At 41.9% G+C, this 72,089-nt stretch overlaps 1 protein-coding gene across 2 annotated transcripts; it reads left to right on the top strand.

Moving 5' to 3' along the window:
- The first annotated feature begins 40,018 nt into the window (after nucleotides 1-40,018).
- Nucleotides 40,019-70,809, top strand: cpeb4b (cytoplasmic polyadenylation element binding protein 4b). Of its 2 annotated transcripts, XM_084372713.1 has the most exons (11): nucleotides 40,019-40,491; nucleotides 41,319-42,556; nucleotides 53,537-53,627; nucleotides 59,553-59,603; nucleotides 63,370-63,393; nucleotides 64,870-65,040; nucleotides 65,193-65,282; nucleotides 65,640-65,758; nucleotides 65,925-66,039; nucleotides 67,470-67,651; nucleotides 69,660-70,809. In XM_084372713.1, the coding sequence occupies exons 2-11, from the start codon at nucleotides 41,366-41,368 to the stop codon at nucleotides 69,885-69,887; spliced, it is 2,262 nt and encodes a 753-aa protein (XP_084228839.1). In that variant the 5' UTR covers nucleotides 40,019-40,491; nucleotides 41,319-41,365; the 3' UTR covers nucleotides 69,888-70,809. The 2 variants fall into 2 exon arrangements, with proteins under 2 accessions (XP_084228839.1, XP_084228840.1); XM_084372714.1 differs by lacking the exon at nucleotides 63,370-63,393 and having other exon boundaries at nucleotides 40,020-40,491.
- Nucleotides 70,810-72,089: the final 1,280 nt, after the last annotated feature.

Genomic DNA, 72,089 nt, shown 5'->3' with positions numbered 1-72,089 from the left:
TTGCTGTCGTGACTTTCAAGACTGTTTGCCCTGCGCATTCATCACTTTTCTATCATATTTGCCCTTGACTGACACACAATTTGTTGCTATTTTAAAAGCGGTGATTCACCGACCTCTGTGTTTGTATCAGAGTATCCAGAGTTAAAATACTCTTCATGGTGCATGTTTTTTTCCCCTTTGTACAGCTTCTGGACCCTTTGAACCTGTTTCCATCCCTCTACAAGGTTAATAATAATTTCATTTTAAAGGCTCACCAGCTCAAAAATAAAAACGTGGTTTCTGTGTCAAGACACTGAACTTGTATGAGATGCAGTCATAATAGATTTCATAGATTTGAAATCCACAATAGACCGTATTCACACAGCGGCCATTTTCCTCTGATGTAGCGCTGGGGTGGGAAGCTTGAATGCTGGGATCATGTAATGCTGCTGCGTTCCATGTTGCAAGTCATATAAACAAAGGTAATCTGACAAATCATCAATTAACAGAGTCCTGATTGACCAGCAACTGAAAGGACAACACATCCAGAGGTACATAGGTCCAAATTTCAAGATAAAACAACGTATTTAATAGCTACTAGCAGACGACAGCTAACATTAGCATTCACCTACATCCTAGCTAACATTACCGTTTGATAGTTTTACACAATAGGATAAGAAAGGCGTAAATCAATTCTGAAATATAAACACACATCTTGGACACATTGATAAGAACCTGGAAGTGAAACGAACAGGATGTAATCAAGCAGTAATGTTCGCCAGGAAGTGCGTGAATGCTAACGTTAGCTAATGGGTTATCAAATGTTGTTTTATCTTGAAATATGGCCTCACGTCCCTCCAGATTTTCACTGTCTATGATCTCCTCATTTGTCGATCAATCAGGAAGCAGTGAAATAATAACAATCTGTCAAATTCCCTACATTCGTACTACTTACAACCTGTAAACAACACAGCAGCGTAACGTTAAGCTAACATAAGCCTCCCCACCCCTGTCAGAGGAAAATGGCTGCCATCCCACACAATGAAAATGAAGAAGAAGAAATATAAATAAATTCCTCTTTTCAATCAGTCATTAATGAGCTTATTACCTCATTATATTACAATATTTAAAACATTACACTCAGTCCAGGTTTACGTTCTGAAGAGGGTACGTCCTGAACTTTTTAATAATAAAGCCAATACTCGTGGATGAAAATGTATCTCCCACTCTATTTCCAAACTGCTCCCTCTCACCCTCCGTCTAATTGAACTATTCTTCATTATAATTACCGTGACACAACGGCCTTGTGGTGATCTCTTCCAGTCTTTCATTACTTGAGATCAATGGAGCTTGAGTGACAGATTTTGGCCCAGAGACTTCAGTGTCAGTTGTGTTTATAATCATTATATTAATTAATGACACATTTTAATATAGGACGTCTCTGGTGTTGAATCCAACCTCTTAACATGTCAAGTGTATAAATGCTTTGACTTACAACTTATTAAGCGTTCACTGTTATTACTGTTCGACTGTCACACCGCTTCGCTCCATTAAAAATCTCTGGAGGCAGTGAGTCAGAAAAGTCTTGACGGAGGAGATTCATTTATTAAGAAAAGGGTGACGGCAGACAATATAGATATAGAAACATAAACTTATTGGGATGATATACTGGATAATTCGACACATTATTGCGCAACATTTACAAAAAATAACAGTTTGGCTCATTCAGTCTATGAACCACCATTTATGGGCGGTCTTTTTTGGTTTCATCTGCAGCCTCAACCTCTATTGAGAAGTTTGGTGTCTTTGTGACGGCAGTCTTTTTCCCCCTGTTGCACCAGTAGGTGTGAACATTTCAGCTGAGTGACAGACCTGAAAAATGGCACTTTTGTTAATAGAACTGAGGGTTGGTCCGCCATTTTGTTCCAGACGGACATATGTACACTGTTTGATTGGTTGATCTTAGTGATCCTTGACTTTTTTTGTGAAATTTATGACAGACATTCATTTCTGTCTTCATTATAAATCGTAATACCTTTAGTGATGCCTTTATTTTTCATTTATCAGGTCAAAATGTTCATTTGGTCCAGAACTGGTCTCTGACCAACACCTACAAAAGTAATTAAATCTCCATTAGAGATGCAGGATATTGGATTTTGGCTGATATCCGATATGACAATATTTCCCTACTAATTGCTGCTGCTGATACAGATGTATACAAATACTGTAATCAAACCTAATCGGAGACAACACAAGTCTCTCCTGTAGTGAAATTAGCATATTATTATACCTGTTCTTATTGTGATGGCATCAAGCAGGTGCAGGCATACAATGTTTTACAAAATGAAAATATTTACTGAGTAAAAAAGAGAAAACTACTTAAAATTAAAGGGTCACCTTATCATACTAGCAGAAATGTTTATTTCAGTGAGATGTCATTCCAGTATCGTCATGCATCCCTCATTCCCATCAGGGATCCAAATAGCAAAATGTTACCAGATACATTCATCCGGAAAGATGTCACTTGGGTGGTCCACCCCTGTTTGCCAGATCTGAGCCAGATCTGAGCCACACACCATGGCCACATGTCAGTCAAAAGTGAATCGAATAAACCAGAACTGGCCCCAGTCTGTGTCAGATCCAGCCCACCAGAACAGAAATGAACTGTGGCCCAGATTTGGGCCAATTCTGGTTTATTTGGTTTGCTCATGAGTGGTTGCCCATGTGCCATTCTTCCATGAAGTATGCTGGCTGGATTATGTTATCTGGGAGCTCTTCTTGTGTTTTTTTTTTTACTAAGTAGCAAATGTTAGCATGCTAATGTGCAATGTTAAGATAATTGAGTTAAACATGTGGTGCGACACAAACACATATGTATGTTTTGAAATGAGGACAACAGAAACTGGACCAATTTATTTAAAATAAAGAATAAAGGGGGCCGGTAATACTACACAGTAGCATGTGTGAAGAAAGTAGGTCTGTATACAGTACGTTGAAAACACCATCGGCCAGCATCATATAAACCAGATGTAACAGTCCTCCAACCATCTCTGTATCAGCCCTGTGCCTTTCTTCTCTCTGCTTCTCACTTTTGTTTCACTTGTTTCATGAATCTGTCGGCTGTGGCTTTCACACGGAGGCAGATTATTGCTTTCCAACTAATACCAGTGACATTTCATGCTCAAGTATGAAAAGGGATTTAAGGACAGAAATCTAATCTACTGCAGTGTGCAATGATGAAATATCAGTGTAATATCTACCGAGAAGCTCAGGAAACCTCAATAGAAAGCCAATCCCAGGAATGATGGAGCATTTCTAATCCTGTTTTGTCCTCTCTACCACCCTCCTCTTCTTTTAAACCCTCTTTTGTCTTTCCTTTTCCTTTCCTTTCCTTTCCTTTCCTTTCCTTTCCTTTCCTTTCCTTCCCTTTCCACACAGCATAATCCAGGGCATCAGAGCAGATTGTGGCTGCAGTAGTAGGTGTAATCTTAGGGTCGTGTGTCTCAGCTGCAGATCTCCCTCTGCAGCCCCGCTGATGCTATTTATGGCCACAGGCACATGCAGCAGTATGGCTGAGGGTGAGGCAGGGATTGGGAGAGCCTCGAGGGGAGGAGGGGAGGAGTGGAGGGCTGCCTTCAGTGGAAAGCACTGGCGTATAATCTGCGGTCGAAGCTCGAAATTTGGTCAGGTTGAGGCTGCGCCGGACTGAGCTGATTGTCGGACATGTTAGGCTGGATTTGTGCCGGCTACACACTAGATTAGATAATTTGAATCAGGTTGAGAGGGCTCAGGCTGCGGCTAGTCTTAAAAAAAGTCCAAACAGGGTCAGACAACATTCCTCTGCACCACCAGTAGGACTGTCTACTGCCTAGCATGGCACATTATCTTCACAGCTCCAGCCAGCCATGCATGTGCCTTCACCAACCCTGAAATGGGAACAGCACTATCAGCACTTTGTCTCCGCTCAGTTGTCGTGGCGGTGCGCGCGTGTGTGTGCGCGCAGGGGGGTTGATTGTGGGTCGACATGTTAACAAAACACCCTGCATCCCCCTCTCTCCGCTCCTCTATCTTCGTCTCCACTGCCCCGCTGCCCTGCGAGTGAGTTTGTTTGTGTCCAGCCAGCAGTCCTGAGAGTGAAAAGCTTCATCAGCTGAATTACTGGAAGTTAGCTGTCTCAATCAATTAGGCCCTGCCGGCCACGACACATGGCTCGAGCTGTAGCTGCCTCACATCTCCTCTTCTACCCTGCCATTTTGTTGTCCTTCATTTGGTCTCCTCTCCTTCCTTCGAGCGCTTCTTCCTTCCTACACCCTATACATCCACTCCCCTCCGGTAAGCTGCTAATCCACATACATATGCAGCAAATTACATTATCCATAAAGAGCACACGTCAGCCTTTACTGGCTCCTGTAAGACAGTTGTTTCCGAGGACAAGCCCAAGGTATATTTCCTTTGACTCACCCAAACAAGCTATATAACACATAGTGGGAGAAGGGTGGAAGGAGCAGAGGGAGAGGAGGAGACCCTGAGGTCCTGAGATAAGCAGTGATCCCTTTCTTTCATTCTTCACATCCTCTATAAGTGCTCAGAGGATCCTCACAAGGATGCAGGATCACGCAAACACACACACAATCCTGCAGCCTTCACCCTGTCATGTGGTCAGCGTGGTCCTATAGACTAACTGAGAGCTGCCTACTGATGGAAGGGTTTTACACTGTGACTCAACCAAATTGACAAAATAATAGTAGAAGCTATAGAGTAGGTATTTGAGGTACTGTATGACATATTTGTAGCATACACGTAGCATGTTACATGTATTAATTGCTTTTTTATTGGCCATATGTGAGCAGATTGTAACGTGACTTGAAAAATGAGACATTCCCAGTCACTCTTGGTGGATGATTTAAGTTGTTTAATGTTACTAGACTGTGAATGTACTTTGTGACTTCATGCACGTTCTCGAGGCCTCTCTCTGCTCCGCTGACAGAGAGCAACAGGAGCTGAGGCAAGTTTAGAAATGGAGTCTGCGAACACAAACTAACGACGGCTTCAAGGACAAAACACAGAAGTTCCTCAGAGCCCCTTTAAACTGTTGAGACTCAAAGAATTGGCAATATAAAAACACGAGATAAATGTACGGCGATACAGACAGTTCATTCAGCCAACTCGCATAAAATAGATCATTATGTGAATGTAGAACAGCACAGCAATGATATCTGGAGTTTAGATTCTCGTCACATACCTGTCAGCCCTCCTGAATATCCCAGGAGACTCCCGTCTTTTTTAATTTCCCTCTTCCTGTTTCCTCCCGGGTCACAATCCCCCTGTATTTCTCCCAAATTATGAACCATTTTCACACCGTTTTCCCCCTTTTAGTTAGCACAACATGTTTCTTGCACTGTACAGTGTTTAGTCTACTGCACTTTTGATGTTACTCTAGCAAATTTAAGATATCCTGAAAAGAAGAATTCCTGTTTTTTTTGTTTTGTTTTAAAGGAAAAGGGGCTTGCTTTTTGTGAAATCTGCCGTATTGATTTTTCTGCTGGTCACGGGGGTCGGACCAGTGTCAATCACCATCGAGAGGCTGACAAACACAGGGCAGTGGCTAGTACCGAAGTGGAAGGGCCAAAAAAAATGCTAAATGAATGAAAACTGATGAATATTTGGCCCTGTCCGCACATACACAGATATTTCTTTAAATGAAGTCTTTTCTTTGCGTTTTGGCCTTTCGTCTATACATAAAAGCGTTTTAGGTTGCTTAAAACTGACCTTTGGAAGACTTCTTCCAGGTTGGAGATGCTGTATTTCAACCCTGGAAGATTATTTCCACCCAAAGATTTTCTCTGACACGGTGCTGTAACACTTGTCTAAATGTCGAAATATTTTTCCAAAAACTGTTTCCAAAAATACCCGTGCACATGTGGACTAGGCCTTAGTTTATGATTCTCGAATTATTCTGCACTCTCCTGAGAATTAAAAGTAAGAATAGAAGCATTAAATTAAAAATGTTGCTCGTAGTGTTTCTTATTATTTTGTTTGAAGGTCTTTAATAGTCACCTGACTGCAGGAAACAGAGTCTCTGAAACTCAAATCTTTCTGGGAACCCTGCTTTGGTTTTGAAAATCCTCCCTATTTTTAAGGTTTCATGTTTGGCAAGTATGCCTGTTCAACCCCCACAAGGAGGCATCAAGTTCAGCACAGCAGGGAGTCGGGAGTGACGAAAATAACTTCCTCCCAAGGGGGACACAGAATCAGAGCCTACAGGTGGATGCTGAGGTGCGATTTATGAAGTACTATAAGAAAAGTATCAACAAGTGACGGCATAGTTTCCAGGTGTGCGGTGTGTGGAGCAGGCAAGCGCCAAAAAACGACAAAGAATAGTGTGTGTTGGACGTATGAGTGACAGTATATGAGTTAAGTGCCTGAACTATCTTGCGACATAGCATACAGCAGTTGTTTTCAAACTTTTTCTGACATGTCCCCCCTGAAGAAGACAGAAAAAGCTCACTGAATTGATAGGAGAAAGCATCGAAACAGGATCCAAAAGCTGAATTTAGTGAAATGGCAGTAAGCATAAAAGCCGCAGCAAACCAGGAACGCATTTAACTTCTTCAGTAAGACCAATGAAAGAAATGCTGAGAGATAAATAATGCAAGAAACAGATCAGAAACGCATCACAAACAGTGTGTTCATCACATTATCCCTGACACAGAAGATCTCGCTGGGTCTGAGACACCTCGGATATTTGGTGACCTACATTTTTTGTAAGATAAAAATAAACTGGGACTTTTTGTTTCTTTTCATTTGTGGCATTTAGTCACGTTGATTCAAATCGCTACACTGAGGCAATCCTTCATCCCTCTTCATTCTACCTTCGGCACCTTTTGCAAACGAGTTGGCACGACTAAATGTCGGGTGATGACTGTGTGTTACCTAATGTGTGCATTTGACTGTTTTGGTGATTTATTTCTGCGATGTGCTGCAGCGCCTTCGCCCCCTTTTGTGTTTTTAACACAGCCGTGACGTTCCTCATCACACCTGGCTGTTAGAGCGGAGATAAAACATTATGACAATCAGCTTGTTTCGGAGGATAATAATTACCTTGTCAAATAGTGTTTACACATGGTCATTTGGCTTGTTTCCAAGACGACGCTGTGCTTATTATCGCCTGTCATTGCCGAGGTTAACTCAGTTTGCTACGCATCGAGATGACTTGGGCTCGAGAGCCTCGCAGTGAAGTGAAAGTCGGTCTTGTGATTAGTGTCATATGAATCTCTGACCAACAAAGAACAGATGTGTTTGTGTTTGTGTGTGTGTGTGTGTGTGTGTGCAGATCACTTTAAAGTTTAATCTGAGTCATTTTATGAGCGTAATTTTATGCAAGTTTGTGAAACACGTGTCTTTTTACAGTAACATATACGTGCTACGTTCACAGCTCGGCACAGTATGTCATATGTGTGTATCAGATGTTCTTTATCCTAAAGCCTGTAGCTGTGCAGATGTGCCCCAGAGAGACAGAGAGACAGAGAGAGGCGAGGGTCACATGGATAAGGTCACATGGGCTCACCATGTGCTGCTGCTTGAGGCCTGGTGAACTGGTTTCACACAACAATCCTCTCACTGTGTGTGTCAGTGTGTGATTGTGCTGATAAAAACAGAACTGTAAGTGTGCTTGTGTGTGTGTGTGTGTGTGACTGGTCTCTTTGCTGTTTGTCTGACAGTGAGGATTAACTGTGAGGCATTATGTGTCATTTTGTCTGATTTCAAACCCAATATCAGCCCCGAAATGGCCCAATCTGACAGAAGTGGAGCGTCTGGAAGGATGAATAGCGTTTGGCACAACAATTCAAGATGCAGGAGTGATTTAGGGTCATTGTCAATGACAATAAAAGGAGAGACACTTGTATGTGTGGAGCAAAGGAGGACGTAGTGTGATAGGGCTTGGGAGGAGCTTCGACGGGTCAGCACCGACTGTTCATCCTTTTGTCTGCACACAGACAAAGTAGTTATCGCAATCCACATCTTCGTCTTTTCCGCGTCGTTTTGTGCCAGAGCCTAGCCAAACCTTTGTCGAATCAGAAAATGTTGATATGTGCCATCGAGTTAACAAACTACATGAACTTAGCTATTGTTAATACTCACAGCTACTACAGTCAAGTATGTTAGTTCTGGCGAATTTTGGCTGCACTTTCTCTGCCATTCTTGTGCCACTAGCTTGCTAATAGCTTTAGCAGTAACAGCCACAGATACCAGAGTTTATCTATTGATGGCCATGAAGAGTCCAAGAAATATAACAAAAGTGCTTCTAAACTGACCCTTCCTAAGCGCCGACCCCTTTGGTGACTCTCGCTAAGCCGGACAAGCTTTTCAATAAGAAACATGGCAATGGCGGTCCTGAGAACAGTACGTGATGGAAGGATATATTCACCTTGTTAAGTTTAATGAACACGGGAAAATGACGCAGATAAGGCAAAGTCATTCCTGTCTGAATCAAACGAGAGAAGCCAGACTTAGCGTAGAGGTTAAGGATGACAAGATGATCAGTCAACATGGCTCCTGCACTGCCGATTACGTCACCTTTTGCCCTTCTTGGTATTATTAAAGTATTTATTCCAGACTACAGACCAATGTGCTGATCATTATATGTTAGCTAGCCAGTTAGCTAGCATTTTACTAATATTAGCTAACATAAGATGTGACTCCATAGATATTGTGGCATCTATGTGACTTTACCCCTTAATGGTGCCTTATTATAGCAAACGCAGGTTGTTCTTGGACACCTTCAACATCTTTTAGTCCATAGCACATATAAGTTTAACAGTAAAAGTTGAGCGAGGTACATCCAGGTATTGAGCTTGCCCAACTGGTATTGGACCACAGGTCAAAAATGGGCGGGACTTAGGAAGGGTCACTTGCCTGCAAGTTAATGGAGGTCAATGTGTAGCATGTCTGAGATGGTGACCAACTCAGCGGGCATTTATGTTGAGTAGTGTGATGTTGGCATATTTGTGAAAAGAGTCAAAGTGCATTTGTTAATAAATGCTGGTGGGAAAACAAGAAAATGTCAGTGTAGAGTGTAACGCTTCTTTGTGTACATCATTTTGTTCTTCTGTATAATTAGTAAAACGGCAGGTTTGTCCCTCTAACACTCAACACTTGTACGTCTCTGTGTCTGTCTGTCGCTACGTGAAGTTTAAATGAGTTTGATGAGGCTTCAGATATAGATTTTCTTTGGACAAAATGTATCTTGAACTCTTCAGACCTCTTTATACGTCTCAGGAGCAGCCTGCCCTCCTGGGTATTCTTTCTCTGTCCCTCTATCTGCCACTCCATCTCCCCACTCTTATCCGACTCCAACTGCAATGTCCAGAGAGAAGAGACAGAGAATGAAATGACTGCAGAGAGACTAGGGAGGTGGGCAGAGGCCAAGAAGAAGAAGTAGGGGAAGGGGGGAGGGAGGTGAAAGGAGAGGAGGGAAGGTCACAGGTGTCTCCAAAGGATGCTGCTGTGAACAACAACATCTCTGAGTCACACTATACAGGAGCAGAGACAGAAAGAGGTCGATCGATGGGATAACACACGAGGATTGCACTTGTAAAGGGTGTATTGTAATCCACAAGATTGTTGTTGTTTCAGCAAATGTTGCTCTTTTCTCATCAAGAAGGATGAAAATAATACATTATGTATGAATATTTGTATGTAAATTAGCGTGGATACTCACTGAGTTTAACTTCTCAAACCTGTGCTCATTGATTTTTTGTCACTTGGGGGCAGCACAACAAGCTGCAAACACAACACGGGCATATCATCGCCTTTTAAGTTGAACGACACACATTCAGCTGAGCAACATTAACATTCATTTGGCGTTTTTGTGTCTGCCTGAAGAATGTGAATCGAATATTCACTCAATATTAAGCTCTCGTTTGAGGTCCTCACCAACTCCTGAGGGAAATATTTTCCTCTTTAGCTGATAAATGCTCCGCTGTGTTCACCAGATAATCGCTAATTTTGTTCGTCTGCTGTTAGGCGTTGAGCAGTTAATATACTGTTGGTTTGTAGAGGGCTTTTTTTGCTAAAAAGTGATGGCTCCTGCATCTGGTAACAACAATTATGACTGCAATGAAAGTGGAACAAAACATTTAAGTTGCAGGATGTAAAACCAAAACAATGGGCTAATAGCGCTGTAGATCTGAGGGTTAGTCATGACAGCGCTGTCCACATAAAAGTAGTCATTTATTGACACTAATCACTAGTCCATCTTTACAGGCCGACTTCAGTTGCAAACTATTCTAACTATAGTATAGTAAGACGTATAGTGGTGGTCATGTTAAAGTCATGCGACTGCTATTTAGTTTTACCTCTGCCGATTTCATTTGCACTTCTAATATCATAAAAGTGGTGTTCATCTGTGATCAATATCTTTCTGAACAGAATGTGCAGGTATCATAAACTTAGAGAGCTCATTTTCTGCAATAATCCAAAGTCCTATGGAAAAATCTGATCAGATCAACTAGAAGAGCCATCAGGGAGAAGAGCACAAACATCACAGAGGAAAACCGTCGGTGCCATTCTTTGCTCTTCTTACAATGGAGACATACTCTCCAGTTCTGATATAACTCGATGCTAAGCTAACCTCTTTAGCCGCGACTGTTGTTTTCGAATGAACAGTCGCTTCTCTCACTGTTTGAACCACCTCGGTAGCTTCCGGTAGTTCCTTATAAGATGCTGTGTGGTCTGAACTACTGATGCAAGATGGATCCTCATGTGATCTCGTGACCTTGCTTGATCTCAACAATCAAACTGCCTCTCATGGTAAGTATTGCTAACTAGCTACTTGGTTAGACAGGGAGTACAACCAAATTTAGCCTATGTAAACTGAACAGTATAACTTTCCATGATGGTAGGATTTATTGTAGGATTGCTGTATTGGACTACATTAGTATTAGCTAGGTGTACCTGATCACTTCTGCTCCCCCAGACAGTTCAATGTGTGCTGTGTAGTTGCCAGGTTTAGAGCCAATCAGTGCCCTGGATATGTGCATGCATACTTATGCCTGTGTCTGTGAGTGTGCCTTTGTTGAGTCCCTCAGCTGCTCTGTGGTGTCCTAATGGGGCTGGAATAACAACAGGAGATCATAAACAGCAGCTGTGCCCGGTCAGACCACACAGTGCAGTCTACCAGTGCACTGATCTTATAAAAACCCACTCTCAGGTGACAGAGTGCAGCAGGGAAAGACATGGAAAGTGATGAAAGCAACTGGAGTGTGTTTTATATACATGCATTTCACGGGTTTTAGTTTTAGCCACACGAGCAGCAGTGATCCACAGAGGAGGCAACGTCTTTCAGACTGAAATTTCTCTACAAACATGGAGTTGGACTGAAAATGAAATTTCAGTGGTCCTCAGAGGATGAATCCTAATGATTTTGGTGATCCCTGCACTTGTCCCGATCTACCACCAGCAGGTTAGTTTCCACCTACCCTGTGGAATATCTTAATATCTACTAGGCTTCAGATTTGTTTGAGATATTCACGACGACCAGGTGATGAATCCTGTTTTTTCATCAACTGCCACCAGAAGATTGACATTTTGTTAGAGGATCAACAACTATTGGATGAATTTTTATGAAATGTCCATCTCCCTTCAGGATGAATTGTAATAACTGATGTGAAACACCGACTGGACAGTTGCATCAACATGATAACATTATCATTCAGCTCAAATCACTGCCGTGCCAAAGTACAGCTGGACAGAGCTGCGAGTTGCTTTGTTACGATACAATAGATTTACTGTATTTTCATCAAACGGTTGACTGTTAACAAACACAATGTTCTCACAGTAAATTCTCACAATAAAACCACGTGATTATGCTTTTGCAAAGTCTGATATGTAATTATGTTGGATATTACAGTAAGATCAATATTCTGATGGGCAATTGAAGCGTCTCAATGTTTTTTCTTATTTATTATGACTGTTTTAACTGATCTCTGTTTTTGCTATCCACTTTGCTGCTGTAATAATGCAAATTTCCCCCGTTGTGTGACTAATAAAAGGTAATCTTCAATCTTCATTTGAATTTCAGCTGCATTCTGTAGCAACTGTAAAAAAGTCAAAGGGGTCGTTGCTGTAATTAGGGTACAGCAACATACAACAACACAACACATGCTAACATGCTAACAGACCTACAAGTACTCCAACAAGGTACACATGCAAAATGGCCCGATGTTGTTCCAGATTTTTACCGTCCATTGTCTTCCCAGTTGCTGATCAATCAGGATGCAGTAAAATGATATTACATTTTCAGATGTTCCTTATTTATAGGACTTCTGGCTATCTTGAACACAACAGTACAATGTTTAAGCTTCCCACCCTGAGCGTGATGTCAGAGGAAAATGGCCGCCATGTGATTATGGTCTATGGCCTAGTAGGTCGAATTGTTAGCATTTTGCAACCTCAAAAGCAACGGCTATGATCTGGCATAAAATGTGAATTTGAATTTCATCAGTTGGAATTGACATGTAGTTGTTTATCTTTATACAAATAGACATCTCCATCATAGATTGATGCAGAAAAGTCACAAATCAGTGGATAAAAAAATCACCAGAATGCAGGTAATCAAGTGTTTTAGGGCCCCCAGAACTGCTATTTAACATTTGTCCCAGTGTTGAAATAAAACCTACCTCCTTAGGCATGTGTGACTTACTGTATGGCAGTTTTGCTCAATGCAAGATTGTGTTTTCTTAATTTTTTCCTAATCAGCCCATGGGAGAAATCAGAAGAGATGATAAAAACTAGCCTCATCACCCCGCTGGTACTGGCAGTAAAAATGCTGGCACACAAAAATGTGTTCAGTATTTGTTTTGTTTAATCTTTGAGCATATTTTAATAAGCCTGGCTGGAAAAGGCAATATTACTGTGGAGTATTTGCTCTTTTAAGAAGCGAGTGACGGAAAAAAAACAGTACTAAAGGGTTAGAAATGGATAAAGAGAGGAGGGTGAGGGGGTTGGGAGAGTTAATGGAAAGCAAAAAAAAAAAAAGAAAAAAGAAACGGAAAGATTCTGCTGATAGGATGGGATTAACTGTCCAAACCAGGCTGTCATGATCAACACACGGTGAGGTCACTCAGTGTCCCGGGGAATCAGATCACCCATTACAGCCAGCACTCCTCTAACTGGTACATTTATACATCGAACTGGTTTACAGTTTCTCAGTGGTATTATAATGTAGAACCAGACCTTGAAATGTGTTCTTCAGTAAATTTGAGGAAAGTGAAAGTTGAAAAAACACGCATGTTATTTTAGTTGGATCAGTTTTTAAAGTCGCCAAATTATTAAATTAGTTCCCCCCACCTTTTCTTGTTTGTTTCATCTCTCCTGAAGTGATAGTTTGGGTCTTTTGATGTGAGGTTGTATGAGGAACATATCCTGAGTCAGTGTGTTACCTGCAGTAGATGACCGTCAGCTCTCCCCCTGTGTGGACAAGCGGCGAGTAGCGCCGACAGGAAGCAGAGCATTGTGCTGCTGTAAGTCAAACCAGCAGCAAGATAGTTCCTCATACAACCCCACATCAAAAGACCCGAACTTTCCCTTTAACTTCCAACTTCTAGTGGCTCCAGTTGATACTGAGTGCAAAGTCGCAGTTCTGAATGAGGCTAAAAGGACGAGGCACAGTAAAAGATGCATGCTGCACTTTTAATGCTTCCACCTTATTCAGTTTTTTCAGTCACACATAAGATGTCACACTGACGTTGCCGTTCTGTTTTAATTACAAAAATACATTGAAAACTGGAATAATTAGCTTGTTGCACAATAAGCCCATTTCATGGCAACCCAACTGCCAGGATAAATGTTGGCATTGTACGCTACTGCAAACAACAGAAATGCTGAAACATTACATGTCTTTACGTTTCAGTTTTATGTTGTGACAACAGGTTTAGCTTTAGGAAACAAAGCCACAAAGACAGCTGCAAAATGTTCTGATGGTTGCTAAAATTACCGGGTTTTGTCGACTGAAAGGGGAAGTAAACGTCGGTTTTGAAATGGTCTCAATCAGTGGTCTCTCGCTTCTATCCCCGCCCCATCCTGATTAGAAAATTAGCTCACATACATGTAATTTGAACGTATTGTAGAAATGCTGATTATTATATTGTTATAGGCGCATACTAAAACGCAAACCCCGACACATTCTGCCCTGTCACCATGACGATGCCCACAGAAAAATGATCAGATGGTGACCGGCTCTGTGCAGGACTGTCACGATGTAAATCAGTCTCTCATTTCCCTCCAGCTGTGATGTGACCGCAAGCAGCAGAAGTCAATTTACACAACGTGACACATTTGAAGGTTTTGGCGGAGGAGGTTAAAAGACAAATAACAGCACTGAGCACTTTCTTGTGACTGAAATGCATTCGGTCATGGTGAAGGACAATTGCATGTACAAGCACAATCACCTTTAATATTGAGGACGATGGCAGTATCGTTCCATAATGTGCCTTACAAGACCACAGCCGACACCATGATACTCCAGGAGACAACCTATATACTCAGTTATATCACCTCCATTTACATGGTGATCTATAAGTCCCTTGAGATTTCAGTGCTGTGAATGGGGTTAACAAAATGACAGAGCAACTGTGAGGTGAGATTAGGAAACTAAAGCCTGATGCCAGTAGGGAAGGTGTTGGCTGGGTCCACCGCAGCCTTTGTTCACTTCGTCTCTTTCAGCTCAAAGGGAAATGAAAGGTTGCTTTGTAATACCCTATTAGGGCAAAGGAAAAATAGATCCAATCAGAAGAGGCTGATGGTGACAAAGAAGTGTGTCAGGCAGCACCGCGGTGTCCCAGATATCAGCGCCGGGGTTAAGTACAGGTGTTAAGATGTATGTTATGGAACCAGGTTATTAAAGGGAGCTGTGTGTTGACACCCGGGTCAGGACAAGTGTCTGGGAAAGAAAAATATAATTTTCAGGGTAATTTATTTCCCTAGGCACTTATCCTGACCCGTACATTTCACCCTGACCACATTTATTTTGTTTCGCAGTCACATGTGAATAAGAAACGTGTCCCGTTGGACCCACTGTAGGTGGTTTGTGCACAACAGGATCAGTAGAAAGGTTTTTTGATTAGAAACTGACAAAAAAAAAAGCCTGATAACACTGAGGAAATTGTTGGCATCATGCAGGGACGGTAGATGGACTAAGGCAGAGAATAGCGGGGATTGCACCATCCTCTTCTCCGAGGTCTGTTTTGGCTGGTTTCCCAACTGCAAAAGACAGGAGACTGTATATTATTAATTAAATGAATAGTTCAACATTATGCACAATTAACTATCTCTGAGAGTGAGATATAACTGACTCTACAGGGATGTTTTAATATGTTAAAACAACAAAATTACAGACAAACTAACCAATCGAGGCAGTGGTAGACCAGCAAATCCCATATCCTGCAAGGTAAAATGATCAAGGAGGTCTGGTGGATTGAAGAGAGCAGAGATGGATACAACAACTTCAGCTTCCCATCCACAAATCCCACATAGTATATGTCTGTCTGTGCAGGAAGCAATCGAGGTTAGTCATCCCAACTGACTCTTGTCACATTGTCTTTATAATTCTGTCATAAATTACAGGATGACGACTAACATAAACAATCAACAGGTCCGACATCGACATGAGTCGTGGAGGACCTCCGTTTTGTCCAACATGATTGATTGATGCCTTCCATCCCAGAAAAAATCTAATCATGATGTGTTTTGGCCGCGTTATATCTCTGTGTGAATGTACTCAAGACAAAAATAATTGTTTTGATATTATAATATAATATCGATGTGCAAATAAATCTCATAAAAAAGGAAGCAAAATCCTCAACTATGTGATGCCGATAACAGATAAAACAAGTTACAACTGAACGTTTCTTAACGTTGCAAGTTTATTAAGGTCGAATTTTCTATTTCTCTCTCGTCACAAGTTTGTAATAACGCCACCACCATCCACTCCACCTCCTGATGTCAAAGGATGTAATGTGAATGTGATATGCCACGTTAGCTGTAAATGTCAAACCTGGGTTGTATCTGCGGTTTGCAGAAATGTTAACTGCTACCATTTTATCCTGGCGACTGCACTGAATATCATTTTATTTTTCAATGTAGTTTCCATGAAAGGTAAAGAAATATTCATAAAACTGAGAGATGCAAAAAATCTAACTGTCCTTTGTCTCCTCTCCTCTCCTCTCCTCTCCTCTCCTCTCCTCTCCCACCCATTACCAGATGTGACCTATCACATGCCCCATCTGTCTAATGCACCTCATATCTCCAAGAGTGCCATCTCCCTAACAAAATCCAGGCTTTCTTTCCCTCTCTCACACACACCACAACACACACAGCGACAACATTTGCTCCTGATTACCTCCTCACTATCTACTGTATCTTGGCTGTCGTACATTCAGCCTCTTCGGGCCATACATCACCGTGATGCTTCGCGGCGATAGTGAACCAGTGTCATACACGGAGATTAGAGGACCTTACCTGTGTATATGTCATAGCGCAGTATTGTGGGCTTCCATCTTTAGAGGCTTTTCCACCTAGATGGTGTTTTTACTGTGAGGCAGACTTCATTATTTATTTATGTGCTAAACTCAACCCCAGATTAGGACTGACCTACTTATCTTTTCGGATACCAAAGCTTGGCGTTTCCCCTCACTATCTTTCCTCAAGCAGACGACTGTTTCTGCCAGCCCTCCCTCCATCCCTCAGCTCTCTGTTTTCCCTCTTCCCTGCCTTCACATCCCTCTCTTTTGCCTCTCCTCTCCTCTTTCCCCTCCTCGATGTGCAGGCTGTCGCGCAGTCACTTCTGTTGCTAAGGCGAGGCTGTGGGTGCGAAAAAATGGAGGACACGACTGCAGAAGACAGACAGGCGAGGGGCTACGATAACAGTGATGATGATGGTGATGAACAGGAAGGGGAAGGCAAAAGCAAAGTGGGACAAGTCTGAGACGGCAGGAGGTGAGAAAAACAACGAGGAAGAGAAAGAAAAACACGTCAGGTATGAGGCGCAAAAGATGAGGAAGGTGTGCGAAACAAGTCTGCGATTGTGAAGGTTAGAGATGACAATTCAGCCTGTGAGAGGAAACTCAATGAGCAGCGCGCTCTCCTCCCCTGACCACTGCTGACAAGGTGCCCTTGAGCAAAGCCCACTGAGTGCGATGGTGTGTCAGCGTTAATGTGAATGACGGCAACGCTGAAAAACACCACGAATACTCGACAAACCATCCTCTGACGATTTACGTTAAAAAAGTCATGATACTGCGCTAGCTAAACTCCCACAGTCGACACTACAGTACACACGTATACATACTGTAAATGCACGCTGAATAAGCATGTTAGGCAGGAGGAGGAGGGGGGAAGAGCGCACTGGCCCTATTTTCTCTAGATGATTCATCATCAGTGTCGCTGAGTTTGCTCCGCTGACTGTGCGGCCTCAGAAATAACCCCCACGTCACTCCCTCATGTTGTCATGGTAATCTCATCATCTTATTTTTGCTACCCGAGGCAATGGCAGGCATCGAGACATCACAAAAAAAAGGAGAGAAGAAGAAGAAGAAGAAGAGAGCGTGGGGAAGATAAAAGCGGGTGTGACTGAAAAATTCATGTTTGACTCAAAGATATAAAGAGAATACATCTACTGACACACTTCAGGACAAACTGTCTGAGTGAAATTCGGTGGGATCATGAATGAGATGCAGACTCGTGACCTCATGGGTAACTCAGTCCTAACCTTGATCATCTAGCGGTGCACCTGTCTCGCATAGCCACAACTGTGTCAGCGCTGGGGAAAACATTTCTTGAGCTTCACGGCAAAACAGCGTTGCAGCATTCTCCTAAACACCTGACTTGTTTTCAAACTGTACATCCAAAATACATACCCATACAGCTCATCCAGTGTAATCCAAGTCTCCAGAGGCTCTGAGATCCCAAATTATTTTTTTATTCACACCCTTGATGCACGTTCAAGCTTGTGCACCCACTTTAGATGGGAAATGTGCTAACGCTTTTAGCTTAGCAGCTACAGTGAAGATTTCGGCTGTCAAATCGTGTTAATTATGTCTCTTCAAATCAATTTGTGATCGTGGGGCTTCAGGAGAATAGGATTACCCGTGACGACCTGTATGAAGCCTTTTTATGTTTCTTTTGGTTGTTTTCCTTCCCATTTTAAAAATCGCATCTGCTTCAGTTGTTTCGCTGTGAGGCTCCAAAAATGTTTTGTGGACTACAAAACTTCACCTGACTCTCCATCGGCATGGAGATGAGTAGATAAAGATTGAATTTTCATATTTGGGTGAACTGTTCTTTTAAAATGGCTAAATCCTCGCTAGCTTGTTTAGGTTGGTACCGTTAACGACCAGGTCAGGGGCAGGGTAACTTTCCGTTTTTTTTGCCTGTAGGTTAATAGCTCAGAGGTTGTTGTTTCCCATGGCGAGTAATACACAGATAGCAGAAGGGAGGAAGGCACCACTTGAAATACGGCCCCATGGCTGCATTATACCAACAGCATACACATGGTAAGTCAGTCTACTTGTTCACTGCCTCTGAAACAAAATGGAGTCCCTGCTAGGAGTGACGATGCAGTTCCTCTTTTCATTCCTGAGGAGCTCCCTTGAAGATGATGCAGGATGCAAACTGACAGCATGGTCCTCTCTCCTTTGTTCTGTCCTGCTCCTCCTTCCTTTGTTTCTGCCTCCAGGTGCGTATATTCATTTTCAAGTGTGAGTGTATGTGAGTGTGTGCACACTAGAGTCTGCGGTCTGGTTGTTATGGGCCTTAGAGACATTTCTGTCAGGTAGCTTATGTGGGACAAAAACCACCAATGGGCCCTTTTTAGATGACCACACACACACACACACACACACACACACACACACACAGATGGATATGAATTGGAGTGGAACAGCAAGGTCACAGTTTTTTTTTCCGGGTGCCATGACACCCTCCCCAGAAGATGATAAAATGGAGAGGAAGAGGGAGAGGGAGAGAAAAGGGGATGAGAAGGGGGATATTTCTTCATAAGTGATGAGTTCTCCTTGACCCCAATTATAACAGCAGGATCAGGTGATTATCATTTTTCTCATAAAAAAGAAAAATAGAAAAGAAAGAGTCAGAAGTCTACTCTGCTGCGAGGGCAGCAGGCAAAGAGGAATATTAGCTGACTGAATAGTAATGAAAACAAAATGGCAAATTCTTTCACACTGATGCAGCAGTGTCTGAAACGTCCTTGTGTTTGACACTTGACACCAAATGTTTTTTTTCTTTTACTGGCAGCTCATTTCAAGGGAATTAAACTTTAAAAATAAGCTTTACACAAAAAAGTAATTGGACGGAGACAGAAGGGGTTTTTTTTCGACTGAATGACCCCTTTTTAGGCGGTTAAGTGTTTTTAGAGTGCTTGTGTGTAATATAGTATAAGTATATATACTATATATATATTATTGCAAATATATTCATATAATATACAGTTTCATTCACTGTCGGGCTCTGCTAGAGGCTGTAATGACAGTCACACTCACACACTATGTTGGGTAAATGGATGAAACAAGTCATGGTAGGTCCAAAGACGGATGCTAAGTGAAAGGCATAGGGTCATTCTTCTTTAATCTTCACATTTTGTAGATTATATCCTCATGTGCTACTTCTTCATCCTCTCATGTTGGGCTGAGGGCAAACTCGAGACTACAGTAATTCACTAATGCTTCTCTCTGCAACACAGCACATAGACGTCTTTGACAACACTTCAGACTCACAACTAATTGTTTTAAACTAAAACTCTTATATAAAGCTCCTTTAAAGCTTGCTTTTTGTTTCTTACCTGCCTGCCTCATGTCTGTATTTGGGTCCTCACCCTATTGTTTGCTAAAACAGAACCAAAAGGAAAGATCAGGGGGGACGGGTCACCAAAAACAATCATCATCAAGGACCATGAATATCTGCAGCAGATTTAATGCTAATCTGGCCTTTAATTTTTGTGCTTTAAGTGTCGGTAAAATGTGACCTGATGTTGGCGCATTAGAAAAGGCCAGAAATTCACCAAAATAATGAAGAACCATCCTCTGGGGACCATGCATATCCACACCACATTTCATGGTAGTCAGACCGGTAGCTTTTGCATGCATTGAAGCAAATGGTGAATCATCTGACTGAATGACACATCAATTATGGTACTACAACACACATTCACACTGACATCATTACCTCTAAACCTGCAACTTATAATCACAGAGAGAGGAAGCTCGAACACGATGAAAGCATTCACTGCTGATGGAGTCGAGATGGACATGAAAATATGCTAAATTATCAGCTTTGAGCGCTGCGCTGGCAGACTGAGCTTCCCTTCATCGTGATAACCCTTCCCCCTACATATACACAGATAAACCTGCTGCCTCATGACCTCTGTTCCACAGGACGCTCCTCACAGATTATAGATCATGTTGTTGCTTTGTGCTTTTCTTTGGAATTCAAGCTAAACATGTGTTTGAGTCCACTGCATGTGCCACACTGAGAGTTCAACAGCAGCTTTCCTGAGGTGTGATATCAAACTAATTGGCTCCACACCTGGCGATCATAAGAAGGGGTATTATTAATGAATACATGAATAATATATTTCATTGAGGTATTCATTTTGAGTTGTTTCAGCAGGACTTTTACTGTTCCACAGCAAAGACATGACCATACGACTAATCTACAGCCACGCTAGCAGCTCTGTGAGGATGTGAGGATTTGAGCTAAATAGGAACGTCAGTATGCTAAGTCTGAGTCTCATTCCTTGTCAAATACTGATGCTTAGGGATTGTGGGTCGGGTTGAACAAAGCGTCAGTATTTGCAGAGTTGTGAATGAGACTCAAAAATCAACTTCCTTACAAACTGGACCTTTAATATCTGTGCCTATAATATCAACCTGCTGATTGCGCTCAGGGAAAAGTCAGGGTATCACCAAACTCATAAGGATACATCGTTGAGAACCATGAATGTTTCAACAAAATTTCCTGGCAATCCATCCAATAGTTGAAATATTTCAGTCTGGTGGATGGACTGTTGAACATTACCACCCTTAGATGCACACCACAGTGTCATTTTAGACGTAAAGACGGGGTAAGTTGGGTACCATTTACAGCTAAAGAGCGAAACAAAAAAAACCCATCATGCTTATTTACCAAAATGAACAAATATGAGGCTGTTTGAGGCACCAACCTGGATGCCAGATGACATACATCACCTCTTGCCCCTATGTAACCTGTACTTCTAAGAGGGGTGTTGAAGTGTTTCTGCATTGTTTCGTCATCCCTAGCAGGAATATCGAGTGATGCTCTTCTTGCATGAGCAGCTGCGCCATTTATCTTTTCAAAGGAGCAGCAGAGGAAAACAGTTCCAAATGTTGCTTTATAGTGCTAATATTTGTTTATTTATTTATTTATTTTTGTTTACTGTGGCAGAGAGGTAGGAGAAACAAACACAAGCCAAAAGGTAATGCTTGACTGTATTCTTTGCGCCAACAAAGGATGATGCCACTAAAGGGTAACTCCACCAGTATTACACACTCAAGTGTGTTTGCAGGTCTCGGAGAGTACGACAGACAATGTGAAAAAAAGTCATATAAAGCCTTTTGTGGCTCCAGAGGAAGCTCTTTGTAAAGCAGTCCACTGGTCTAGCATTGCACTCCTATTACACAGTTGGATTCATAATGAACAGTTTAAAAACAAATGATCAAAATCGATACAGCAGAACCGGAGATATCACATTTTTTACACAGATTCCTCCTCTTCAAAACCTACATTACCCACAATCCAGTACAACATCCTGACAGCTAAACAGCTAAAGATGATTTTGCACAGACATTCATGGTCCCAAAAGGGTGAGTCTGAGGACTAGCAACCGCTTTGTGGAAGCCAATGGGGGCGTTGTGGCCCGCAAAGAGTGTGCGCACTAAAGACGTCCGCCGACCGAGCTGGCTAACTTCTGGTTTAGTGCCCGGCTAACTTGAATGGGAATACAATGATGAATGAATGTTATTAGACTGACTGGCTCAAATTATGATGCGAAGGTTGTGACACTCAGAAAAATGTAAATGTAAGTAATTTTGGGCCCCAGTGCATCGCCTAGCGTTGCTATTACAGTTTGACCACTACTAACGTTGGTTTCAAAGCCTGGTGCTCTTCCAGGGGGCTTGCATTAAACTACCTGCTACACATCTGCATGTTAGCATTCTGACATTAGCATTTAGCTCTCCTGCTCCTATAATTACAGCCTCACAGAGCCTTGTAAGAATACAGGTAAAATGCACCACTTCTGCAACACTCAACTCTTTGTATGCGGTACTAATTTTCTCTCGAAAGGTATCAACACTACAAATACACGAACAATACTATTTTCTGAACTGACACCTCAGCAGCAAATGGTTCAAGTAATTTGCCTTATCACATTATCCTTGTCTCTGTGTCTCTGCCTTTCTTTGCATCACCGTCTGCATGCATATATATGTGTGTGTGCGTGTGTGTATGTGTATGTGTGTTGGTGGGTTTTAAATGGCTGCCTACAACTTGGCAGAACTCTGTTTAGACCTTGCTATGCATCTTAATGACAGCAGGCACACTGCAGAATGAGTCAAGCACTGTCAACACTGGGAGAGCATTCAGACTCATCACTGGCTCTGAGATCGAGTGCCTGCATGCTAAGGTGCGTGTGTGCCGGTGTGTGTGTTTGGATCTGTGTGTGTGAGTGGTAGAGAAAGAGAGAGAGAGAGAGAGTATCGTTCTATATAAAATAAAAGATGGACTTTTAATGTACATTGTGTCTAACCCTCTGTGTTTTGCTAACAGACTCACTGACGGCCGTAAAAGAGAAGATACTGTGTTGCTGTGACCTCTGTTTTCTTCTCCACCTGTGCCGTCCTGGTGACCTGCATACCCAGTGTCATTTTGGGTAATTGCCTGTCTGAAAAAAAAAAAAGGCTCGATGACTCACAAGGCTTATTATAGGCCAAACCGTGACAATAAGCAGCATGGAGAGCGAAAGTGTCAGTGGGAGGGCGAGTGAGTAAATCCATGCATGTGAGCAGGCATACGTTTTGGGTACGTACGTGGCTTTCATCGTGCTCTCCTAAAGCTCTTCAAACACTTACAGCCTGCTCACACAGGATGATGTATAACAACAGTCACGTCACGTCTCTGTTTGGGTTGCAGATCATGACAGCCGGTTTAGTACCAGTGTTTGTTACTCCCAGTGAAAACCTTTTATGACTCATAATGGTAAACTTCTGGAGACTCCAGGGCACATTATTTACCACAATGAGAACTGATGTCTTGGTTACATGCACTCCTTCAACAAGATTATGTAACAAAGCAAAAGTTAGAAGTGAAATATAAGCTAGGAGTTGAAACATGAGTAGGCTGCGAGCCATTTTCTGACATCACATCAATGAATCCCGGATACTGAAAGGCTACTTTCTCAAACGGTAAACTTGCTATCTCCACTCATATTCCTGCACCAACCCAATTGCCAGAATAAATGTCGGCAATGTACATTTCTGCAAACAGCAGATATGACCCATTTTGTAGAAATGTCAGTATGGTACTTGACAAGTTGGGAGTGAGAACGTGTTGAATCTTCTAGTTCTTGATGGCTTTTACATTAAACTAATTGCTTAAATTGTCTGATTGCGTGTGATGCTCATTCTTTATTGTTTTTACCTGACAACAACAGATTGTATCGGCCACATCGGGGCAGTGGAAAAAAGCTCTGAACACTAACATATGATCACTTTTTCCCTATTCATACATCCAAGAAATATGAAACAACATCAGCATTCGTTTGGAGTTTTGGTTACATCCCTCTGATGAATGTAAGTCAGGTATTTACTGCTATAAAAAGAGCAAATGCATATTGGCTCAGGAGTGCCGCTTCACAAATGCAGCTATCAAAAAACAAGTGCTCTTTGGATCCAAGGGCAAACCATGAAACTAATAAAGAGAGAGGTTAGACTTGTCAGTCATGACTGAATAATACCAGGCACACCACCCTGCAAAAAATAAAAAGCCTATGAGTTTCAACTCACAGTTTTCATCATTATTTACTTTTATTTTAGCTCGGTTTTTGGTCTCCACCATTGCATGAGGGGAAAATCTGTTATTTTGGCTGCTAAATGTTTCACTATGTTCACCAGCCGGTTGCTTACTTGGCTTTTCTGTCGTTCAGTGCTGAACAGGTAGCACACAGTTGGTTTAAGACAGACATCTGAAGGCAACGCTATGAGAGCGGGGAGATGTTAAATGCATAGCTCTATATTTATTACTTGCAACCTATTTCACATACAAGTACTTGTGTGATCCATTGTTTATAGGAGAATATATATTATAGCTGTCTCTCATTTAACTCCCTGTCATAGAGGTACAATATAGACTTAACAATTTAATGATCAATACCAGCACCTTAAACATGTCAACCTAGTCAAGAAGAGAATCAAAATACAAATAAATGATGAGAAATGCAGCGAGCATGATTCATTTGAATATAGAATAGAGGTGAAGACAAGCTGACTACTGCATGGTTGTCATCGAGGTGGCCGTGGTTGACTTGGCAACCAAATCTCTGTGGGGTTGTTGGGATAGAAACAGACTGATCATTATTAAGATTTTTTTTAACTCATGTCTCAATGCACTGTGTTGTGTGTCTCTGTAAGGACTATACGCACTACGATTTACATACAGGACTTGTGGGTTTCTTACCGTAGTTTTGTTCTGTGTGAAAAGAGTTTGCTGCACATTATCGTCATCTTTCAGTGGGTGCTTGTTCTTTCAGTGAAAGCCTGAAGGACATTGTAGCATGACAGCAATGCAGCTATCCATTTTAGTTCCTGCGCCTCCTCCTCCTCCTCCTCCTCCTCAACCTCCTCCTCTCTCTCCCCCGCCTGCTAATCATCTGTGTTTCTGTCTTCCCATCCTCCTCAACACCGTCATCCTCCTCCTCCTCCTCCTCCTCCGCCACTCACTCTTTTTCTCTCTCTCCCTTGACTCATCATCCTTGTCCTCCCTTCCTCTGTATCGTCCTTCTCCTTTTGTTTGAGATACAGGACCCTGGGGACTCAAGGCTGCAGTAAAACAAGTCTGATTAATTCAATATGTCCTGATTAAAAAGTCCTTGACCAAAATTTCAACAATATAACAGAAATACCATTAAGTGTGATCACGTACAGCCGAGCATATAGAATCTGTTTTGCTTAAAAACTGAGTTCATTAGGGAAGAAGAGCTACTGTATTCAGCCGTCAAACTCTTAATTTGAAAAATTTCTGAGCTTGCAGTAAGTGCAGGTGCGTGCACGAGTGTGTATGTACGTGTGGGGGTGGTATGGACGGACCTCTCTGATGTCAGGGAGTGAATGTGATGAGGCTGTGTCAGTGAGGTTGTAAATGTTTGATGGGGTTTGATCCTACCATCTGTCCACTACTGCTGGCTAAGAGGAAGAGAGCAGCAGAGAGAGAGACTGGGTTAAAATAGACAGCGCCAACACTCGCAGTGATAAAACAGGACGATGGAAATGTTTGGATGGTATCGTGTGAGCAGCATTACCAAGGACTCATCCTTGAATGTGTGATTAAATGAAGATTTAGGATGGCAGGCCTTTATGTGGAATGTTTGCATGACATATGGGAAATGTATAATCTAGTTTTGCATATATCACGGACATAAAGACATTTGGTAAAGTGCTACATAAATAGTGGTAGTTTAGTGGCAGAATAGATATAGAAAATGTGCCTATCACACTTACTATACACCACAGAATATCAATATCATGTACTAATCTAATTAGTCACACTTACTCAGCTCTGTTTACCATATAACTCTTAATTACCGCTGGTTAACGTTTCTGCAAAACCACAAATAAGTTCAAACTGAACGTTTCTTTATGTTGCAACTTTACGTCTTTTTAGGTTTAGGCACAAAAAAGACTTGGTTAGTATTCGGAAAACATAGTGGTTTGGCTTAAAGTACCTGTTTTGTTTGCCACAATCACGGATGGAGATGGTCTGACTTCCTGTGGTCACCACAAAAACCACCGGAAATGTCCATAGTTTCCTTAAAAAAATAAATAAATAAGAAACTGCTTTTGCTGCAACAAAAACAGATGGAAATGTCCCCAGGTGTCCTTGAAAATATCGACTGGTGTGACTTGAACTGCGTCCGCCGTTTGGCAGCCATGTCGGCTGTAATAACGCCACCCTGTCCACTCCACCTCCTGATGTGAAAGTCAGCCAATAAGCAGATAATGTGAATGTGATATGCCACGTTTGGTAACAACCTTGGACGTGTCTGTGGTTTACAGAAACGTTAACTGATAACATTAAATCCTGGCAATTTGGCTTTGCCTCGTCAAACTTCTAAATGTTGAAATGAAGTTGCAGTCACTGGCTTGGTGCCTCTAACTCTACTCGCTTTCCTGTCTGGTCATAAACGTGTAATGTGAACATGATATGACTGACTTACAAATAATGGTGAATATCAGTCAATATAATCTGTATAAGTGTAACTGCATGTCTTCCTTGCAAACATAAATTAGTTCTCCTTTATATCACTTCCTTTAGTGCTGCTTTTATGTAGTTTGTTCTATTTAATTGAAATATATGACATTTTCTTTTTGTAAATGTTCTCTGTGTGTTGTGTGGAGGAGGCTACAGCTACATCTCATTGTGCAATCCAGTATTGAAGATTGACAATAAAGTTGAATTTTGAACCTTGAATGATGAGACCCAGCAAGAAGTAAGTAGGCCACACAAGTAATCAGAAGAAGTCAAAGAAAAATCCTCGCTCAGATGACCTTCTATACTGTCTGATGTATATATCCGAAAGGCTTCTCTCTGCTTATGTTTGACAAAGATGTGTTTTTCATGTGTAGCTGCTGATTTATGCTTTACGTTCGCTGAATGATCCAGCTATAGCTTCTTCCTCAATACAAACTGCTAGCCTTTGTTCTGCCACATGTCATTTAACAGCTCATTTTGTTTGGCCTACACAAGCCATGCTGCATCTGAACAGATACTGTAAAAAATAATTGCAAATAATTACTTTTGCAGGAACAAATACAGTTTTTGATCCGATGGTAGTGCTGTATGGAAAGTCAAGGGATCACCCCTGTGGAGACACAAAGGGCCTCATTCGACAGGGACAATATGAGGCTTTGTTACATCAAATTAAAATGCAGCTGATGCAATGTATATAGCACTTATAGCCATGGCTAATTTTCAGTCCCTGGTTTGGTTGAAAAACATGATACAACGCTCTATAATAGATGTAAAAACTAGCAATAAAACAACACGGACAAGCAGCCACTACTGTCAGTGATTGTTGCAAAGACTAAAACCAACAATTAAGAACAACGACCCAAAATAACAACTAAGAACCAACAAAATATGTGTGTTATCTAAAAGATGTAACTCCCAAGTCAGATTCTCCGAACTCTTTTAGATGCATAAGCCCGTCGTAATTCTGTCTGACGAACGCCTCCTGTCCATGAAGAGTTCATGGCGATCCATCCAGCCGCTGTTAAGATATGTCTGATCGTACAACGACAGACAGACAGACATGGCTATTTCCAGAGCCTTGCCGCTAGGATGGCTTAAAATCTAAATATTGAAAGAGAAGAAAGCATACTCATGACATTTGCTGCTCATTTATCCGCTCTGAAAGGTTTTTCTGGGGGCAACACAGCAGATGATCAAAGAATATGCTAAACAGTTCATTATGGATTTTGTGAGGTATTGATTGTTGGGTGCCGTGACATTTGTGTGTGTAGAGAGTGTGAGAGTGTATGTGGCTTGTTCATGATTAAGCTATGTTTACAGAGTGCATTCGCTGTTCTGTGCGTGATGAATGTATGATGTACAGATCTGCATGAATGCGCACAAAATGGTCTTTTGTTTGCATGCATGCGTCCAGGATCATCGCCCCCCCCACGCCCCAGCCCTCAACAGTCACGTTGCTGTGTGCAGCTTCTGTGACCCCAGAGGCTGGTGACTGGCTGAGCTCCCAGCCAGTGCGATTTTAACAGATTGATCATCTATGTGTTATACTCCAATCAATGGCTCTAACTACCAATGGGCCAGATTGTGAACTCTGCAAACTGAGGTCAATAAACACAACAGATCCTGGGGGGCCCTGAGGGGCGGGGGCGGAGGGGGGGATCAATCTCTTTACTAAAGGCCTCTGCCTCGCACTGTCGCTCACTGGAAAGGTCACAAAGTCTTTCTGCTTGATAATAATGCTAACGCAGCTCGTACAGCAATCATCACCCTCCCAGACATCAAATAGGATTAATGAAATCCTGTAAACTCCTGTGACCTCCTGCGCATTTGTGGCCTTCCCTTTACAGTAGCCCTCCCTCTGATCTATTTGAAAATGCTAAGTCTTGAGCTATTGTCTGAGATCAGCATTTTGATTGCAGATTGAGAAGTCACGTGGCGTATTGTGTTATGCAACCAACAAAGTCTGAGCGAGTGCTGCCCTTTTTGGTGCAAGCGCAGGCTTCAGTAGTACCGTCTTCCCAGCCAATGAAAAAACGGGCCACAGGACTGAGGGGTTGGACAAACAGGCTTGAATTGTGCTTTAAATAGTTTGATTTTGAGGGGAAATTGAGGTAGAGAGAAGATTACGACACAGAGAGTTAGCCCCAGTTAGCGTTTGGCTGGCGGACCTTTGAGGTCTAACGGGACCACGGCGAAGACAGAAACATCTGGAGGAGTAATTATGATACAACAATCTGGCTCTCAGCATATAAATTGTTGACAGGGAGGAATCACTTATTCCTTCCAAGGCTCCCAACTCCCACTGATTCCTGATATAGAAGACCTGCCAAATGAACCTGATAAAACCCATCGCATTAAAATTTCTCAGCAGGCTCGCAACGACGACAATATGTGTTTGTGAATTTTTCAGCTTTGGTGTGATGGATGGTGCATTGTTTAAATGTATGGTTCATTAAAACTTGAATTGATATACAGTCTGAGGGATTTCCTTGTGCCGCAGGAGGGAGGAGGGCGGTTTGCTTTATTGAATGATGCAAGTTAACCCCTTTCACCAGGGATTGAGTTACGGACGTTGATCACAAATAACGCCACAATAAGCACGTTTTCAGACCTGATGCTGCAGAATGTGGGGCCACCACACACTTGGACAGTTCAGAAGAGGAGCAGGATGTGCTCTCTCATACAAAGCGTGCGTTAGGCTATTATTTATTGATTCATCTCCGTCCCTAATGTAAGTTATTTTAGAGACCCCCCGTGAAGCTCAGATTATAACTCGCACCATGCCTTTCACACTGGACAAAAACCTGCTAACACCCACTTGCATCTAGCTGGGAAATAGTCCAATTGACATTCCCTCCAGGTTCATCTGACTCTGCAGTAGTCACAATATTTATCAGCTGCAGCTCAGAGTGGCAGTGATGGAAAGACGATACCTGGATGCTAATTTCAGCCCTTGGCGATAAGTTGGCGCCAGGGACCACAAGTTACATCCGTTCAGAAAGCGCTAAAGCGTAACTCTGTCGGCATTGAGGTTGAAAGAGAGACTGAGGTAAAAGATGTAAAAGCGTAACCACTGTAACATTGTCACTGTTCCTTGTTTCCTGGCTCGTTCATGGCGCTGACCATGACACACCAGAAAAAAAAACAAAACAGAAAGACAAACTCGTCCCCCAGCAATCGGAAAGGAGTTGATTGCCTTCTGTTTATTTTTTATCCACATATATTCCCTAATTTTGGTGTTAATATGAAAATGGACAACCCAAAATAAAAGCGAAGGTGAAATACTACTACTTAGTTTCATCCAAGGCTGACAAGGTGAACGCAAGCCATCATCTTAAAGATAAGTAAGAGGATTGATATTACTCTATGTCTCCATGGCAAATATGACGCGACCCGCTGAGGTCTCTGCTCGTGCTCATCGTCTCGTCCATGAAATAGCATGAGTTTTGTTTTTGGTTCATATTTATTTGTCTTTTCCCAAGCATAACCAGAAATACATCAAAACCGCCAAACGCCAGACCAGTGACAACACTCTCGACCACCTTCTTTGTTAATTTGGCCTCCTTCAATCTTAAGAGAAAATGCTTCTTTTCACATTACGTAAAGTACCTCCAGATCTCTGCCGCTGCAATGAACACGAAAATAGCACTCAGTGTTCCATGTCTATTGTTGGTCACCTTGAAGAAAAGAAAAAAAAAGCTTTATCTACCACAAAACCACTGTTCTCTCCTTTTACTTCAGAAAAGAACAGTCCCTGCTCTATAAGAGTTTTTAAATGGTAGCTTTGCAGGCATGAGTCACACTACAGCCTTGAGAAAAAATAAATAATTTACTTCTAATAAATGTAACAAAAAAAGTCTCTTTACACCTAACCTACAGATCAGAAGACACCCCTTAATGCTCAAAGCTTCCTTTCATCCAAACCCTCTTAAAAGAAGGTCACCGGTAAGTCAAATCACCAGGCTGAAAAGAAAATATGGTGATCCAGAGGAGTACGAAACGTTAAGAAGAGATGCCAAATGTAATTTACAAAGAAGACTGGCGTGTATGTAGATTCAAGGAGATGTAAGGCCCTAAATATGAGCTGCTCTTATTTACTACATTCACCCCTAAGACTAAGAACATCAAGGACATGATATTCTCCAAAACAGCCAATCACTGAACAAAGCCTTTAAAGATCTGCCTACATTATGGTCACTTTTCCAAGAGGAAGAAACACACACGCTACAATAACCACGTAAAATATGCACAGGTGAGACGAGCTGTTCCCTTAAAGTAAGCGAACAGAGGAGCTCCGGCAAGAGAAATGATCTCTCCAGTCCTGTTGCAATCATAGAGGTGATAAAACCCAGCCAGAGAGGTGGAAATGCCAATTTTCTTAGATAAAAGAAAGAAGAAGAAGAAGTAATGAGTTTTTATAGTGGTGTTTTTTGTGTTCTTTCCCAATCTCTTATCTGTAAATCTCTGAAGGGTTAGTGGGTTACTGGGCACGCCCTCGTGTCTCTGCCAGTTTGTGATTAGCCGTAGCAATGTGATCATATACCCAGCCCATCCGTGAATGTGGATGCCCCATTGGATGATATAGTGTATATGTAAATATATATATAGGATTAATTTTATTAATGTTTTTTAATCTTATTTAAATGTTTTTGTAATGTTTGTCATGATGACCCAGCAAGGCTATGAGCTGAAACACGTTGGTCTGACAATATACTGATAATAGTAGACAAGAGTTGTGACATGACATGCATCACATCTATTTACAGTTTGGTTTTCATAGTGGAGTAAACAAGCAAGATATATAGTATATATATTTTATTACCCTTGGATGAGAGCCAGGCTAGCTGTTTCCTCCTGTTTTCAGTCTTTTTGCGAAGCTAAGCTAACAAGATATGAGAATGGTATCAATCTCTTCATCAAACTCTCAGTGAGAAGGCATTCAGTGTATGCCAGTGTCCAAAATGATTGTTTTGTTTTTGTTTATGGCTGAGTTCTTACACAGTCATAAACAAAACAATCATTTTGGACCAGACAAACATTATAAAATTATGAAAATTATAAAAACTCGAACTCAAGGCACTGAGACATGCTATGGGTACAGTAGGAGGGAGAATATATATATATATATGTATATATATATAATTTTATACAGAATATAATTTGAATTTCCTTATTTTTTAAAAATAATTTAGATCATGTTTTGACAAATTAAAATTATGAGAATATTACAATAAAAATATGTTTCCCTGAAACACACAATGCTCAATAAGCTCAAGAACTGGCCCAGATATTTGGTGTGCACTCATTACGGCCACAAGTGATGACTGATGGATCAAAGCAATGCAAAGTCAAATGGTTGCACTTTACATGCATGTGGTGTGAGGTTCAGCCTGTAGGAGCTAATTCTCAGCTCACACTTGACGAAACTAAGATTTGGGGGATTACAGAGTTGCTGGAGGGGGTAATGTGTAGTCATGTCTGGCAACCTCCGGCTGGTAGTCACAGTTTGCACATCATTCAGACTGGCTTTCACCACGTCTGCCGGCTGACACGCACATCACAGTACATCGCAGTGTCCTCGGAGGTACATCTGTGTCGACTGATAAGAAACATTTGGAGCTCCACCTCGCAGTTCAAGTGATCTGGATATCCCATAAGCTTAACCATCTCTTTTTTGTGACACACACACACGCCCTGTGCTTAGTCTGACGTCTTAATAAACAGACTGACTTAACGCACACATTATTTTCCTTCACACAAACACACAGACTCACATATATCAGTGACTTTGGCTGCTTTAAGGAGGACTTTCCATTATTGATGAGGCCACATGCTCTGTACCTTTATTGGGGCAGGGGGTAGCTCAGTTCTGCTTGACTCAGCATTCCTCTGTCCATGGCTCTTTCTTTTAGCCTCAGTCAGCACTGTGTGTGTGTGTGTGTGTGTGTGTGTGTGTGTGTGTGTGTACAGACACACTGGAAAGAGAAAACAAGAGAAAGACAAACACAGACAATGAACCCCACGCAGACAGATCTTACAGGAGACACAGCCCGAGTAGATGTACAAGCAGCAGATCAGCGGGCAACAAACAGACTTGTACAAGTTTGCTAGCGCCATAGTGGCATTGTCAGCCTCCTTGTCGTTATTTTTGGGTTGAAGATTTTGGGAATTTCCGAGAGCTACATCATCTCCTGCTTGGCGTCAAAAAACAAAATGGCTGCAATAAACAACCACAGGCAGTTAGACTCAACCAATGTTAAAGGTACAATAAGTAAGAATTTAAGTTCAAAACATTCAATAATGAATGAAGAAATAACAGTTTTGATGTTATGTCAAAGATGTCAATGTCTAATGAAGTTAGCATGCCAACAGCTAGCCCTGGACCTGAAGGCACCTTTCTGCCAGTGGTCCTGGCAAGGCTGTGCATCGAACTACACGCTAACGTCAGAATGCTTACAAAGAAAATGCTAACATGCTAATGTTTAGCATGCATATTTAACATGTTCACCATCTTAGTTTAGTGTGTTAGTATGCAAGCATTTCCTAATTGGCACTGAACACAAAATAAAGCTGATGGGAATGTCATTACTTCGCAGTTTTTTGGTCATAAAGCTGAGTCTGGAATAAAGTGGTGGACCGACCGACATTGCCGTCCATAGAGCTGTGCTGCTAGCGAGGCTAAAAGTCATTGTGGGAGACAAAGGAAATGACTAAATGATACAGAACTGGACGAGGCACACGAAGACATTTGATTGCACTGTGACATTTACATGACATTCTCCACATTACGACACTTCTTGAGAAAATAAGTAACTCAGACTTGACCTCACTTGATCTGTGACCTGAACATCATATCGTTACATGAGAAAAAGATCAAAATGGTGGATTTTCGTTTGAAGCTGGCCACCACATCCAGCCGCTGTTGTCCTGGCTCGTTTCAAACTGTCACCCAGCCAAACTCATCAGCCATGGAGAAGTGCCCAGAAGGTAAATGAAACCACTCCTGCTTCGGAGGCACAGTTTCTCAATTGATTTCCCTCACACATCTGTGCACATTGTTGAATTATACACACACACACACACACACACACACACACACACACATGCACACGCACACATGACCCTTTCGCAAATCAATACCCGTTTCCAAATGTTTTTCTTGGGTTGATTCATAAGTACAATAAAAATGCAAATAGATGAAAATACGCACAATCAGAATCCCTTTTATATGTCACCAAAAGTGAATGAATGAATAAGTAGCCCAAATTTGACATTGCCATGGCAACAACAAATTCACACACTGCAGACTGCCGTATATAGTACAAGAATCACTCAAGACACAGGGACACAGTGAACGATATAAAGAAATACAGCTATTTTGTACATCATTGACCCAGTTTCCCCACAGAAAGGGATCAATGATGTTGTTTTGAGTAGAGGGTTAAATCTCCTCTCACATAGCTCTCTGTGAAACTTTTTGGGGTTAATGTGCGCAGTTCACATCTGATTATTGTGACTGCCACCATGGGCAATAACGGGTAATCCACCAGTCCTCATTTTCTACGGCAGTTATAGTAATTATGCAAATTTTTCCCGTAATTATCCCCGAAGTTGGTGTCTCTTAAATACAATTTTAAAAGACTAAATTCTTTTTTTAATCATGTGTCATATTTTCCAGCAGGAAAAAAAATTAGAAAATGAAAATGAGAACTGAGTCAAACATCAGATTTTACTGTTTGCTACAGTGCAAAATATTGAATTTTGAAATATGTGTTAACTCACTTAACTGTATATTTGCTCAATCTAGTGTTTGCAAAGACACACACACACACACACACACACACACACTGACCCTCACTTCACAGACCCCCAGCTGCTGCTCTGTTGTAATTTATTATCCCTTCTGTACCCAGTGGAGTCGTGAAATCAGCCTGGCCTTCTTGACACACACACACACACACACTCACACACACACACACACACACACACACACACACACACACACACACACACACACACACACACACAGTCCATGAGTCCTTTTTCAAACAGTCATCCCGGCTCGCTACCCGGCAGAGACCTCTTTGGCTTAATTAGTATAGAGTCCCCAGGGAGAGCACATGAGGGCAAAATCCACTGGACGGATGAAGGATGTGAAACATCTCACAATGTCAGAAGAAGAAAAAACACACTGAGGAGAGGAGTTGCATTCTGATATAAAAAGTGAAGGACTCTGATGGTTTTTATTTATATTTCGAATGAGGTTCTCAATAGCCATAAATGATTGATCAAGGCAGATCAATAAGACTATGGGAGAAATATTGGAGAACTGACTGAGGCTCTGCCACATCAATCAAGTCTTCTTTGTGTGTGAAGATTATAAATGATCGTGTAGGAAATGAATGCAACACAATTCAAATCCTGGAATGAGGCGTTTAAATGCACAGTATGTTATTTCTCTCAATCAAAACAGTGAAACAAAAGACGGAGTTTGACGAGGTGAAGTAACGTGGGATGATGAGAGTTGTCTTTATTGTTAACCCATGATTGCTGATGTAAATCTATGTGACGTGGCTCAGGCAGAAATCTTTGACGCGCTGGTGTCGGATCGGTTCTTGGTGTCGTTTGATTCGCACAGTTCAGGCCTTGGAATCAGTATTAGGAAGGAAAATGTTTTATCTGAACATCTAACATCGTTTCTTAATAAAATCTGTCAGATAGGAGCCTCTACACACGTACATAGTTATTTGTTTTTGCATCTATCCCTGTTCCTTATCTACCACAGTTCTTTTATCTTCCTCTGTCATATTTGCTTTTTGCATCATCTAATTCACCCACGAGTGCATCCACACCGTTTTGTTAGCACCATGTACACTCTCTGAATATTTCATGGGACACAAACACGACCCCACAACAGCACAATGTGGCGCTTTGTTACATCGTTCAAACCCGTCCATCTTTCTCTCAGACACCGTGCACGCAAGCATCTACATAATTTACACAAATACGATCGCTATCAGGTCAAAACCTCGTATTTGCTGAATGTCAACTTGGAAAACAGCCATGTTTTTCGACGGATCGCGACGCTCTTTTGAGCTCGTCCAATCAGGCGAGTGAGCCGAGCCAAAAAGCCGTAGCGTTTTTCTCTACCAGCGGAGCAGCAGGGAAAAATGTTCAAAATGTTGAGGTTTTAAGATACAAATCATCAATATTGGAGTTATGAGCTTAGCATGTGCACATATGCACTTAGGCACCCTCTGAGCACGGACACAAATGCACACTCGCACTCACACACTCACACACACATTCACTCTGGGAGGAATTGCACCATAATTATGCCTAAGGTAAAAAGGCGATTAATTTTTTAATGGATTCAATGTTTTATTCATAGCACCTATCGAGTCTTGGATACGGCAGAGTACACACAAAACCGTTGCCAGAAAGAGAACACATGGTAAAAGTGGCTATTAGCTATTTCATACAGTAGACGAATAATACATCTCAGTAGCTCTGAGCGCTGAAACTGTACACATATAGATGCCATTAATTATTTAATAAGTATGTGTGCCATTTCCCCTCTGCTCTGTGCTTTGGACATGAGGGATTCGATAAGACCTTTGTGTGTGTCAGACAGTGACAGAGAGTGAAAGACAGACAGAAAAAGGGACAAGAGGACGAGAGGGTGTTGTCTCATGAGTGAGGCCAGTAAGACCGGTTATTCCGTCCTAGAAATCCATTTACTGTACGGAGCACTCTGCCTAATCATCCACCCCGCTGTGAGAGGAATACTCTGTCCTACGCAGGAGGAGATACCGTAAAGCTGGAACACATCCGGACTATCAAACATGACTCCTTCCTCCCGCTGATTCTCGCCCTCAGGTGTATGATTAAGATTTCACTTGAACACTTATGTTTGCGGAGCAGAGTATATCAGTAAACGAGGGAAAAAGGAAATGGAGGTCACAAACAGAAAATCGCAAGACAGAAAGTGTTAGGCTGGAGCTGCTGCTGCTGCTGCCGTAGCGCCTATTACAGTGATTAAAAAGCAATGCAGATAAAATGACTTGCATTATTAGGCTACATCATTATCATTAGACAATTAAAAGACTGATCATGTTATTCCAGAGAGGATCGAGGCCACTCTGAATTCAGACAGAGTCGTGTTTTATGACGTTAATGACAAGTGCCTCATGTTACATTTAAAGGGAACTGACAGATTTCGGCTATCTGGAAGTCTTTTGTTTTATCTGGAAATGATTGAACCTTAGCTCTGTTCCATTCTAAAAATGGGATTAATCTCCAATGAAAAAATCAGTTTTGTTCCCTACTGTGGTGGAAAGATGTACAGAGGTTGGAATTTCTTACAGTTAACAGCGTCGTGGTTAAAGCCGGGGTCGGTGAGTTATACTCATTGTGCATGACTGGAGTGTTCCACAAGGCTAGGCGGATATATATATAGCTAAAGCTATTAGCGAGCTAGTTGCACGAGAACGGAAGAGAAAATGCAGCCAGTTTTTCCCACAGCTAACATACTTGCTTTGGGAGTGGTGAGAACTAAAAATAGACCGTATTCACACGATGGCCGTATTGCTCTAACAGGGTGGGAAGCTCGAATGCTTGGATAGTGTTAGCTGCTGTTTTCTAGCTTGCACTTTGTATAGAGAATCTGACAAATTGTTAGCATTTTACCACTTCCTGATTGACAAGCAACTGAAAAGATGGTGGAAATCTAGGGGGACACGGGGCCATATCTGTCTCACAGCTGGCCTACGAGGCAGTCCGTGTTGTCAGTTCACGTGATTTGGGCGGAGGCGATGGGATTTTTTTTTCAGTTGGATGCTTTCGAAATGTTGTTTTCTCTTGCTGGATTCTACAGTTTTATTCACCCAAGCTTTAAGGGGAACAGTGAAAATAAGGTATGGAGGGCTTGCATTTATTTAAAGCTCCAAAATTGCAACTAAATGGCTCAAATCCACTGTCGCGGCCTCCAAATTCTATCACATGTGAGGGTATTTGCACAGCTCGCTCCATTTTGCAAGCTAAATGTGAATAGTGTTCCTATCAGACATCTGTAATCTATTTTTTTTTTTAAATCGGATTACTTTAAGCCGGTCGCTCCCTAACCCTGCCAATACCTGCCATCCACCTGCCCATCGCCTGTTCATCCTCTGTCTGTACACACTTAATAATTCAGAGCACAACGCATTCCCTAATTTATCACTCTCTCCCAGCTGGACTTGAAGTGACAGATTTATTAGATAGCCATTTGCGGGCTGCATGTAATGCTGCCAGTTGAGGGTCGGTGAGACTGACAGAGTCAAAGCTGTTTGATGACCTCGAGGTGATAATGACCGTACCAGAGAGAAGGACACCGAGGAGGACAGAGGGGGAGATAAAGAGACATGGGGAATGGTGTGGGCGGGTGAAGCAAAGATGGTTGGATGTTCAGACATCTGATAGTAGAGAGCTGCAGACTCTTAAATGGGTTATAGCTGAAAATAGTGTGATATACTCTACAGAAACCGGAAGAGATTAAGATTAAAACTATTATGTGACAGAATGTTGTGCGTGCAGGGAACTGTTGCATTGCTTATAGGTTTGAAATAAAAGAGGAGGATTATTTAAAGGAACAGTTCGACATTTTGGGAAATTTGTTTATTGCTTTCTTGCACGATGTTAGATGAGAGGTCTCACATCTGTCAGTTGAATATGAAGCTACAACCAGTAGGCAGTTAGCTTAGCATAATGTGAAACAGCTAGCCCGGCTCTAGTCTGTCCGAAAGATTTTAAAGACAGTGCCGGGGTACAGATGGGAAACCAATTCACACGTAGGAATGTGATAAATTTACATGATATAATGAAGTTTTCACATTTTTCACATACTGTATATAATCAAATAAATATATAGTTGAACAATTGTGCTTTTTTTGTACAGGAACTTCCAGCAATATGGTGTACACTACTATATACATACACAGCATACGTGTATATATATTTGTGTAGGCTATGTGTATATGTTAAGGAAAAAAACAGTAATGCATTATTTAACACATAATCTATGTAATTTATAATATATAAGATACTGTATATATACTAGGGCTGAGCAATATATACAATATATATTTCAATCGTGATAAGAGACCATATACTGTCTGAGATTATGGATACCGTTATATACCGTTGTCTTTTCCTGGTTTTAAAGGTGGCATTACAGTAAAGTGGTGTAATTTTCTGAACTTAACAGCCTGTTGTACTTGTTCTAATACTTGTCTTTACCCTTGTCGGAGTCATTTTATCCACATGACTGATGATTATTTATGTGCTAATGTTTTGTGAAAGTACTAATAGCCATCCATGTGATATTGTCACACTATTAATATGGTAAATGGGCTTGCATTTCCATAGCGCTTTTCCAGTCTACTGACCAACAACACAACACTTGTCACATTCATCCAATCACACACACATTCATACACTGATGGTAGAGGCTGCCATGCAAGGTGCCCGCCTGCTCATCAGGATGCTTCTACGTGCAGCTGGGGGAACCGGGGAATCGAACCAGCGACCTTCAAATTACTGGACAACCAATTGTATCTCATGAGCCACAGCTGCCCCAGACTTTGAGGTATTTGATCATAAATATCGGGACTTGACACTTAATCCAAGTGTTTATGTGGTGCTTTTGAGGACATTTAAAAATGTTGAGGTATACATTGTGTCTTGCGATACAGCCTAAAAATACTGTGATATTATTTTCAGGCCCTACTGCCCAGCCCTAATATATACTGAATGTATATGTAGGCTATTTTTTGTTACTGACAGTGTTGGAAATGTGTTAATTTATATATTTATTATTGATATCAGTAACGTTAAAGGACAGATTGTGTTTTACTGACTAATGCCTAATCACTATGTCCTCAATGCTAATAAATATCATTTGAATAACACCTCCATGACAGTGTCAACAAAAAAGAGCATTATAGGCATTAAAATAGAACTGATGGCACAGGGAATCCATATAGCCTATATATAGAAATATGGTTGACCTAAATTATAGGAATACCAAGAACAAAATATAGAAATGATACCATCCCTTCCTGTTTCACTTCCACTTTTACAATGGAGGAGCATGTGATCAAAGAGCTTAGGCCGAGGATGCTCTTTTTCTGATGCATTCCCATCCTTTCTAGGGAGGGAGGAGGAGGAGGAGGGGGAGGGGGGCTGGGTATCTCAGTTTTCTCACGACCTGATACCGGCTGCATCGTGAAAGGACAGGACCGTGCTGGGAGGATTTCTCTTTTTTATTTTTTCATCACTCCCGACCTCAGTGGGCCGTGCTTATCGACGGCATGGGTGTATTATTGGTGCACGGCCGCTCACTGTTGTAGAAATCCAGCGAGGCTGCCGGTCGGCCGACCAATCGCAAACCGAGGTGTGGCTCCGAGGGGGCGTGGCCGCGGCGCAGAGGGCGGCGCTAGAAGCGGAAGTGTGTCTCGGCTGATCTCTCGCTGTCATTCGGCCACGGTCGGTTTACAGGAGAGAGGGGCAGCCAAGAAGCACACAGGAATCGGCTGGCTCTGTAGGAAAAGACAGTTAGCGAGGAGAAATATACTGAAATCAAACGAACAATGAAACCGATCGAATAAGGCTTGTGAAAGAACCGCGGCCGAGTATATTTCACACATTGCCACGTTAACAAAGCTCTTTGATTATACGGTCCAGATTAGAGGCAGCGGGATAGAGAGCTGTGTCATTGAGCAGGCAGGACACGTCAGGAGAAGGGAGAAAAAAAAAAAAGAAAAAAGCTGACCGACTGCACTGTACGAGTCAGCTATCAAATCGCCGCTGAAAAGCTTTGCCTGACGTACTATATTTTTCTTCAAGGACACCACCTTGTTCTCGACCCGAGGGAAGGATCTCGACAAAGACATCGCCGAGGTCGAAGGTGGTGATCAGAAGGTGAAAAGAAATTTTACTCGCCTGTGTTCAAGCTGTCCAGCTAGCTAGCATTTCTGCTAACGGTTAAATAGCTAGCTAGCTAGCTAACGTTAGCAACGGATGAGAAATGTTAGCTGGCCAGCTAACGTTTCTGGCTGATTTAAACCGCTTGGCTGTCGACTGTTAGCTCAACTGTAATAATGAACAATAATGTGTGTTACTATTCGACCAAAGTGAATAAGTGTTTGACTTATATCTGATAAATTTGGAGGTTGGACTCTCTATAGACTCCTGACAGCTGTCAAAGAAGGTCGAGGGTTTTTCTTCTGAACATTTTGTTGGTTTATTGTTAATATATTCAACACTCATTAGTATTTCGTACTGCTGTGTTCTCTTTAAGGTTACACTACGGGTGATTAATTGTCTGTCAGTTGGTCTGCGTTAGGAAACTGTCTCCAAATGGAGAATGTGTCGGCTCGACACAGCAGTGTTTCCAGCTATATTGGTGACTGCCAGCAGCTCAGCTGTAGACTTACAAGCTGGCAACGTCACGGGGTTATAATTAGCTAAAGATGTAACGTTAACTGGTTGGCTTTTCTCAACTGTCCAGACTTATAAGGGTACATTTTCCAGTGGAAGAATGAGCTCATTCGTGACAATTCCACGTGAATATTATATGTCTAAGTGTGAAACAGACCCAGCAGAAAAGAAAAGGAAGATCTGTTCTGTCATTAGAAAATGTCAATGGCCATCACCTAGTTGTTTCTAAATCCCTTGATCTATATTGGAATGAGAGAGGCTGACTGCTAACTCAGTGCATGCCATCCTGTGTGCTCTTCTCTCAATAGGACCAAACGATCACGGGATAGCATTTGTGTGTGGGGGGAGAAAACAAATGGGGGATTACGGGTTTGGAGTCCTAGTTCAAAACAACACTGGCAACAAGTCTGCATTCCCGGTCCGAATCCACCCGCATCTGCAGCCCCCACACCACCACCAAAATGTGTCGCAGAGCCCTGCTGCTTTCATAAACAGCACCACAGCCGCAGGGAATGGCACCACGGGAGGCTCTCCCTGGCTCTTCCCTGCCTCTGCCACCCACAACAGCGTGCAAGACGAAATCCTGGGGGGCCCAGAGAAGCCCAAAGCACAGCAGCAACAGGAAATGCAAGAAACGCAAGAAAAGCAGCAGCAGTTGTCCCCTGGGAGTCACCAGGAGGGTGGAGGTGGTGGTGGGATCATTTCAGAACTGGAAAAAGCCCGGTCAGAGGAAGCCAAGACAGACAGCAGCGTGTCAGAAGGAAGTAACGGAAAGGAGAAGCAGCTACGTCTTGAGTCTCCTGTCCTGACAGGCTTTGATTACCAGGAGACATCTGGTCTTGGTGGGACTGGCCCGGTCCAGTCCAGTACAACCTCGTCATCGCTTACTGGCTTCAACAACTGGTCAGCTGCCATCCCGCCGGCGCCATCAACCATCATCAATGAGGACGTCAGCTTCTTCAACCCGGCGTCTGCCAACAATGGGCCCCTGCTGTTCCAGAACTTCTCACACCACGTCAGTCCAGGTTTTGGTGGGAACTTCTCTCCCCAGATTGGACCAGCGGCGGCCTTGTCCCAGCACCACCCCGCTCCCCCGCCACACCCCCACTTCCAACACCCCCACAACCAACACCAGCAGCATCGACGCTCACCGGCCTCTCCACACCCTCCGCCGCCCTTTCCGCACAGGAATCCGGCTTTCAGCCAGTTGCCGCATTTGTCTAATAGCCTGAACAAGCCCCCGTCCCCCTGGGGTCCAGCCAGCTATCAGAGCCCCTCTCCCTCCCCCGGCTCCTCCACCTCCTGGAGTCCCGGAGGAGGCTATGGTAGTGGTGGCGGTGGCTGGGGAGGGTCTCAGGGCAGAGATTATCGCCGAGGGCTGAACGGCGGGATGACCCCCATCAACTCTATTTCTCCATTGAAGAAGACCTTCCCTAACAACCACGTGGCATCCCAGAAGTACCCTCGAAACAGTCCTGCGGGCTTCAACCCCAAATCCTGGATGGATGATGGAGTCGGTCGCAGTGATAACATCTTCCCCTTTCAGGTCAGTTTGCCTATCATAGTCTCACTGTATGATTTAGCAGTTATGCTGGAATACTATTCCTTTTATTAACACATTGTACTGTTTATTCTTTATGCACATTAGTGTGGACATATGCTGTCTGAATGATTAAACATCTGTGGTTCATTTATGTTAGCTGTTAATTTTATTACAGTATGTTTTATATCTGCTATTTTTAGACAGGGGGGATGGGCATGGATTTACATGATGCATTTATTACCGTATTAACTTAGAAACCAGTCGTTGGGTGCTGTACTTCCACAGCTGTATGTCCCTGATGATGACTAATGTGGCTCTGTCACTGCAGTGGTGTGTGCCACATATAAGGGCTGGGGGTGCTGGAGGGGGGAGTGGGGGAGGCATCATGGATGGAGAGAAAAAGATGGGGAGAAGGATATGGTAATCGGAGACGGAGGTTATAAATGGGGAAAGCGATCGCGGGAATGAGCAACTGAGATTGACAGTCTGAGACGTAAAGAAAAATCTTGATTCTCTGGTGATCAAGTAGACATCACCACAAGATTTATTTTTATTCCGGCCAGAAACAAACCAAAAGAACCAACAGAGGTGGTACTGTAGATTGATGGCCCGGGCCTAATGCCTAATGATTTTTCAGGATTACGGCTTTATTAATCACCCAGGTCATGGCTGCCATAGCCTAGCAACTCGTTTTCAAAATGCCAACCTATTTGTAGTCTAATTTTGAGTCCACACACAATGAAGATAGCTCAAATAATTGCATTATCACGTGTAGGAAACAGCCGATAGGATTGATGGAAAGAGCTAAAGGGAGCATGGAGATAAATTCATTTTATTGATCTGGCTCTTGATTGATAGTCGTTCGGTTGAAGAGAGGAAGGTTACTAGAGGCCCAGCTAGTCCTGGTGACCTGATGAAAGGTTTCTTTAAGTGCTGTGCATATCCTTAGCCCTCTTACCTTTGGACAGTGTTCCTTCTGCTCTGTTAAATTAACTCCTGGTCAGTCATACAGTAAGTACTTGGTTACCATCGGTTCCCAATGTCATCTTCAATGGAGCAGCAGATAGTATTAAATTGTCTGAGTGATTGCTCGCCTTTGTAGTTTCAGCAGTCTGTCAATAGCCTAACAGCATTACTAATCGGCCTTAGAGACCACCAGTGAGGGGCTACTTCATTTCCTGGCCATGCCCAGCCATGGGGAGAGTCAGAGTCGTCATCTCCATTTTCCTTAACACATTCGCTTCCTCCAAAAGAGCAAATTACCCCAATTTAAAAGTTAGAAAGTGATGCTTGCCCTGACCTTTTCAGGTATTTCATTATCTGCACGTGCAATTAATGACTCACATTGCACCACAGGCCAAACAGTACCACACAGTAAGGACGTTGTTCTGACATGTCCTGACATGTCTCGGGTAATTTTTTGCTGAATAAGTAGCAAAGCTTAGCTCTGAGCAGCCATTTATCATTAGCTAAGAGCCAAACTTGTTAATATTTTGGAGTCGTATTGTGGTCAAATCAACCCCTACGAGCAGCATATATCATTAAAACTGCCCAACTTACTTAGCAACAGTGAATGGGTACAGATAAATAAAAAGGCTGTAGATGAAACTAGCACTTAGCTCTGTTAGCGCAGTCTCTTTCATCTGAATTATGACTCTGCGTCCATTTTGAGCAGTAGAGAGGCCCTTCTGTTACAGATTTAAGCTAAAGCTAGCATTACTGTAGCTGCAGTATGTTGCCAGATCAGCCAAAGTAGCATTGTCCTCCTGCCCTCTTGATACTGCAAGGGCAGATGGAGGATGGGCGCAGAATGGCCTTACTGTGTGTGTGTGTGTGTGTGTGTGTGTGTGTGTGAGTGAGTGTGTGTGTGTGTGTGAGTGTGAGTGAGACTGATTATCTACGTATAAACCATTTACAAAGAACAATGACTTGGTTATAAAGGCCTAGATTAGAAAAAATGTTAAGATGGCTGTTAAGAAATTAAGATGTAGCCTACGTTGACAGTTAACCCTTAAAATATTTGACTTGTAATTGATATTTTTAGAACTGCTGGATGAGCTCCCCGACTGTCAGTAGGTTTTTAAACCATACAATGCTTGTCGTCACAGCAAATATCTCTACTAAGACCTCTGCTTTTCCTCTAGAATATCTCTTCTCTACTCCCGAATCTATGCATGTAGGGAGAAGTGAGACTTGGCGTGAATGCAAATGTTTGCTTAAGCAGATTCCTTTTTTGCCTCACTTCGAGCTGCTAAATGTGGCTCTGCATCGTTTTGCCCATTTTCACATGTTCCAATGACATCTGAATTAATTTGGCTTCTAAATATTGCTTCATGTTTAAAGCAACTTCCAGGAAGCATTTAGTCTGTATGCTTTGGAAACTAGGGTTTGGCCTAACTAAGGTGTTTGTTTCCTGCTTATGAACCATATATATTTGTTTTTTCTGAACCGCAAGCTGACAGTATTGTTCCACCCTCTGTAATTGAATTGGAAAATGTGTCATTTTGGTGCGAGCATATAGATCACGTTGCAGCGTCGGAGCTGTCACTGTAGAAACCACTGTTGAATTATTACACAGCCAACCAAGTGTCAAGTTTACTCGTCAGAGGTCGACTCAGTGTAGTTCAATCTTGAAGATCTGTTGGCTGTTAGGTTGTTGTCTTTTCATTCAGTCCCATTTTATTGACTTTGCTGAAGAATTGCTGTAGCCAAAACCAATAGAACTATGGCTTAAAGAAAAACTCAAAAAGGTGCTTGTCGAGATCATGCACTGTTCAGATGACTGATGACACATGCTGACTTACACAAGGCGCCCCAAGGTTTGGTAAGTGCAATACTGTAGCTCCTGTAACTCTGAACTAAACATACCCCATGAGGAACTGTTGTCACAATGTTTCACTCTGAGCTTACTCCAGCTGCCTCACATAGTTTACATTTTAACACTGATACAACAGATGAAGGATCAGTGGCTTTTGCTCTCGCCCTCCCATTGTTCTTGTACAATCGGTTAGTTCGTCACACTGTTACTTTCTTTGTATCCTTTTGGATTAGATGCGATTGTAACACATGACTGTACAGAGACGAGTAGTTGACTCCCATAAAGTAGCACGTGTATAACATTTGCAGTTAGATGCTCTTCAGCGGATAGGAACACACTTTTCTGCCCATTTACATGGACTTCATGGTCTTGTGATCGCCTTAGGCCATCGCGTTCACTTGTGTGTACATGAGCAAATATGGAGATACAATTTAAGAACAAGGTTGCGTGCCATTTGCTGGATATTCTATTCAAAGTGGTGTACAGCAGCATGGCACACAGAGGGAGAAAATGTTCCAGTACTGTGGCTGTTGCTGCAGCAGGCAGGGGCACTGCTGTATAAGAGCAGCTTTAGTATTGGGGATGGGCTTCAGGCCAGGCGCACTGCTGCTAACTGCTACGTAGTACACTGGCAGGCTAGTAACCAGAATTTTTTACTGAGATGCCAGAAAAACCAACCATACATCCCCTTTTCATTCTTTCTATCCTTCCGCCGATAAGCTACACAAACTTGAAATGGAGGATTGTGGGGGGGACTGCCCCCAGTAGAGAGATGCAGTCCCTGCCCTTCCGGTGTCCTTCATGGTACCTTATTTCAGCAAAGATATGTAAGGTGGTTAATGTCGAGAGATACATGATTTTTTGAGCCCATGCACTCATTACGCATTACACAATTACATATGTGATGTCAAGAATGAAAGTCAAGAAGGCCAGTTTGTTGTAAAGATAGCGAGTATTTAGTTTTGTGTGACACCGCTAGTGTACACATCATCTTGCATAATATACGTCACCAACACCAACATGACCGTAACACTGGCGCAGAAAAAGTATGAGCAATCACTACAAATCTGGCCACTGCTGCAGTTAGGTGAAGGGGGAGTTAGCCGGTTTTTCAGCTAGCTAGTGTACAAGACTGGCTTTACAACGTATTTACGTACGACGTCACATACATGACTGCTGGATGTATAGTCTTTCCTATTACGTATTTCTAAAGTCTTATTCCTCAACAAATTTTATGACATTTTCTCAACATTTAAAATTGTCTTTTAAATTGACAAACATCATATGTGTAAATCATGGAACAATTAAAATCAAATAAATGATAAATAAAATGATGGGTCTCTCACCATTCAGCACCATACATATTTCTCTGAAATAAGGTCCTGTGGTGGTTCATTGGAAGGGGAGGGAATTTGCCTCTCTATCCCAGCTGAGAGGCAAACACCATAAACATGTTGACAGTCAATCAGAGAGGCAGACACCATTTCATGCTTACAGTCACACCAACTGTTCAGCTAATTTAGACTTGCCAGTTAAACATAACCTGTACTTCTTTGGACTGTGGGAGGAAACCTTTTCCTTGTTCTCTAATTCCTTGACTGTGAAATCCAAGGTCAGAGGCCTGCTGCTGTGTCAGGTGTACTGGGCAGCTTGGGATTGGTAAATTTGGCCAGTGAACCTGCAGGACCTGTAGGCGGGTAAGCCAGGACAGGATATTGTCTCAGTAAGCTACTTGGGTAACTGTTGGTCACAGCTCCCTCCTTACTGTTTGTGTAGCTTAGATACGCTGGAGCCTATAACAGTGCTGTTATATGAAGGTAGGTTATTAAACCACCTTCAGTGGAAACAAATGTTGAGCACCTGTTGTCATACTTGAGTATTTTGCTTCTGGAAAACTTAAGGATTCATAGTTATGGTGCATGGTTTGGCAGGAGACTTCCAAAGTGAGCAAGCCTTGTTCTTTTCAGGTAGCTTTCCTCCCCATATTCATGATGTGTGCATGAATGTCTACAAACAAACACTCTGAGCCCTTAAGCCCATAAAGCCTGACGTTTCAGCCATTACCCCTGGTCCTTGTGACACTGGTGTTAAATGAGAGAAAGGTTTTTTTAGACTAATGAGTGGCCTGAGCTGCGCTGGCAAGCACATAACTCTGCTGCTCATACAGCCTCATTGTGCCCTTCTCACACCCTTGACAGACGCTCTGAAACAGGAAGAAAGAGAGCTTGCGTGCATGTGTGTGTATGTGCACATACCCATGTGTGCACGAGCCCTAATTAGTCCCTGGACTGTGTCTTCTGCACATGTGTCTTAACAAAGGAAGAAGACAAAGCAGAGTCTATGTGGAAGTGTCATATTGTATTTAGTCTAGCTCATTGCATGCAATAAAGGAGTCGGTGCAGTCTAATCCCCTAAGCAGTGCAAATACTGTCCGGAACCCCTGCCTCTGTCACTCCTGTTACGCCCCAAATGCACACATACACACACCATTCAGCCAACACTGGGTAATGGGTTGTTTTTGACAGTAGGGGGTATTTAATGTCATAGCAGGTCTTTGAAATATTTTGACCAGGAAGAAACATAATCGCAAGCATCAAAAGCTCAACCTGCTTCCCTTTCCTGTCCTCCTTTCTTCTTTTTGTATTTCGCCTTACCTCACTGCGAGTTCGCCTTCCCACTCTCCATCATCCCCCCCCCCCGTCTTTCATCTGCCATTTTCCCCTTCCCTTCTTTGCTCTGGGCTTCCTCTCTCTGCCTGATGTCTCACAGATGTGATTAGAGGCACACAAAATCAGGAAAGAACGGCAACAATCCCACCAATGAGTCGGAGGTTGATGTCGAAATAATCTCCAACCTGCACCTACTGTATAGATCTTTACCTTTCTTACCACCCTGTCACTCTCTCCTCTCTTTCACCCTCCCTCAACTTCCAATTTTCATTAAGGGGCAGGTGACATGGAAGATTAATGTTTGAATTAATCACCCACAGCATGCTGTATTTAATCATTCCTTACATCCATACATGCCATCAAAATATGAAGGAGGTAGCCCTGCCTGGTCTGGTGTGTGATGCTTTAGATTCAACCCTGTTTAGAGTTAAGAGGCTGTTGCAAACAATCTAGTCCATTTTGTTATTTCAGCCTTTTCACTTAACAGTTAATCAGATGCAGCCCTCAAAGGTTTAATTTTTGGAATGTTGGTTATGCGAAATAAACAAGTCAGGTTTATTGGATTATTTCATCGTTAATTAATCTGTTATGTATTTTCTAGATTGATAGATTAGTTGTTTGGTCTATAAAACGCCAAAGATGACAATCCTCAAATGTCTTACCAAAAGAGTTCCCTGCCATGGAAGAGTAAAGAAACCGGGAAATATTCACAATTAAGAAGCTTGAATCAGACCTTTCATTGCTGATTATTTTAATAGTTGACTGCTAATCGATTAATCAATTAATCGTTGCAGCTCTACTAATTTCAGATTCTATGCTTCTATGACAGTGAAGTTCTGGTTATTCACAGTGGTTTCTTCTCAGTATCGACATCAGCTGATAAACTATGCTAAGAAACTAAGCTAAAGGTCATTCCCCTCATAAGGAGAAACAATTCCAAGAAACAACACTAAATGAATTTACAGGCCCTGCTTATCTAATCTAATATGCCCAAATCGGAGTTACATGCCGTCAACAACAGCAACGGGGATGATTCCAGCGTCTGATTTATTTGATGTGTGCACAGCCTCTGATCCCGTGAGCACACGTGTCCTTTTGATGGTTTCAAATTTGATCATGCTTTCACACTACCAGCAAAATCCTGGTACATGTAGGTCAGTTCAGTACACATTTGTTTACTCAGAAGTCAAAAGTTCAGAAATGGCGACAAGCCTCGGTAGAACGGATCAATCCATCATGCTGGTATCGACGGTCAAGATAGGAAAGGGGTGTGTCTCACTTTTTAAATCCTTTTAGTTTTAACCAGACTGCGTCGTGCTTGTTATATTTTAACTGTTTATACACTGAGCTACACTTCACTGTTGCCTGCAAATAATCGTGTCGTGCTGTGTCTTCTATGTTTATACCTCTGGCCTTGGGTCAGCGTGGGCAAGCTTTCATAGATACACATGATGTGGACTGCACTATAAATTGTGTGTGTCTCGCCTGCAGCTTGTGTGTGTGTGTGTGTGTGTGTGTGTGTGTGTGTGTGTGTGTGTGTGTGTGTGTGTGTGTGTGTGTGTGTGTGTGTGTGTGTGTGTGTGTGTGTGTGTGTGTGTGTGTGTGTGTGTGTGTGTGTGTGTGTGTGTGTGTGTGTCTCTCTCTCTCTCTCTGGAGGTGACAAGCAACCGTGACACTGTGTGTGTGTGTGTGTGTGTGTCAGCGTTTATCTGTGCACGCCCCACAATCTGTCAGGGATGAGTACTTTGCTGGTCAGCTGGCCAGTTGTTGAGAGAGGACGCACGAATCTGATGATTAATCACCGCCTGCACCGCTCCTGGCTAATGCTTAGCAACTGCAGAGCACCGTCCAGGCCTCATGTCCATCTCAGCCACAAAATGAACTCCCATTCTCTTGAAATAATTTAATAGGATTACCATGCGATACCACAGCTGCTAAAATAAAACAAGGAGATGGTACAGTAAAAATACTGCACCTTTCTGCTACCTATATTTGTTTGTGTGCTTGCCTATGCTAGGATATACTCACCAGTGGTGTATACTTCCCTCAGTAACCAGTCCTTCACTTTGTCCCGCTTTCTTGTCTTTGAATGTTTGGTTTAACTGACCTAAAGCAATACCCTAAGTCCACATAAGATACTGAGGCGGATATGAGAAAATAGCCGACACAGTCTGGCCTCCATCCCTGTGTTGATATTTGTTTTGAGGGAGAGCGTGTGCACTGGGTGTGTTCTTCTTACCATGTCATGTCTGTTTTAGCATGTTCCTTCAGTCAGTGTGGGAAATCTGCACCAGCCAGGATTGCTGGTAAGATTTTGGCTACAGCTGGGAAGTTTGGCTGTTACCAGCCAGTGTGGCTGACGTCCAACCAGGCTCTTTGGCTGATCAGATAGTAAAAGTAGCTATTGGATTTTTGGGAGCCACAGCAGACACCAGACAGTAGATAAAAAAGTGAGTTTCCCGTCCGTCCGACCCTTGGTCATGTGCCTCACTGACGCGGCATGTCTGTTTTTCTGAACCCGTTAGCATTTAACCCCTGCGGAGTTCATGGTGTAATGTAGTATACTATAAGCTCCTCTTCCCCTCAGGAGGTTTTTCTTTCAGACTGTTCTCCACAGACATTAGCCCGCAGTTTGACCTGGTTAGTGGATAAATACTGGAAAGGTAAGGCATGGCTACATTTGTTTGGAGGACAAAGTGGTGAATGGCTGTACAAATAGGTTACTTACAGGTTGACAGACACATTGGCTAATTCTTGTTGTGCAAGGCCGGCTCATTATCAGTCAAGTTGAGGCCAGAGCTGCTCACACGCTGTTGGTGTCAGGAGGTTTTTCAGGCTTTTCAGGAGAGGTGAATTCAACATAAAAACGGCACATTCATCATCAGCACTTTATTCCAATTGTTTAACGTAAATGTGTCATTTTTAACCCGGCAACATCAGCCCACAATTGTCACCTTTCACTTTATTTATGCTTGAGGAGGATGTGACTTCAAGTCTGCCCAATAGACAAATTACAACTCTTTATCAATCAGACCTCATTGTCAGCTGTTGCCACACGTGACTGGATGAACGCACCACTGGCTTGGCTGACGCTGGTTTTTGCTTCTGGTTTTTAAACTTGTATAAACATGGCAGCTCTTCACATGCACCCAATTAAGTTGCTAAATAAAGGTTAGAAGCTGTTGCAGCTTTTTAACACCCTATTGTTCACAAGATTATTAAGCTTCAAGAGGTTGTGTGCCATGTCACCAACTAAAGCCTTCCTGATTGGTCTGTCGGCGTCAAGTCATGCTCAGTCAACTCTTAAGGGGGTGATTTTCAGACTTAAATCTGATCGAAAGAACTGAGCCTGAAGAGATGTTCTGATACTTCAGCTAGCTCTCTTTCTCGATAGGGAGGTTTTTACTGGTGTTAAATTGCTTGTTTGTGTTTTAAAAAATTGCTGCTTAGAGTTCTGTTTTGACAGTAGCTCTGCAAATAGTCAAGCAGTGGTTTCTGCAGTTGATATTTCATTGGTTTGTCTTTTTTGTTGTTACAGCTGTAGCGGTTGATACAATAAATATGATGCACACAGGAAAAAAAAAACTTTATTTGAGTCGTGACCAGACAAAAAAAAGAACGCATCGTGACTAAACATTTTAGTCATGATGCACACCGTACTGGACAACAACTTGTAGCCAGAAGAGTCACCGGCTCTGTGTGGTGTGAGATCGCTGACGCATAAAAGAGGAATAGAAATCTATTTTTTAAGGTATTTCTGCTTTTAAGGTGGCACGCATATGGAGTTCTGACTGGGAAAAATGGGGAAGAGACAGAGGAAGGAATGAGACAATCCCGTGATGTCAGGGGCACATGAGACCTTCGGTGCCAACTTTGAAAAGTAAACAAGATGGATTTCATATTGTGTTCTTCAGCAGCGTTGTCTTGTGGTTATTTTGCATAGAAGGGACCCAGAAGAGTTGATCAGTTTGTCAACAAGTTGTTGTCAGCGGCTGCATATTTTGTTTGGTTGAGGTGGAGTCGAGACAGAAGCCTTATCAGCATGACACTTGGTGTGTGTGTGCGTGGGCACGTGTTTTTCTGATGTGTGCGCATATTTTTTGTGTACACAATTTATGGGTGTTTACACACAGAAATATTTCCAGTATGGCTGGTATGCCAAGGACGCTCTTGTTTTGGGCGACAAAGCTGTCTGTCGAGAAAAGGCTCGGCCCCTGCTCAGATCTACTGCTTGTTGTATTGTTGTCTTCTATTTTGCTGAGAGTTTACAGCTTAGTTAGTTAGTCGTTTAAAGGTGCACTATGTAGTTTTGGGAAAGAAATTTAATCAGAAGAGAAAGATCCTCATAGACTGATTTTGTTTTAATGCCTGAACAAACTAAATAAACAAACTCTTCTTTGCCATGACTGAATAAACTGAATAAAAATACTGACCTTAAAGGAAACACAGTTTCATACTGTTTTACTCTATTTATGTTTAGCGGACCCTGACGCCTTTCTTCCTTCAAACTGTCTTCTGTTATATGTAGTGCCCTTTGAAGTTACTACCTTGATTCAGAAAAAGCAGGGATGTTGTTTTAAACATAAATAAAACAGAAGGTGATTTTTTGTTTCACACAGAATTCCAACTCTTTTGGAGTCGAGGCTCTAAGAGAAAGAGAAATGTATGCCGACAGCAGAAATGAGATTTGAATAACAAGAGTTTGTCTTATAAAAAATCCTTGTGTTACTCTAGCATTTCAAACACCTGTGCCATTGAGAGGGTTGTTTGAGCTCCTGTTTGGTGGCTAGAAAACCAAAACAGGAGACTGAAAAACAAACACTGGCCCTGAAATAAAATCTTTTTAATAAGGTTGATCCAACTTCCTTTTTATCTCAGTATTTGCTTGGAGAATATATTAGCGAATCACTTGAGATTCCAGTGATGCTTATGGGAAACTAGGGCCCGCTTCTAATTTGTTTTGTTTGTCACTGCTGCTATTTAGGCCAATGCCAGAAGTGTCAGAATCTTAAAGTAGGAGACCAGCCTGCATTTATATCCCCTTTTATTGAAGCAACGAAGAAAGAAGTATTTCACCTATTGATACAAATGAAGTGACCTGTCATGTCTTTTGTATTTTTCTCTGAAAAGAAGAGAATGAAGAGAAATCCGTCATAAATAACAGAGAAAGTATCTGGCTGCTCCTCTTTTATTCATCTGCTGAATGTTCAGGCTATGTTTAGTAGAGTGTGTAGCAGCCAGAATTGCAAAGCAGTATATTTTCTTGTGTAAATGAACTTCAATGCTGTCTCCTCCTCGTGTGTGTGTGTGTGTGTGTGTGTGTGCTTGTGCTCTTTGCCCATCTTGGGTTAATTGAGGCAATGCTACATTAGAAGATGTAGATAAATCTAATTGCTCCTTTTGCTCCCGTGGACCTGCTGGTCAACTGTTTAAAGAGGCTCGGAGGAGGTGAAGAGAAGTAAACAGTGTTTCTCTTATTTTTTCTCCTCTCTTTAGGAACGCACCAGGTCATTCGACAGCTTCAACATGAACACGCTGGAGAGCTCCCTGATCGACATCATGAGGGCTGAGCAGGACACCCTGAAAGGTGATGATGTCACCTGTCACTCAGTCACACGAAGCACTCACCAGACAAGTAGAAGTGCTGCCGTTATCATTTTACACTCTGTTACAGGGTATTTTTAGCACAGGTGGGATGCACAGGTGGAAGTAATTGTCACCACTCGCATGCTTACAGATATGACATATTCCCATACATGAGTAATGCATGATTATTAACACTAAGGGTGCACACACACAGAGAAATTGACACAACAGTGAGGGCATGCAATTTGAGATCTTTATCAAAAGATAAATATAACGAGTCTCTAAAATGACATTAAGTTACGACTATTCTTTTCTTGGCTCGTAGAAGAGAACAGCAGAGTGACTGTAGTGAACATTTGATAGAACAGGTTTTCTTTTTATGGAAGCATTTATTTTTTTTCTCTATAAAAATAGTGTGAGTGAGTCAAATCGTTGTCCGAGAGAAGAGAGTGTATCGATGCTGCAGAAATCAAGTATTGAAACAGTTTTAAATATTCAAAATCAATATGTATAAAAACATCAATATATTTGACAGCAATACTCTATCGTATATTTTTAATTTTGTACTCTTTACGACAATATCTTTTGTCATTTGGACAAAGCTTTACGTTCTTCTGCCTGACACTAGCATGAAGGCAAGACAAATAGATGTGGGGGAGCGTGAACATGACACAAAACGGGGGAATTCTGAACCTTAAAGGGCGACTACTCCCGGTTGGACTTGGATTGAGAAAATAGTACTTTGTAAATAATCTCGCAGACTGGTCCCCACAAAAGACTCAAACCTACTAACCTCTTTCAAATAAGATAAGATAAACTTTATCTCCCAGGGGCAATTCATTTTTCAGCCAGCAGTGAACAAAAACAATAATCGTCACACACACACTGAAGCACCCTCAATCAACACACAGGAGGGACAGAAAATGATATGAGGCTACGCAAGAATTATGTCAAACGCTACTGAGAGAGTCTATGGATGAGAGCCACAAGAGTGCAGTCGAGTGCCCAAAACAAACCAGACGTTGCAAGAGGCTTTTGCCAGTGGCACCTTTTTAGAGTTTATGCATTATTTTTCCATTCTGTCACATACCTAATTGAGAATTTGCAGAAATATTCAAAATCAAAGGAAACAAATAATTAAATTGAAGTGAATACCTTTATTTTTAGTGTATACAAGTCAAAATGTGAAAGGCCTTTTCGTGTGGTCCTTCTATAACAACTATTTGGCCACCGAATTGACAGAAAATGTGCTATATTGTGGCTATCTTGATATGAAAGGAGCTATAACAGGATGTGAGAATAAGGCCACACCACACAGCCCTGTTTTAAGAAATGTAAGTTGAAATCTGCAAAATAACAATCAAGCCTCCAAAAACCATCTATGTTATGGCAACATATAGACCATAATAGAATTAAAAGTAAACCGACCCTACTCTTTCATAAATTCACATCAAACCTACGTGATAAAGATAAGTGTGTAGCTTGACTGTATCTCATTGGCCAAGCAGCCAAAGGCAGCGCTACACTTGAAGGTAGAGCTGATACACACTCACACTTATTCACAATTTAACGCCTCAATTCTTAGCGGAGAAGTTTCACTTCCTCCACAGGTCAGACAACGAGACATTGTGTCTTCTTTTGGTGTTATGATGAACAATAATAAGAAAGGTTAGCCTGCGTAGCAGTCAGCTCACACCTCTCTTCCTCCTCCTTCTCTCTTCTTCCCACTTTGAATTAGAAACAAAAGAGTTTTTTTTTTTTATGTGCCTGAGTGCGGTGCTGTGAGTATGACCTCTTTCTTGTGCATTTTGAAGAGGAGACGCAAAGAGAGTACGCGTCTGATAGAAGCTTAGGCTCTGTGTTTAAGAGGGGATTTGAGAGAGAGGGAAGGACTCCCACTGATCTGAAGTGAGGTTGTTGGCCATTGTTCGTTTCTAATAATCACGGCTGTGGAGCCTCCCATTCTAAAGGATGATGACAATTTTTCACAACACGATGACGCAAGGTTGCTTGCTGTTGCTGTTGTCAGTAGTGTGAGGTTGCTGTTGTTTATCTGTTCAGATCAAGTCAAATCAGAATGAACATTTTTCAAGAGACATTGACAGTGGTACAGCAGTATTCCTGCTCTTTAAACCTCTCCACTGATTAGATAATTGCTGTTGCTCACGTGTATGAGCTCAGTTGCCCATTTATTAGGTTCACCTCACTAAAACTAATGCAGTCTAATACAACAGCCCTTCAAATAATCCTTCCTTCATGAAGGTTATAATGTTGATTTTTGGTACATATTGTGTTCTATTGACCGGTGTATTTAACCTATCCTCGAGAGATCGATCAATTGTTGGCCTGGCCGACTGTCAGCCCGGATGCTCTGCATTTTACCATGTATCACACTCGGTTCTCAGTTAGATGCCCAAATTAAGGTCTGTGGTTAACGCATGCTTAAGATATTTTCACGGTTGTTCTACGACAAAAATATGTCAAAGTGTATAAAGTATAGTTTAGTAAGAAGCTTAGTGGGGGTGACACTGAAGTCATGCAACTGGATGTACTTTGTTTATAGCCCAACATTAACTTTTCACTTCTGGTGATTGAATTTACACTGCAAAAATCATTGAAGTGGTGTTCATCTATGAAGATTATCTTGTGGAACAAATGTGTATCAGCCCCGAAAATTCATATAGGTCAATCCCTCTGGGGGAACACTTGTATTAGCTAAAAAACAAAATCATGCATTGGAAACTGGACTCTAACTGACTTTAGTTATTGATTGATAGAGACTACTTAATGTCCGTTATTGGCTGAATGTTGTTAGGTAACATTGGTCAATGGTAACTCAGACATAGGTTGTTGAATACAGCAGGTAGCCAGTGTTGTTTACTGTTTTGGGGGGAGTAACTGACAGTAACTATAGATAGGGAGAGCTTAGTTAACAAAAAGGACTGTGGCCGATATTGGCTATTGGTCAAGGGGGGAATAGCGTGTAGGAGTGGTGCAGGTAGTGATCACCGTTTGAAAGGAACCCTGATTGATGGGTCATAGACTACAGTTTTAGCTGTTACATTTCTTACAATGCAAAAAAAAGAAAATCAAACATAGCCGCTGCATTTCTCTTTATTCCTGATTTAATCATATGGATACATACGGTATATCCTGTCGTGTTAAACACAAAATGCACAATTTCACTACCAGAATAACAAGGTGAGTGAAAACTCTGAGCTGCAGACACTTCACCATCACCTCGTATTTATTTCTGCCTCACACCCACAGTGCTCAGCCACATCCAGCTGTGATCTAATGTTCTGCTGTCAAGCCAAAGTAAATCTTCCCTCAATATTAAGAGAATAAGTCTGAAAGGTTAGCTCATTAGCCACGTTTTGGTGTCTTAGAAGCAGCCATGCTGGCACACATTCCTGCGTCTGTTAGATCCAGGAGCTTGGCACCAGCAACAAAACAGGTTCTTCTTCTAAATTGAAGACCACAAGCTTCTGCTTCATTAGAAATCAAACCATGTAGAGTTTTGAAATTATGTTCGAATTGAACAAGTTTTGCAGAAGTATTTTGGCACCAACTTCCTGTTACAGCTGTTTATCTTCGCCTGTCTGGCAGTGTTTATATGTGATACAGCAAATGAATGTCCTGTATTCGCAAATCATTCTTCTCTTTGTCCGGTTCCATATCACAGCATGTTTGTCTTTCCTCTCACATCTATAATTTGACCTCATTTTTCACCGTCTTTTCTCAGCCATTCCCTTCACATTACAGTACCCCATTCTTTACTGTTTTCACATGATGCATCACACCATATCCCTTATCTTTTTTTGTCTTGTATCCCTTGGCATGCTGCTAAATATTATTCTATTTATTCCTTGTTTTCATAATTATATTTTAGGCTTGTACAGCATCGTGCCAAGTGTAGCAGGGACCAAAGTGAGTCCCTTCCTTTCTCCTCACAGCAAAGTAAAAAGAAAAAAACATAATTACAGCAGATTTTCCTCGAGCGCTGACTCCTCTCCAGGCCAACTGTCTCTTACTCCCTCCTGCTCCCTGTCACCCACATACATGCACATGTACACACAAATCTAATAAACACAGACAGCTTGCGTGCACAAGCACATTTAGATACACGTAATCGGAGCGCAAATTCCTCATTGCGGCAGAACATATTGAGCAAAGTGCAAGCCATGAAGCCAGAGAACAGGCGAGGCAAAATGTCTACTGTAGAAGTGGCTTTGAATCGCTTCCAGCATTGTCCTGACTGACAGAAAGGATCTCTCTGTTCAGCCACAACACACACAGTCACACTCGCACACACAGCACTGCCTTGTGTGTGCTCGTGCATGCATGTGCTTTAACTGCTACTGTGATGTACATGTAGGCAGCCAGCAGATTGCAAATAAGGTTCACAGAGCGGGCACACACGAGCCCGCAGACACACAGGGATGTGGCGTGATTACGTGCTTGCACACTTGCTCCTCAGAGACTATTAAAGGCTCTTAAAATCCAATATGATGGGTTGTGCTCAGATGGACTTTGATTTTGGGTGGTGCGCCTACCGGCTCATGTATTACAAAGTGAAATTACAGAGGGAGTTAAACTGTTGATTCTGCAGTACAGCCTAGATAAAACGAGCTCGACTGTGTGACCTGTTTTTTGTTGGCACCTCTGATTTTATGTTAATTAATTAAGAGCGTTTCAGTAACAGAGTGAACTTTGATGCCAATAACGTCCACAGTGTGATAAACGGGCTTGATTGTATGGAAACCTACAGCACAGTGTGCTATAGTAGTTCACGAAGCCACGGGTGGTCCGTCCTGGTTTCTGTGGTCTAGTTCTGTTTTATGCACCACATCTACCGAGCACTGTGAGGCTCAATAGGCGGGGTGTGGGGGAGGGGCCAGCAGATTTCCATGTGACCGAGGCATCGGAATGCACCAATCACAGGGCGGTCCGTACCCGTACAACAATGGTTGTACTATTTCAGCTCTTTCATCTCATTATCCCCTCTGCAGCGAGCGGGCCTTGAATAACTTTGAAGCTTGTTTGGCATCATAACATGTATTTGTGTGGGTGCGTGTGTGTGTGTGTGTACTTGTGTGCGCGTGCGTGTGCGAGCGAGATGAGGCCTGGCAAGTGGCTCAATGTAAAATGTATGATATGAGGCTCAGAGAAAGAGGCACACATTGGGAAATGGAGGTCGATGGGAGGAAGAGAGATGGTTAATGTCCCAGAGATGTAGGCTCTAATAAGATTGATGTGGAAGCAACACTCGGGTTTGCTCATACCTGTTATAGACACAGCCTCTAAATTGCATTGTGGGTAATGTAGGCACCAGGTTTTTGAAAAGAAAGTTAAAACCTGAAAAACACATGCAGCTTCCTCTGGAGCCACAAAAGGCTTTATACTATTTTTTTTCACAGTAGTACTCCCCAAGACATGTAAACACACTATTGGTCGAATTACCCTTTAATAATAATATACTCTTCTGTACAAATCAGCTTTTTCAAACCAAAACCTTAATATGAGCTTGGCAGTAATCAAGACCCTCGTCATGGTCGAAGCCTCTTGACAAACCACGAAAAGCGTAACTGATAATAGTGCCATCGTTCTCCACATTTTTAATCTTTAATTTCTGTGGTTGCCATTTCTGTTAAATCTAAAAATGAGGCTGAAACCTCAAAATGAAAATGTAATTACTATCACCACATTCATTCACAAAGCCATGTGGAGAGCGGGGGTATTGTCTGGAAAATCCCATAATATTTTCATCTTCTCATTCCTCTTGAAACATACAGATTTTGGTTTAGAATAACGAATCCCACCACAAAACATTGGTTTGATATATTCAGACAGAAAAAATAATGTAAAAACTCTCCCTTTGTGTGTCATAATGTTAAATATTTCTGTTCTGTGTCTCCCTATGCAGGTCGTCTGGGCTTCCCCCATCCAGGAGGGGACAACCCTCTGCCTCTTAATGGTACGTACAGCAACCTGCTCAGGTTTTCCTTGGCCCACTAACATCAAATCATAAGGAGCTTGTGTGCAAAATTTAATAGATGATTATCTTGTCAAATGAAAAAATGATTGGATATCCTTAAAAACATAGTTGAATTAAATGTCGATCTTTATTAGAGCAGATACCCCTTTTTAAAATTGTGTTTTCCTTGAATCTAAATTAAAATCGCTCATTCATTTGACGGGCTATAAAATATTACCAAGCAAAAACTACCCTGTACTAAAAACATGCTCCATCAGGTGTATTATGTCAGTTTTTCTCCAGTTAAGTGGGCATATATTAAGTACAATTCACAGATAGCTGGACGGTGTGAGTTAACCTTGATTGTTTGTGTCTGGTGACTTTGAAGCTTTGTGTGCTCAAGCTCGCCCGGGATTGAATCCAACCAAAACGTTGTGTGTCTCCCCAGCACCCCTCTGCTTCGTAAATGCCACCATGAAATAAACATTGACATTTCCACGTTTGTTCTCTTAAAAGCAGTTTTAACCAAACAAGCATTTCTGTTGATGACCTTTCACAACGGTCCCTCAAATGAATAGATGGATGAGGAGGGGAATGAGTGGATGGAGAGGTTTCTGACACCAGTGAAAATTAATGGACACATAGAGGGATAGAAGAGATATGGATGAATGAGAATGAGAAAAAAAATGACATTAGGATTGGAATAGCTATGTAACTTAGCTCAACTAGTATTATTAGTGCTATTGTTCTTTCTGAGTATATGGCTTTATGTTTGGTGGATTACTCTTATGCTTTTTCCTTTATCTCCTTTCCTTCAGTGTTTTATATTTACATATTGTATATATATCTTAAATAGACAGGAGCTAAAGATTGTTGTTATTATTTGATAGATACACAGACAATAAATAGTTGGTTGGTGACATGCAACAAAGGATTCAAACCAGGGATGTTGCCATTATGTGGTATTCTTCTTAGGTCAGTATAGGCCGCCATGAAGCCCCTGGATTAAGGGTTTGATTAAAAAAATGAAGCACTTTTGTAGCTTTTTGTTTTTGACTCTATAATATATTCTTCCTGTGTTGCTTGTGTTTCTAAAAACTACTTTGAATATATGTATCCTAAAATGAATTTCTAGTTCCTCATATGTTCCTGGTAAACACAAGATGGAAAGCCTGTATCAGATGACAGTTCCTCTCACCAGATTTTTATTTAGTCATCTGAGAATCTCTCAAACATGCTGCAGTTTCCACAACAGCAGTTTAATACTGCACTGACTCTACACTGCCTCATTCCCTTATAATCATGTAGTTGTGGCTTTTGCCTTCTGATCCTGGGGCCAGCATGTAAAACGGGAGAGGGCCAGCAGTCCTTTCACAAGATCGCTAGGTCACATGGTGAGATCACATGATCAGGAGCTGTCATCAAGCCCTGAGACAGATGGTGCCAGCGGATAGGCAGGATTCAGAGGTTGCTCACCATCTCTCTCTCTCTCTCTCTCTCTCTCTCTCTCTCTCTCTCTCTGTCTCTCTCTCTCTCTCCTAAGCGTACACAGATTGCATTCCTCATTCTCTTGATCGCTCACGCTCACTCTCATTTTCTCTCACCCCCACACAGCTTTTTTATCTGCTTGTTTCTCCATCTCTTCCAATCTATTTTTCTCTCTCACACACATTTCTTTTTATAGCACTCTCCGCTCTCTTTCAATCTGCTTTCCTGTTCTCTGTCTCTCTCCCTCTCCCTCTCCCTTTCTACTTCTCTCTGACCCCCTGCCCCCCCCCCCCCTCCAGAGTTAATGTCCATCTGGGTTGGAAAGTCCACTGAGGGAGCTGAGGATTATTGCTTGTGTGTTCTGGCCACTTCTTCATCCTCTCCGTGTTCTTACAGTTTTAGACGGGGTCGTTGCTTCAATCTCCCCAGTGTCCACATTTTAATTTGTTTCACTACAGCTCTGCGCAAAGAAACATTATTTCCCAGTGAGCGTATTAAATGGAATGAGTGAAAAGAGCATCGTCTTGTGTACACATGTGACCGTGAACTGCATTGTGGGCTGATGAACCTGTTAGATGGGTTACAGACATGTTTTATGGCAGAACAGGAAATGAGATTTTCGTGGAATGAATTAAACAAAAAGAAATGAGTGTGCTGCTCATCGGGGTAATTTCACATTCACAAGAATTGGAAGGTGATGTAGAGGTTTGTAAGACCATCTTCATACCTTCTCAGCAGAATTATTAAAAAGGTGAAACATCACTCTTTTAATCGCTCTTAGATTGAACACTGTCAGATTTTAGAAGATACTACTTTGCTTTCAAATAGTGAAAAGAGGCTTTGTTTACTTCGGTGTGCCTCCTGCCACGTTTACACAGCGAGCACATAGTGGCTACCTGGAAGAGTTCAACAAAGGCAGATGGCCTTGTGTCTACCTATGTTCGTAAGAGTGGAAGGCTGCCTTCCTTGACCGCAGTGCTGCCATCGTGTTTATATTGGAAACAATAGAGGTCGCAATGGTAACCGCTCGCTGTCATAGATGCGCTTTGTTTGAAAGGTCTAAAGCATGATCGTAGGAGAGCATGAAACACTTGGTAACTGCTTTGCAATTACCTCTTGTAGTTTCATTTCATTTTTGTGTAAGACAGTTCACCCCCCTATAGTTAACCACAGTAGTGCCTACTCTGCTCCGGTATCAGCAACAGGAGCAAACAAACAAACGAAACTGCTGCCACTGGGAAAGCTTACATCATAGTGTTGAATTTCAGTCTTGTGTCAGTCAGTGAGAGTGCACTGAATCTGCTGTTTTCAGGATTTGTACAAAGTCTTAACTAAAAGAAGTGCTTAATTTTAACCATTATGTTTTCAAGGTTAAATTCATATATACTCTGCGAAAAAAGCTTGATTTTCAGCATAATTGTGCTTCACAATCACTTATGTAAAAATGTTGTATTATTTAAAATATAACGGTTCTGTTGTCATATACATTTGTCCAAATTGTTGAGCATTAAATCTTCCTGATCCAAACATCAATGTTGATATGAATACCTGGTAAAATAATCAAATGACATTATAAATTGTTTGCTGTAGTTGTATAGGAATTCTGTAAACTTCTTTGCAGTTGCATTTACTCTGACAGTTTAGTAGTGATGATAAAAGCTTCAAGAGTCTGAAGTGATGAATTTTTACTCTTAATATCAGTATGAACCCTGTGATTTATCAATCTTTTCAATACTAATGAATATGTTAGTGCTGCTTGAGTGTAATGAAGTCTTTGAGTGGATTCGTGTCTTGGTTTACTGACTGAAGCAGTGTGTGTACTCCACTATCTAACTATCTTACACTATTCCTGATTAACTGTGGCGTGCCTCAGGGTCCACTTCTTGGACAATTTTATCTCTCCCCTTTCGTTTTGGCTTTTATATGACTCTGGGTCATAATTAAAGGGCAGGATATCTCCCTCTGCTGTTGCACATGATATTATACAGTTGACCTTCATTTAAGCTGAACTGGAGAAGTTGCACTACTGTTTAGCCAGTTTCCACAGACCTTTAAACTATAAATAAAATGTAAACTGGGTGTAAACTTGTATCGATGAAGTAGTGCAGTGAAGTTTTCACTGGCTGGCTATGATTCACAGATGGTTTATAAAACAGAGGCAGGAAGACAATGAATCATCGCTCTATTTTCATGAACCACCTGGCACATTTATCGGTACAGTGTATTATGCATGATTTATAATCACCCTCTCTTTGATTTGTCCTTATTCCACATGCAGCCAGGAATTATAGCAGGAGACGAGGTAAAATATAATCATGGATATATTATGTCCCTTTTCCAGTTGAAGTTCAACTGCAGGTCTCAATATTTTTACGTATTTTGCGATGTGAAGCCGTTCTGATTCTATTGGTTATGGGGCGTTGGTTGTTGCCTGTGCAAACAGTGAGATGTTTGTCTGCATGATTGTCTTCAGTGTCGAGCCTTGCCATGAGCTTGTGACGTGATTTTCTGCATCTTTCATCCTTTTATTTTGTTTTTCTTGTTATGCTTTGCTGCCTTTCTTTCCGCACACACTTTGCGAGATTCTTACATCTCACAATAGCTGCAAAAAAACACACACACACACACACTGCAACAAAAACCTCAGTGCACGCCGGTCAGGCACTTGGCCGGACACACTCGCACACACATAGTACCTCACACACAGTACATACTGTAAGCTCAGGCTAACTCCCTTGCATAAATCTGTATAAAGCAGCTCAGGGCATGCTGTATAGGAGCAGGGATAGGTTAGGGAGGGCTTAACCTCTACCACACACACACACACACACACACACACACTTGCACAAACATGCACAGTCCACTATTTAGACTTGCTTACTGAGAGGACTACTGTGCTTATTTGAGACAACCTGCATGCATGTTCAGTCCTCTATTGACATCACAGTTGCTGGCTGTGTGTGCGCATGACAGTCTGTCCATTTCAGTTTATCGTTCAGTCCAGATTTTTTGCAATATCTCCATGCTCATAACCACTTGACTTTCTTGATTGTGTCTTCATTTTTTCTCCTAATTTTAAATAGACAGTATTATTATGATTTTTAGATTACGATACCCTTTTAACATTTGTATTCTGCATGTTACGCTTCACTCCTACTGGTGTTTTTTCTGTCTGTTTGTGTAGTTCTGGGGAAGAAAGAAAGATCTTCATTTGTTTTCCTGATTGAATAAACAAACTGACCTTGAAGGAAAACACCATTTCATACTGTTTTAATTGTTTATTTTTGGCGGACCCTGCCACCTGTCTAGCTTTAAACAGTGTTCTGGGGACTTTATTTTCCTCTGAGAACAGCTTGTTTATTCAGTTATGGAAAAATCAAAGTTTGTATTATCACCTCATTAATATTGTAAAATTCTGAGCTTGAGTTTCTTCTCCCAAACTACGTAGTGCCCCATTAAAGATTTTAAAGGGTCTGGAAAAAGGTTCAGCTCACCAGAGAGTATTAAAGCCACATATTGTCCAAGGAAATAGAAATGTGTTTGAATGCATCCCTTATAAGGTGCATTACATGTCTTGATGATGTGGCAAGTTTTGTCAGGTCAAGAAAAATGAAAGACAGGTGGATGACTCTTTGTGGTCAAAAGTGAATGAGCAGCCTTATGAGATAATCCTGCTAACCTACAGTTGTCATCACTACCTCAGTGTTGTCACCATGACAACCTTTCCTTGTAGTTCTCTCTTCAGGAAATAAACCTTTCCTGCTCTTCTCTCTCTCAGGCCACTCCTCTCTCTTCCCAATGGAGGATGGTTTCCCTGACGACGAGCGTGGCGATCAGGGTCTCGCCGGCCTCGGCTCGCCACACTGCTTCCCGCACCAGAACGGAGAGCGCGTCGAGCGCTACTCGCGCAAGGTCTTTGTGGGAGGACTGCCCCCGGACATAGATGAAGGTAAAGCAGTCGCATTAAGATCTAAACTGATTCTTTCATCTCTGGCGGTTGAAAATAGATGTAACTTGAGGGAAAGTTATACCATAAGATGCCATCAGATAATTACACCTGAGGACTGTCGGTGAGTATGCATTCTGTCTGCTTTATTTCAGATGAGATTACAGCCAGTTTCCGGCGTTTTGGACATCTGTTTGTGGACTGGCCTCACAAAGCGGAGAGCAAATCTTATTTTCCCCCTAAAGGTATGTTAAGATGACTGTGTCTTCAGTCTGTGCTGCTTTCTCTTTTCATTGCTTACCGTTTAATTTATTACTACAAAAGACTGAAGTCTGAGTTGTTGTTACAGCACTGTGTGTTAGCCTTGTATCAGTATACTTCCACTGTTAATACGTGTGCATCTGTGCAGTCTTTTGCTTTTTACGTGAAGCATTTTGCGACCGTGTTTGGACCCTTTTCCTGTTTATACCCTCCTGTGGTGAATGCAGTGTGTTGTGATCAGACTGACAGTCGCAGTAATCACTGCACTAAATTCCAATGTGAGTCTTTGTCAATACATTGCGTCTCCTGCAGCATGAATAACCCCGCTGTATTCTGTATAGGCTACGCCTTCCTGCTGTTCCAGGATGAGAGCTCAGTGCAGGCTTTGATCGATGCCTGCATTGAAGAGGACGGCAAGCTGTACCTCTGTGTGTCCAGCCCCACCATCAAAGACAAGCCGGTCAGTGGGAACACACACAAACGCACCCATCTGCTCTGGCTGTGTCCTCTGAGCTCAGTGGAACTTTTTTGTTATGACTTTTACTTGACTTTACAAGTAAAGTTTGTTACTGTGCACAGTGCAGTTTATTTCTAGAGCTGAAACCTGTTGGTTTTGTGTGCGACAGGTCCAGATCCGCCCGTGGAACCTGAACGACAGTGATTTTGTGATGGATGGATCTCAGCCTCTGGACCCGAGGAAAACCATCTTTGTGGGAGGTGTCCCTCGTCCGCTCCGTGCAGGTATCCCTCATTTTTATGTTTATCTTTTTATGTAAGACTCGGGTAAATTAACAACAAATGAGAGTTTGCGATGACAAAACTAACATTTGAGAGTAAACTACGCATGTGGGTTGAATCCTGTGTGTTTATTAATGTGTCATTCCCTTATTTTATTTATTTATTATTTATTTATTTGGTAAAGGACTTCTCAGTGTCATTTATTTTGTTGTTCTTATCTTTTCAGTAAATCAGCACGTAACTCTTTTGCAAATGTTTAAACTGTTCATCACAAATAAACAACTCTAAGTACTAGTCCTCCACTTACTATGCTTCTCATGCTTCATCCTAATCTTTGAAGTGCCAGCTTTTAGCAAAATTCTCCTTTCTGTGAGACACTGCAACGTGATCAGCTTGTGTTCATAATAAACATTAGACTTGCTAGAGGGCAGAGCTAAAAGAAGCACTGTGCCAGTGAAAATCGGCTTTGACCTACACCGGTCCCATCAGGAAGTAGTCTCTGTGGCACGCTGTGCTGTGCAGAATATTAAATTCCTTTTTATCCTGATAGCAATGTTATTTGTGCTGTGTGTTCATGTTGTCTGCACCGCATCGTAGTTGTGGTAATGACCAAGGTCACAGGACCCTGCAGTGCATTAAATGTTTTATGAGACTGTGTCTAAATTTACATGTGCAAAATCTGCATATTAAAAAAACTGCCATTTTGACTTTTTTCATGTTTTAACAAGTAAAGCTGCATCGTAAATCTGCAGGGCTATCTCCTCCCAATTTGCATATTTGTTAACTGCTACTAAGAAAAACACAATACAGATTTTAAATAACTTTAATCTATTTATTGCAGCCATTTTAGAAGCTGACACTTGTCTCATATTGGCCCCATCAAACGCTGCTGAACTTAAATCCATCCTGTGCAGACGGCTTTAAGCTGCCAGATCAACAACTCTCAGTGATTGTGTTCACTGGCTTCATCTATTAAAGGGGCACTATGTAGTTTTGGGAGGAAATTCAAACTCAGAATTTTAACATTTACAGTATTAATGAGGTAATAATACAAACTGAGAATGATTTATTTTTTCCGGAACTGAATAAACAAGCTGTTCTCAGAGGAAAGTAAAGTCCCCAGAACACTGTTTGAAGGTAGAAAGGTGGCAGGGTCCGCCAAATATAAACAAAGTAAAACAGTATGAAATTGTGTCAGTTTGTTTATTCAGTCATAAAAACAAAGAGTTTGTTTAGACAAAAGAAATGAGTCAATGAAGATCTTCCTCTTACAAGTAAAATTTCTTCCCCAAAACTACATAGTGCGCCTTTAATCCTGTGTGTGCGCGTTGTCATCGTATGAATGTTTCTTTTATATGTGTATGTCTTTTGCTTCTGTGCGTGAAACTTGTCTCGGTGAATACTTTGCTCAGATAGTTCTATGTGTCTTGCAGTGGAGCTGGCCATGATCATGGACCGCCTGTACGGCGGCGTTTGCTACGCTGGCATCGACACAGACCCTGAGCTGAAGTACCCCAAGGGAGCGGGGCGGGTCGCCTTCTCTAATCAGCAGAGCTACATTGCTGCTATCAGTGCTCGCTTTGTACAGCTGCAGCATGGAGAAATCGATAAACGGGTGAGTGGAAAGAAAAGAGAGCTCAGTGTTTTTCGTCCTCCCCTCTCGGCCCCCTTCTTTCTTCATTTGTCACCCCCACGTCTCACTTCCTGTCGTGTTTCTCTCTAACTTTCCTCACCTTTGCCCCATTTCTGAGTTGTGCTAAAAGACGGAAGCTCTTGTTTGTTTTTTTTAGGAGTGAAACATTTCGTACTTTATACAGAATTTGTTTACTAGGTTACAAAGTTAATTTCTTCAAACCTGGTTGCAAAACAAACTTTAGTTTAAGCTCCTTTGTGCTTGTCCTGACTTCAAACATTAAGAAGAGAATTTTTCTCAAATTCAAACTGGACTCAAAATGTCTACCATCGAGTGAGAGCATCAGTTACAGTAGGAAGTAAAGAACAGGAACAGTCAATAGTAGAATAGAGTGATAAAGTGCAGATTCAGTTCTATCAGTTACAGGCAGGTGGAGGCCAGCTATTGAGCACAGTGTTGAAGTAAGAGAGAGGTCTAAGTGTTTAGATTTGCTGTCATTGACTGTTTCCAGCAGCGGAGGAATTACAGTATCACAGCTTAAGGCGACCTGTAATTGACTCCAATGTTATTCACATTTGCACAGTAGAGGTGAGTGAACAAGATAGAGCAGAAACATCGAGTTAACATCATAATATAAAATGCTGAAATAATAGTACGCTGCTTTCTCATTTGCATAATTGGTGTGTAGATTTTAGAGTGCCTCAGTGACATTCACTTGCTAATAGCACAGTCCCTCATCACTGAGCAGTCGGAAAAGACAGCGAGTGGTGTATAGTACGGTCTGGAAAGGGAGTTTCAGATCCACAAATTTCAACATTTGGAGCCAGTCACATGCAATTCTTCTTCATGTAACAGCTCACTGTGGCTGGTCTTTGTTCCACTACTCTCTGCAATATTTCAAACCAGTCTGCTGGCAAAAACTGCCATGTTTTGTTTTGTCGACACATTTCATGTGACTGCTTCACAATAAGAGTCATCCGGCGTTCCCTGGTTGAAATCTTTAAAGGGTGCAGTATGTTAGAATTGACCTGTCAAATTCATACTCTGAACAGGTAGCGGTGCAGCATATCTCCAGTATTAACTGGAAATGCAATTCACAAGTTAGCTTAGCCATGCAGCTAGCAGTCCCAACCAGGACTTTGGCTCAGGGACAACAAAAACAAGGCGGGTTCAGGTGTGGAGCATGAGAAGTCAGGCTTGTGAAGGCCTGAGCTTCACTATTGGACTATTGCCTCTTTAGGCACAAAGTGGTAAAATGAGAAGGGATGTGCCAGGGTGAGCTGGTTAGCCTGCTAACTTAAGTTGATATCTCTGCTACACAATACAGAGGTGTCTTTGTCATAACGTCAAAACTGTTATGTCTTTGCGTTCTGCTGACAATTTTTGTTAACTGACATGTTTCAAACAAAAACGTCTTATTGCACCTTTTAATGACCTATCAACATAAGGAAATGCTGAACTTGCATCAGCAGACACTTAATAAAGCTCTTACTGGAGCTTCAGCATCATATTATAGCATTTTTTACAATTTTTAACATTTTATAGACTTAATGATGACTTGATTGATTTGGAAAATAATCTGCGGATTAATTGATAACGAAAAGTATTGTTGGTGTCAGGCCGAGGTTTGATACGGTGTTAGGAGAGTGAACAGTTAACCCTGAGACTGATAAAGTAAGATAAGATTAAAAGCAGTAACAGCAAGCTGTATTACAGGCATGCTCTATTTCCTGTGAATCCTGTGCGGTCTGAATCCAGGGAAGGTATAGCAAAGTCTGCCATTAACAATGAAAAACAACTATTTTAGAAAAGAGATTACAGAACATATGTACATTGACTATCGCAGATAAGCAGACCATGAACTGTATCCTGCAAGTTTGCTGAAAAACATCTTGAAGACTTTGATTTATTAAGAATCTTTAGTATACAGAAAAAAAGTTGTAAAGGAAAAATCGAATCAAATTCAAATGACTCCCATCTCTGATTGCAGGTGGAAGTGAAGCCATACGTGCTGGATGACCAGCTGTGCGATGAGTGCCAGGGAACTCGCTGCGGCGGGAAGTTTGCACCGTTCTTCTGCGCCAACGTCACCTGTCTGCAGTACTACTGCGAGTACTGCTGGGCGGCCATCCACTCGCGCGCCGGACGAGAGTTTCACAAACCCCTGGTGAAGGAGGGAGGCGACCGACCCCGTCACATCTCCTTCCGCTGGAACTGAGCGGAGGACGGAGAGGGAGAGGCAACAGGGGAGCAGGAGGGCAGGTAGTGCAGGAGTCGCAAATCATTGTACAAATAAATGCACTTTTCTGTTGCTGGTTCCTTTTTGCTCTAATTTCACTGAACCTTTTTCTCATTTTTTTTTTTCTAAGTTAATATATATCTATATTTTGAAGATAGAAAAGAAAACTGGAATTATATCCAAATATGTCCAGCAAGGAAAAAGATGTGTAACATAATTTTATTTATGCGTTTGATTTTTGAAATATTTTTATGAGTTCTCAAAAAATACATATATTAGAACGTTTGAGGTGTGATATGGTACTCTGCTATTCAATTGGCATATTTTTTCCAAACAATGTATTTAATTTTAACTTTGATGCGAGACCCCCTTAAAACAAATACACTTCATTTGACATTTGATTGACTTTCTTTTGTAGCAGAGCTATTGCGTTTTGTGTTGTACCGAGTCTCCAGAGCAAACAAGTTACGATTGGCTGTTTTTTTTGAGAGCTGCGATTCGAGTTATCTATTGACGCAAGAGGCTCCAGAGCAAATGTGAATTGAAAAAAGGTGTTGCTAAAGAAGAGTGCACTTATTTCCAATTTAAAGAGTGCAGATCCAGTATATGAGACCCTTAGTAGTTAACCAAAGCTGAATCTTAATTAACTTTAAAGAACAGAGAGGGCCCACTGCAGAACGACATGGATACTTTTCCCTCCCAGATCAAAATGTTTGAACCTTTTCTTTTTATGATTTCCAAGATCATACAGATATTTTGATGTTACTTGAAAAACCACGACGAAATTATAGCAACACACATATTTGGGTTTTGATCTCCATTTTGACATGCAAAAACTAATACCTCAAACTCAGCTGCTAATGTGCCGAATACAGTTAAAAAAAAAAAAAAAAGAAAGAAAGCAAGAAAGAAAACATTGTCACCCGCTGGTGTTCTCCTTTCCTTAGAAGTATAATCAAAGGGAAGTGATGCAACAGGCAGAGTGTGATGTGACTGGCACAGTTTTGTACTCACTTGCTTCATCACCTCCTTATTTTTGTAATCAAACCCAGGGTTGTGCTAGGGACAGAGCAGAGCATGGTACAGTATACGGCGTATTAGGGGAATGTATGGCGTAGGGAGGCTACAGGAGAGACAGACAGGCTTACTGGTCAAGAGATAAGTCCAGCCCCACTCCCCCCCTCCTCATGTCTGCCTGCGGCCTCTGCTGCTAAGCTAGCAGCTAACAGAGGTTAAGGGATCTAAACTCGCAGGGCTTGGATCCACATCTTTCAGGACTGAGGTTAAGGTAGCCCCTCGAGAGAAGGCTGGTCGAGCAACCACCTTTTTATATTGCAGTTTTTACGGGGAAATGCCTGTCTTTGTTAGAGTTTTTTTCTTCTTTTTTTAAACGCATTTGTGCAATTCTCCCAAGTCTTTAATGAAAAGGTTCTACTTTGCATCCGAGAGTCAGCTACGTCTAATGAAAGAAGCAATTAAAGTTTATCTGATTTCCGAAAAATCGTCGGCACACATTTGAGTCATGGAGGGATCTGCCCTTTCGGCGAACCCTCTATCCTTTCTCCCGCCAAGCTAATCCAACTCAGCATCCAGTGTTTTTGAAGCATAAATGAAGATAGTCTCTGCAGTGTGCTCTACTACTGCACACTTGTTACCCACATGCAGTTTGCTCTTGATAGCAGTCGGTTCTACGCAGTGGCTTATGGGAACCAAAGATGGCTGTGCAGTAGTGGGTCATACTGTAGCTCATTTCTTGTTTTAGGTTTTTATTCTTAGTTTCTTTCTCATTTCTTCAAGGACGTTTTTTCATATATATTTTTTTAAAAATCTGTCACTTCTTCTACCCAGTTTTGCTTAACTGTCAAGCCCAGCGAACCAAAGATTGGCCTTGAACATAATATATTTATATATATATATCTGACAGAGCAGTCAAAACCCATTAGAACACCAGTGGAAAAAAAACAACAGGGCTTGCAGACAGACACACAAACACACACACACATACACGTACACACACACACAAGGCCTCACACTCTCCATAGCTCAAAATGGAGGTGCACGCTGGTAGGCACTAGTTCTTTTTAATCTCAAATAGGTCTGCGTGTTTGGGGACAATTTAACATAACGTGCACATTCACACAGCGAAAGTAAAACTAATCCTCACATTTGTTTGACGTTTTT

Source organism: Pagrus pagrus, assembly GCF_965226575.1.
Source record: "Pagrus pagrus genome assembly, chromosome: 14".
Classification (NCBI taxonomy): Eukaryota; Metazoa; Chordata; class Actinopteri; order Spariformes; family Sparidae; genus Pagrus; species Pagrus pagrus.
This window is presented reverse-complemented; position numbering and strand designations above follow the sequence as displayed.

Bases quoted from the DNA above. Each gene is read 5' to 3' on its own strand.
- cpeb4b (XM_084372713.1), top strand. From the start codon at position 41,366: ATGGGGGATTACGGGTTTGGAGTCCTAGTTCAAAACAACACTGGCAAC. The intron at 63,394-64,869 runs GTAAAATATAAT...TCTCTCTCTCAG, and splicing joins GAATTATAGCAGGAGACGAG to GCCACTCCTCTCTCTTCCCA. The intron at 67,652-69,659 runs GTGAGTGGAAAG...CTCTGATTGCAG, and splicing joins ATGGAGAAATCGATAAACGG to GTGGAAGTGAAGCCATACGT.